The sequence below is a fragment of the Trichomycterus rosablanca genome, chromosome 2 (genome assembly GCF_030014385.1).
Source record: "Trichomycterus rosablanca isolate fTriRos1 chromosome 2, fTriRos1.hap1, whole genome shotgun sequence".
Lineage (NCBI taxonomy): Eukaryota > Metazoa > Chordata > Actinopteri > Siluriformes > Trichomycteridae > Trichomycterus > Trichomycterus rosablanca.
The window spans coordinates 40,677,827-40,734,029 of record NC_085989.1 but is presented as its reverse complement, the minus strand read 5'-3'; the positions used below and the strand labels follow the sequence as shown (position 1 = coordinate 40,734,029).

At 39.0% G+C, this 56,203-nt stretch overlaps 4 protein-coding genes across 5 annotated transcripts; 1 reads left to right on the top strand and 3 right to left on the bottom strand.

Annotated features, from left to right (window-relative positions):
* Positions 1 to 1,803: 1,803 nt before the first annotated feature.
* Positions 1,804 to 8,144, bottom strand: asf1ba (anti-silencing function 1Ba histone chaperone). The gene is made up of 4 exons (XM_062990842.1): positions 7,645 to 8,144; positions 5,328 to 5,443; positions 3,432 to 3,608; positions 1,804 to 2,372 (listed from the first exon to the last, which is right to left on the bottom strand). Exons 1-4 carry the CDS (start codon positions 7,751 to 7,753, stop codon positions 2,181 to 2,183), a joined length of 594 nt encoding a protein of 197 aa, XP_062846912.1. The 5' UTR covers positions 7,754 to 8,144; the 3' UTR covers positions 1,804 to 2,180.
* Positions 8,145 to 20,588: 12,444 nt separating this feature from the next.
* crb3a (crumbs homolog 3a) lies at positions 20,589 to 30,318 on the top strand. Of its 2 annotated transcripts, none has more exons than XM_063015771.1 (4): positions 20,589 to 21,080; positions 24,469 to 24,670; positions 27,507 to 27,568; positions 28,551 to 30,318. In XM_063015771.1, exons 2-4 carry the CDS (start codon positions 24,604 to 24,606, stop codon positions 28,755 to 28,757), a joined length of 336 nt encoding a protein of 111 aa, XP_062871841.1. In that variant the 5' UTR covers positions 20,589 to 21,080; positions 24,469 to 24,603; the 3' UTR covers positions 28,758 to 30,318. The 2 variants fall into 2 exon arrangements, with proteins under 2 accessions (XP_062871841.1, XP_062871848.1); XM_063015778.1 differs by having other exon boundaries at positions 24,444 to 24,670.
* An 8,405-nt stretch (positions 30,319 to 38,723) lies between these two features.
* On the bottom strand, positions 38,724 to 42,619 carry tubb4bl (tubulin, beta 4B class IVb-like). The gene is made up of 4 exons (XM_063015758.1): positions 42,563 to 42,619; positions 41,066 to 41,174; positions 40,764 to 40,874; positions 38,724 to 39,874 (listed from the first exon to the last, which is right to left on the bottom strand). Exons 1-4 carry the CDS (start codon positions 42,617 to 42,619, stop codon positions 38,817 to 38,819), a joined length of 1,335 nt encoding a protein of 444 aa, XP_062871828.1. The 3' UTR covers positions 38,724 to 38,816.
* A 2,814-nt stretch (positions 42,620 to 45,433) lies between these two features.
* Positions 45,434 to 53,621, bottom strand: LOC134309203 (zinc-binding protein A33). The gene is made up of 6 exons (XM_062990841.1): positions 53,223 to 53,621; positions 50,880 to 50,975; positions 50,454 to 50,684; positions 50,283 to 50,305; positions 47,242 to 47,360; positions 45,434 to 46,475 (listed from the first exon to the last, which is right to left on the bottom strand). Exons 1-6 carry the CDS (start codon positions 53,619 to 53,621, stop codon positions 45,937 to 45,939), a joined length of 1,407 nt encoding a protein of 468 aa, XP_062846911.1. The 3' UTR covers positions 45,434 to 45,936.
* Between the last annotated feature and the right edge of the window lie 2,582 nt (positions 53,622 to 56,203).

Below are 56,203 nucleotides of genomic sequence, written 5' to 3'. Positions count from 1 at the left end.
TGAATGTTCATGCAAATGTAAGATCAGAAAAAATATAATGATGACCAGACATACAGGTACTTCTTTATGATGTTCTAGTAAAGAGCGGAATTTATGGTTCTGTCAATTATGGCAAGTGACCCAGTCCCTGAAGAAGCATAGCATTTCCACACCATCACACTACCACCACCATTCTTGACAGTCAGTATGGTGTTCTTACTGTAGAATGCTGTTAGCTTCACACTAGAAGTAACAAAACCCATGCCGTCCAGAAATACTCTGAAATCTAACATTATCTAAGTTTAGCCAGGCCTGCAGATCCTGGGTTCTTTTGTGATTTCCAAGAGAAGTCTTTGATGTACTTCTTGAGGAATTTTAGTAGGCCGGCCAATTTCGGAGAGATTTATCACTGTTTCAAGTTTTTCTCCATTTGGATATCATGCCTCTTATGCTGGCATGTTGTGCTGCTTGTTGAAACCTTTTATCTCCCTTAGAGTGCTGGAAAGGTTTTATTTAAGTGATGTTTACATTCAAAAGAATGAGCAGTGATCAAGCCTGTGTATGTCTAATCATGACTTAACACAGTTATAAATTTAATTAAATTAACTGGTTGATTTAGTATCTATGGTGGCAAATGTGTTTACAGAGAACCAGTAATTACTGGATAACTTTTTGTGGTTAAAAAACATTATTGTTTTTACTCCATTTGTCTTTGCCATAAATTTACATTATACACTGATCAGCCATAACATTAAAACCACCTCCTTGTTTCTACACTCACTGTTCATGTTATCAGCTCCACTTACCATACAGAAGCACTTTGTAGTTATACAATTACTGACTGTAGTCCATCTGTTTCTCTACATATCTTTTCATCAGGACCCTCACAGGACCACCACAGAGCAGGTATTACTTAGGTGGTGGATGATTTTCAGCACTGCAGTGACACTGACATGGTGGTGGTGTGTTAGTGTGTGTTGTGCTGGTATGAGTGGATCAGACACAGCAGCACTGTTGGAGTTTTTAAATACCATGTCCACTCACTGTCCACTCTATTAGACACTCCTACCTAGTTGGTCCACCTTGTAGATGTAAAGTCAGAGACGATCGCTCATCTATTGCTGCTGTTTGAGTTGGTCATCTTCTAGACCTTCATCAGTGGTCACAGGACGCTGCTGGTTGGATATATTTTTGGTTGGTGGACTATTCTCAGTCAAGCAGTGACAGTGAGGTGTTTAAAAAAATCCAGCAGCGCTGCTGTGTCTGATCCAGATTAAAGATTAATCAACAAACCTTTTCCAAGTTGGTTGCTATGGTGTTCCAGGTGATTGCTAGGTTGTTTCTTTCTTGTTGCCAAAACAAATTACAATTGTGACCAAATTCAATGCAATTGATGGTTAAGGGATTTGCTCAGGCAACTTAGCTTATAGTAAACTATAAGCATCACAAATACTACTATAATAAATGTATACATCTTGTAATTCAAGTTAAATACAGTATTATTTGTATCAATTTACAGGGCAAAGCTTTCACTGTTGAAAATGTAGGGCAAGATGAAAGAAGAATCAGATAAAAGATCGAACTGGCATTAAACCAGAGATGCTTTAAAGTCTGCCTGTAATAGATGCAGCAATAGTCCATGTTGCCTAGCAACAGGCAAGCAGGACTGGAAAACAGAGCAACAGATGAGTAAGATACATAATCCAACACTGGGGCGTTTTATGAATGGATGAAGAGGAGCAGGGAAAGCAGAACGACAGCTGAATTTACACTCCGCATATTTTGTCATTACCAGTGCAACACAACAAAAAGCTCTTTGTGCCATTCATGTAACAAAAAGAGATTTATTTATTCAGAGCCAGCATACAAACAAAAGGAAAACTATATACAGTATAGTACAATCCCACCTGCAGACCTTTGGTTGAATTTAATAGTAAATCCAATCTATTTTGAAAGATGATCAAAATACTGCTTGTGTAACACTCATTACTTCCAGATCTAACTTTTGTCATTAATAATTATAACACCTCTCAGGCACTCACACAGCCTCTGAGATATCACGTTTAATAATATGATTTACAATGCCTGACTTCAATCTGAAACTCTTAACACACTGGGCCCCAAAGTCAGTGCTGGTTGTTAAGTCTGCTTCTCTGGCCTGATGGGTCTGGTGTATAAATTCTTTAAGATGATTACGGGCTCTACAAGCAGTCCATGGAGTTTTCTGGCATCAGTCCGAGTGGAGGCGCTTTTCCAGGTGGGCACGATGGAGGCAGCATGACATTTGGGGAAGGATCCACATTCTCAGAGTCCTCCATCTTCTCAGAACATCCCTCCCAGTTGATATGGAATCTGGTTACACGTGGATTTGATGCCAAAATGTTTCGCTGGAGCTGAGGAAAAAAAACACCAACATATTGTCAAGATGGTGTACTGGGCACTCATAATATGAAGCCAGGCAAGGTTTCTAGATTTTGAACTAACCAAGTAGGGTTTAAAATAGGCACATGGTACTCAGTTATACAGCGTGTTCAATATTTAGGACTTTACATTCTGGACTTGTCAGCATAACAGTGATAAAAAAAATAAAGACCACTAATGAGCCAAAACATTAAGACCACACCCCAAAATGTGCATGGTAATGCACATTACATAACAATTACGCAAGCCACCTTCAGGGATATTAAATGTTGGGCTGGTGACAGTTACTCATAGTACATAGGTTGAATGCAGCAAATACAATCAGGCATATCATTATAACCAGCAAGCTGGGTTGAAAAATCAGCAACAGCAAGATGTGCTCAAAGACACCCATGTTAAGCACTCACGGACACTGGTCTGAAGAAGAACGAGCAACAAACCACTAACAGGTTGTTGGGCGAACAAAACGTACTGATGGCAGAGGACATGAAGGCTACGGTGTCCGGTACAGACCAACAGAGGGAGTACTATGGCTAAAACTGCAGATCATTTTATCAACGGTGATGAGCTGAATGCGTCAACACACAAAGCACTGAATGACAATGAAAGTGTCTGTGCTAACCTTCTGTCCACTGTCAAAGGCATTTACAATGGGCACAAAGAAGGTCAATTGGTCCATTGAATCCTGTTTTCTTAAAATTCATGTAGACGGCTTTACCCATTAAAAAAATGGCATCAACACAAAATATAGAAGGACCTACTGGTAATTTTCTGGTATCAGATGCCAAGGGACTCTTTAGATATCTTGATGGGTGAGAGCTGTTTTGAAAGCAGATTAGTTGTGTAGTCCTAATACTGCCTCATCTGTGTGCATTTGGGTAAATGGTCATTAAAAGCATGTTTGTGACTCACTTCCTATCTATAGATGTGACACAGTGGCTAGTCTTAGTTTTACAGTAGATAGGGTGACTCGGCAGCAGACAATAATCCACCAATCCTGCTTTAATAGAAACACTCCTGAGTTGTCGTACCTGAGAGTAGTCAGGTTTAAGCGGTGGGTTCTCTCGGAGCTCAGCATCAGTGTACTCGTTGTTGACGTAATAGCCAATGCGAATAAACTCCTGTCCTCGGTATGTGCAGGTGATTAGAACAACAGTGACTCCCACAGCATCGCTCTCAGGGATCAGGCCAGTATTCGGAGCATCCGCCTGTTGCAGATAAACAGTATGGTTAAAGTAACAAGTGACGACTCAATCAGCTAGCAAATCAGCTAAACTTAAAACATTGCCTAGAAACACCTACAGACCTAATAATAAAAAAGCTTATATTGTGCTTGGATTAGATTGTGGTTGCCTCCAGTTCAACACATTCTTTTCTTGCACTTAAACAATCTATTAAATAGAAATGCATCAATAATCACATTCCAAATGATGTACTAAATAGTAAAAAAGTAATGACACCTTTGTGGAGTAAAAAACTCAAATATAAAGGGTGTGCAATATCATATAGATCATGATAAATAAAATGTCTCCACAAACTCACACTAAACACATTATTATCTGAGCTGAGACATGTCATCCCTATTTGTGTAGTAACAACCAGACATTACTTGATTCGCTAGTCCATCTTGAATGGCCAGGACTAAAATACTAGTAGCTATTTATAGCAAAGGAAACAGGATTTGTCAGAATACAGGCAAGGAAGATGACAACACCGCAAGTTTTCAGCATTTAAAATCTTTACTTTAGGACGTATTATACTTTTTGTTTTGTTGTAATAAATTAGGGCTGTCGAAGTTAACGCGATAATAACGCATTAACGCAATCTTAATTTAACGCGATTAAAGAAATTAGTGCCGTTAACGCAAATTCTAGTTCATGTTGAGACTTGACTGGTAGAACCAACGTTTTAATGTCGGACTTGCCACCGTTTTTCATTTGCGGTTTGTTAACATAATGTAACCGATCGTGGTAGTGATGCACTTGCATAATAAAGAAATAAATACACGCTATATTCACAAGTTGTCGGGAGCAGAACACTTTATTACACTTAATTAACTTCTTCTTCTGTACCGAATACCGGAAAGCTGAGTCAAGCACGTTAGTTCATGAACTATGGAAGCCCCAAAGGGTCAAAACACACTCACTTCGTGTAGAAACGTCCATCAAACCATTGTCACAATACTGATGGAGAAATTCTAACCTACAATCTGACATTTACTGCTTAGTATGTGAGTGAATAAAACTCCCTTACAGTTTTCTCTTGTCCCAGCAGTTTTTTAACATCAGTACATTTAGCATAAAATGTGTTCACCATTTTAATTGTAACATTTAACTTAAAAATCCTTGTTTTCTATAACATTTACACAGATTTTTTTTAATGCGATTAATCGCGATTAACTACATGAAATTCTGAGATTAATCGCGATTAAAAATTTTAATCGTTTGACAGCCCTATAATAAATACAAAACTATATTACTATTTAGTTTTTAAAACGTCAACACTGAACGACCTTACATTTGTATTTAACTGTTTTCCACACGTGCATTTACTACTGTTTCAGTAGTAGCAGTAGACATCGTTCTTCAAAATCTTTAGTTTCATCACAGAAAATAAACCTTTATTTAACAAAACAACAGACTGATGTGTTCACTGAGAGAGCCATTGAGTTTTGGCCATTTTCCCTTTATCTCCCAATTCAGTCATATCCAATTACAGGTATATTACGCTGCAAATTTCTACCCTTAAAGAGGTGGGTCAAACATATGTGACTTTGCTGTGTTGTGTAAATAATGATTAGTCCTTTCCAGCAGCAATGTAAATCATGTAAGGATGTAAGGATTTAAGTGTCAGGTATTAGTCATTATTACTAAAAGAATGTACCATTAATTGAAAAGTGAATCTTGAAATCTGATGTCTAAGCTCACCTGGAACACAAACATGTGACGCCCCGCCGGCACTGGTCCTACCAGGACTGAGTCCAGAGTCTGGTCATACTCCTCGCTCTCAGCTGAGCCCACATAAATTATTTTCCACTCAAGATCTGAAACAAAAATAATACAGCTTTAAATACAGAGTGTTTTTAAAAGAAATACTGTCACACCCTCAGCTTACGTGCTCTGAATATGCCATTGGGTAGAGGCCTGTGTGTACTAATATTTAATAGTAGTGGTAGCAGTGGATGGCAAATCTGAAAGTTAAAGGTTCAAATCTGGCTCTACCAAGTAACCGACGTTGGGCCATTGAGAACTTAACCCTATGGGCTTGTTAAGTCTGACGTCACACGTGACGTTCGGACCATTTCCGGGTCCAAACGCAAACAACTATGATATGATAAGATAAGGCTGAACCTCTGAACCTTTTTATATATATTGTAAAAGCAATATTGCACTAATTGTAATTTTCTATGTTTATTGTCATAAATATTTCCTGTTTGGTTAAATAATACTTATTTGAAGTGGAGACTTGGTATTTTAACTATTGATAATTTTTCCTGGTAATCAATGTATGCTGTTATTCATTAGTCCTCTTTGGTTAGCCCTTAAGAGGGCAGAATTGTATTGGCTCTATATACGGAAAATATATATAAAATATCCGGAAAGAAAGAGGACGCGGAGCAATAGATTTTTTACCGTAGTTTTGTTTGTTATACGCCAATTGCGAACATATTGAGTTTTTATTTTGTTTTTATAAGAAACTTGGATTAATGGATAAGCCAATTTAAGAAGAAAGTTAAAATAAATAATGTTTGTGGAAAACTTATGGAACTCTGTGTCGCTGTCATTGGAAATTGGGTTTACAAACACGAGTCATAAACTTCTAGTCCTTCTCAATAGCGATCTGGACGAGAAAAGGTCTTTTATATATATATATATATATATAGACAAGATGTGCAGTACACTAGTTCATGTCATTATTTAATTTCATGTCAACTCATCAAGAGGTAAGCGGTCATATTTTTAATTCATTACATGAAAACTGACATTTCTGACTCTTTGGTTTTACTTTTAATCAGTATAGCTTATAGCTTATAAAAATCAAAAATCCAGGATATCACATGTAAATTATATGAACATATTACATGTAAATTAAAAACAGCTCGAAACACGTGTAATGAATATACAATTTGACAGTTTACATTAAATTATGAACAAAAATATTACTTCATGATATCTAATTGCAAGAAAAGCGGTAGAAAGACAGTTGGGTAGTTTTTTTCCGACTCGGACACAGCACTGTGGTATATTGAAAATACGAGGGGTCTCAGCCAACTTGGACCCGGATGTGACGTTTCATATAATGAAACAAAATGTTGTTTTGCCTTATGTGTTCAGACTTTAGGGACACCATGTATACAGAAAAAGGCAAAATTTCAATAAAAAAAAATCACTTTGCAGTACTTCAACACGAAATAAAGTGCACTTTTACATACCTTAGGAGTCTTTTTAAATATAACATCAGGTGACAAAATACTTAAATGTAATGAATGTGTTTGGCTTACAGCCTTACTTTCTATTCAAAAACTATAAATGAATAACTGAAGTCAATTATACCAATCTTATTAATATTGTAATCAGAATCATAACAAAATGCTGTTTCACTTAATCTTATATGGTTTGATTTTAAACCCAAAATGGGTTCGTGTTAAACTGTTTTGTTCGTTTGTAACGTTTCATACAATTTACATTTATCCTAGAATTTTATCTGAATTAGATGCAGGTCAACAAAATAAAAGCACCACTGCAATCATTGTCTGCAATTTTCTTTTGTTCTGTACCTTGCTTGAGCATCAGAAATAGTAAAACAGTATAAATAGGTGCAATTTAATGATGAGATGTTGTTATCCAGGTAAGATTAGCACTGTCTGGATTACTGTTTATACCACTGACTAAGTTTGCCAGTGGATTTTGTTTTTACTTTTTAAAATTGGACAAACATGAGTTTGCAAACACTTGCAAAAAGCAGAAAAATGAACGAAACACTTATTACAGTAAATAAAATGTATTCGATATGATATACCAGCTTTTAGGCATGCCCAAAGCTTATTTACTAGAAATAAGAAGGAATTTCTTTCAACACTAAGCATGTTATGCAGAACAGTTTCACACAAAAGCTAAAAGATCACTTTACCTCCACTTCAAGTCCCGCCATAATGACGTCACATTTAAGATGTAACTAGGCTAAGCTAACCGACATATTAAGTATTTAATCAGTAAAAGCAATCAATTAAAATAAAACTCTCACCTTCTGGAAGATCCTCCATGCACTCAAATGTGATCTCAAACTGAAATGGGTTCCCGAAAGGACTCGGGTTATCTAAGACTGCCACATTTAGCACCTGCACCTTTGCCATTGCTATACAGCTCTTAGAAAAATAGTCAAAAACCAAAGTCGCAAATGTGGACAGTTTTAACGAAGCGAACAAACAAATAAACAAAAGCTAAATTAAACCAGCAGATACTGAATGTATAGCTGTAACGCTAGTAAGACGTTTCTATAGAGACAAACAAACCAGTTAGCTTTATTAGCTAGCTACGTTTGTAAACCAACAGTTTAGCAGTAAAACGCTAAAAAGAACCCGGTGTCGCTGTTAGTTTGGTCTCTTCTGTAAAAATAAAATATAGACTAATTAACACACAGAGTTTTTAAATATGAATATATATATAAACTGAGTAAAGCGCAAAACTACAAAAATGAGCTCTCCGTCTCTCCCGCCAGACCGTTCACACCATTTTACTTCAACGTCAAAGAGAACGGACTCTGTCTCTACGCTGATTGGTTCAGTACACAGAACGTCATACAAGATTCCAGTCGCTGATTGGATAGCGGTTACAGATGTTAAGGGTTAACGCTCTTTTTTCAAAGGCTTGTCTTGGGGTGCGTCCAAAATCACACCATGTTCACTACATAGTGTACAAGTCCGTAAAATTTTGTAGCACACTTAGAGAGTGCCGACATATTCAGCGATTTCTAACATTTCAGTGTACATTTAGATAGTTTAATGTCTAAAGAATCTATCAGTACTAACTAATACAAAACATCTATGTTATTCGTTTGGAAATGTACAATTTCCAACAAACAGGCAGTGTCTCAAATCAAAAAGTAAACAACACAGGGATTCGGCCATTTTCTTGGACAGTGGATTTTCTCCAAGGTTAATTTGCCTGGTGTAAATTTCATTTTGGGTCGATGTGTTCTGGGATTTGGGGAAAAACATTGGCAAAGATATTCCAATTAGTAGTCAAAATATATTTTTTATATTTGATAACCCTAATTTCTAGCCGATAGAATCTTATATAGTTAAGTTAATAATAATATTAGCTAAATATTACATTCATAAAGTTAAAAATGCAAAAAATTACCATCTTTTATTTCTTTTGTAAATTCAGATTTGAAAATATATTTTAAAACAATTAATTATTTGAGCCCCTCACTAAATAAAAAAATATGTAAATTGGTAACTGTTTTAAAACACTTTAAATGTACAGTGTATCACAAAAGTGAGTACACCCCTTACATTTCTGCAAATATTTTATTATATCTTTTCATGGGACAACACTTTAGAAATAAAACTTGGATATAACTTAGAGTAGTCAGTGTACAACTTGTATAGCAGTGTAGATTTACTGTCTTCTGAAAATAACTCAACACACAGCCATTAATGTCTAAATAGCTGGCAACATAAGTGAGTACACCCCACAGTGAACATGTCCAAATTGTGCCCAAAGTGTCAATATTTTGTGTGACCACCATTATTATCCAGCACTGCCTTAACCCTCCTGGGCATGGAATTCACCAGAGCTGCACAGGTTGCTACTGGAATCCTCTTCCACTCCTCCATGATGACATCACGGAGCTGGTGGATGTTAGACACCTTGAACTCCTCCACCTTCCACTTGAGGATGCGCCACAGGTGCTCAATTGGGTTTAGTCCATCACCTTTACCTTCAGCTTCCTCAGCAAGGCAGTTGTCATCTTGGAGGTTGTGTTTGTGGTCGTTATCCTGTTGGAAAACTGCCATGAGGCCCAGTTTTCGAAGGGAGGGGATCATGCTCTGTTTCAGAATGTCACAGTACATGTTGGAATTCATGTTTCCCTCAATGAACTGCAGCTCCCCAGTGCCAGCAACACTCATGCAGCCCAAGACCATGATGCTACCACCACCATGCTTGACTGTAGGCAAGATACAGTTGTCTTGGTACTTCTCACCAGGGCGCCGCCACACATGCTGGACACCATCTGAGCCAAACAAGTTTATCTTGGTCTCGTCAGACCACAGGGCATTCCAGAAATCCATGTTCTTGGACTGCTTGTCTTCAGCAAACTGTTTGCTGGCTTTCTTGTGCGTCAGCTTCCTTCTGGGATGACGACCATGCAGACCGAGTTGATGCAGTGTGCGGCGTATGGTCTGAGCACTGACAGGCTGACCTCCCACGTCTTCAACCTCTGCAGCAATGCTGGCAGCACTCATGTGTCTATTTTTTAAAGCCAACCTCTGGATATGACGCCGAACACGTGGACTCAACTTCTTTGGTCGACCCTGGCGAAGCCTGTTCCGAGTGGAACCTGTCCTGGAAAACCGCTGTATGACCTTGGCCACCATGCTGTAGCTCAGTTTCAGGGTGTTAGCAATCTTCTTATAGCCCAGGCCATCTTTGTGGAGAGCAACAATTCTATTTCTCACATCCTCAGAGAGTTCTTTGCCATGAGGTGCCATGTTGAATATCCAGTGGCCAGTATGAGAGAATTGTACCCAAAACACCAAATTTAACAGCCCTGCTCCCCATTTACACCTGGGACCTTGACACATGACACCAGGGAGGGACAACGACACATTTGGGCACAATTTGGACATGTTCACTGTGGGGTGTACTCACTTATGTTGCCAGCTATTTAGACATTAATGGCTGTGTGTTGAGTTATTTTCAGAAGACAGTAAATCTACACTGCTATACAAGCTGTACACTGACTACTCTAAGTTATATCCAAGTTTCATGTCTATAGTGTTGTCCCATGAAAAGATATAATGAAATATTTGCAGAAATGTAAGGGGTGTACTCACTTTTGTGATACACTGTATATAAGGATAATATTTTCTAAGGACATTTTTATTTATTTGCTTATTTATCTTATTGACTTATTTTATATGATGTACTATATCACTATATATTATACTATATTTATTTACTATGATGTACTATATACAGTGCCTTGCAAAAGTATTCAGCCCCCTTGAACTTTTCAACCTTTTGCCACATTTCAGGCTTCAAACATAACGATATGAAATTGTAATTTTTTGTGAAGAATCAACAACAAGTGGGACACAATCGTGAAGTAGAACGAAATTTATTGGATATTTTAAACTTTTTTTAGAAATAAAAAACTAAAAAGTGGGGCGTGCAATATTATTCAGCCCCTTTACTTTCAGTGCAGCAAACTCACTCCAGAAGTTCAGTGAGGATCTCTGAATGATCCAATGTTGACCTAAATGACTGATGGTGATAAATAGAATCCACCTGTGTGTAATCAAGTCTCCGTATAAATGCACCTGCTCTGTGATAGTCTCAGAGTTCTGTTTAAAGCGCAGAGAGCATCATGAAAACCAAGGAACACACCAGGCAGGTCCGAGATACTGTTGTGGAGAAGTTTAAAGCCGGATTTGGATACAGAAAGATTTCCCAAGCTTTAAACATCTCAAGGAGCACTGTGCAAGCGATCATATTGAAATGGAAGGAGTATCAGACCACTGCAAATCTACCAAGACCCGGCCGTCCCTCTAAACTTTCAGCTCAAACAAGGAGAAGACTGATCAGAGATGCAGCCAAGAGGCCCATGATCACTCTGAATGAACTGCAGAGATCTACAGCTGAGGTGGGAGACTCTGTCCATAGGACACAATCAGTCGTACACTGCACAAATCTGGCCTTTATGGAAGAGTGGCAAGAAGAAAGCCATTTCTCAAAGATATCTATAAAAAGTCACCTGGGAGACACACCAAACATGTGGAAGAAGGTGCTCTGGTCAGATGAAACCAAAATCGAACTTTTTGGCCACAATGCAAAACGTTATGTTTGGCGTAAAAGCAACACAGCTCATCACCCTGAACACACCATCCCCACTGTCAAACATGGTGGTGGCAGCATCATGGTTTGGGCCTGCTTTTCTTCAGCAGGGACAGGGAAGATGGTTAAAATTGATGGGAAGATGGATGGAGCCAAATACAGGACCATTCTGGAAGAAAACCTGTTGCAGTCTGCAAAAGACCTGAGACTGGGACGGAGATTTATCTTCCAACAAGACAATGATCCAAAACATAAAGCAAAATCTACAATGGAATGGTTCACAAATAAACGTATCCAGGTGTTAGAATGGCCAAGTCAAAGTCCAGACCTGAATCCCATCGAGAATCTGTGGAAAGAGCTGAAAACTGCTGTTCACAAACGCTCTCCATCCAACCTCACTGAGCTCGAGCTGTTTTGCAAGGAAGAATGGGCAAAAATTTCTGTCTCTCGATGTGCAAAACTGATAGAGACATACCCCAAGCGACTTGCAGCTGTAATCGCAGCAAAAGGTGGCGCTACAAAGTATTAACGCAAGGGGGCTGAATAATATTGCACGCCCCACTTTTCAGTTTTTTATTTCTAAAAAAAGTTTAAAATATCCAATAAATTTCGTTCCACTTCACGATTGTGTCCCACTTGTTGTTGATTCTTCACAAAAAATTACAATTTCATATCGTTATGTTTGAAGCCTGAAATGTGGCAAAAGGTTGAAAAGTTCAAGGGGGCTGAATACTTTTGCAAGGCACTGTATACTATTGCTTGCTTTTTTTAGATGACTGTAATTCCTCTGGCTTTGTTGTTTTTCTCTTTTATGTTTATATTTTTTCTTCTCTGCTGTTATTTAACATACGTATTTTGTATATTGTTAAATTTAGTACAAAAGCATATTTGATATGTTTATATATATATTATGTGTATGTTTCTGTAATATTGTTGTTTAAAAATAAAAGTTATTAAAAAAAATAATGCCTGGTGTAAATTCTGGCTGTACTGCTCACAAAGTAAACTATAACAGCACTTTGTGCAAACACCCCCAGCCATTTCCCAAACCCTTGTATTCTGAAATGCAAACTATTAACCAAGAGGGTTTGGCAGGTTTTCATTTGTGAGCAGAAGTTAAAATAAAGGGCTCTTGGGTGTAGGGTTGCCAACTTTGAGAACTGGAAATAAGGAACACCCTGGGCTGGTGGGTTGGCGGGGTGGGATGGCGGGTGTTTACCTGAGCGGGAGCGGGAGTTAGGCGGTTAGAGTTGCACCTATAAAAAATATAACGGGTCTTACACCGTCATAGGAACATTATCAAAATGTTTTATTTAGGCTGTTTAACATTTATTATTTTCATTCTTTATAATAATAAATCAGAACCATATTTTAGGCAAAACAACATGTATAAAGAACATCATGTAACATTTTTTCTCAATAGCCCCAACAACATTTTTACATAATCCATCATCACACTGATAAAAATATGGAACAAAGTGCGTCCTGTTTCAGTTCATTACGGAACGAGACGTTCAGTTTCCAAATAAGGAACGATTTCGTATTTTACGGGACGGTTGGCAACCCTACTTGGGTGCATGTCCATGACATCATCAGCAGGGGGAATATAATCAAACCAGTTAGGCATTGTTTAGATGCAGTTTTTCAGTCTGATGATGCACTTAATGCTAAAAGTTTTTCATAGACATGTTTAGGACACATTTCTTTAAATTGATTGTAACAATCATAATTTCTTCTTTCATTGTCTCTAAACCCATGGTTATTGTGAAGCTTGATTAGCTATTGACACTGTCACTTAATATTTTAGGAGCTTCTTATTTAATGTGAGAGTTTTAGTTTTCTTCTTTATCTTGTTAGTAGACTAGAGTTTCATGTAGTTTTTTAATGCAGCGGTCCCCAATATTTTTTGCACCATGGACCAGTTTCATATTAGATTTAATGTCACGGACCGGCGGGGGCGGGAGGATTTAAAATAAAATTATACGACAAGCATAATAAAAAACACAAAGTGCATAACGATACTACTCAGTGAGAACCCTGAATTTTCTGCTTATTTTAGCTAGCTTGTGGGATTCATTTTTTGGTATCACTTGACTGAAATAAGTACGTGTTAATCACGTCAAGAAGAAACAGATGGATGTTATTGAAAGACAATCCTTTTTAAAAAAATAAATTTTCTCCCCATTTTCCTTCAGTGGCCGAGAAGTGCAAAACAAATGAACATTTTAGAAAACAAAATTTTTACCAATGCCGAAACAAATTTACAAACGGCCGATCAGACGGAAAGGGTAGGTACAATACACAGGAAGTGCTTGTTGCTTACCTGTTGTCAATCAAACTGTTTCGCGGGGGTAAAGTGAATGGAGTTGTTACTTTTGTAATTTTGTTTTCTAAAATGTATTTGTTTTGCACTTCTCGGCCACCGTATTTTCCTACCGATTTAGCGCACTCAATTTTTGTCTTCCGCTGCTGAGAGATACAAAATTGCATTCAAGGAGAGCACGTTGCTGTACACGCCTCTTCCGACACGTGTACAGCCTGCACAGGCTGCACAGGCGTCTCTTCCGCCAGTCAGGGTCCTTACACAGCGTATGAAGACCCCACCCACACATAGTCCTGTCCCCACACTGCAGATATGGTGGCCAATTAGTATCTGCTGCAGGCACTGCCAATTATGCCCGCCAGATAAGTTCAGAAACTCGTTGCTGGTGTGCTAGCGGAATGTCCCTTGCGCCACCTGGCAGAATCCATTTTTTTAATTAAAATATCTTTCAGAGTGTGATTGCCAAAAAAAATATATATATATTTATTGTTTCTGTGCGGCCCGGTAGGCTCGGTGGTTGGGGACCACTGTTTTAATGGGTTAAGTGAAATTAGCCCTATTTATAAAAATACTGACACATTGTTCACCACCACCATTCATTAGATATGCTTACATAAAATTTAATTTCACTCTACTACTTTTACTGTGTAATGTGCAATGCTACTTTGGTAGCATTCCTCTTTAACCAATAATAAACTTATTTGCAAGTTGACATTTTTCCTGAAGGCGGATAATGCTTCCCTAAGCAACAAATGCAGCTTCTGAGGGCCCTGCAGCTACCATGAAACATATAATCACTATAATCACTATTTGGTTATAGCTGTTTTATAACATTGTCAATAAAATTGCTCAAAAAAGCAAAATGTATGGTTTATTGTTATAACTTTTAGAAATAAAGAAAAGTTTAAAAATAAAGTACAAAGAGCAAAAAGTAGTTTTTGTACTGTTAACAATATAACATTTGTTTGGAGGTAGATCAGGTTAACTGTTATCTGTAATCTTAAATTTTTACCATTAAAATAACTTTTATTAAAATGATATTAATATAATATTATTTGAGCTCTTTTTAAATGTATCTCTTACTGTGTGCTGTGGCAAAGTTAGTCATTGTAGTGGGAGTGTGAGAAAACCCACTCTAAAATCTCTTTAGGTCCTTTAAAGGGCTGGCCTGTCCAAAGCCTGTGGTTACTAACCAAACCTTTCTTAAAATGAATACCATAGTGGCAGGATAAAAATGTAAACAATTTCATAATAAATCAAATATAAGTGGCAGTGATAGCTCAGTGGTTAAGGTACTGGACTAGTAAACAGAAGGTTGCCGGTTCAAGCCCTGCGACCACCAAGTTGCCACTGGTGGGTCCCTGAGCAAGGCCCTTAACCCTCAGTTGCTCATTGTGTTCAGCTCATAGTGTAAGTCGCTTTGGATAAAAGCGTCTGCTGAAAATGTAAGTAAATTATTGGGAAAAATACATGTATTTCTAATACTAATAGTACTAATACTTATACTTTCTAATTTCTAAAAAAACTTACATATGATTGTGCAATTGTGAAATCACCAGTTACTGAGGTATGCAGAGTTGAAATAAAGCTTGTCATCACCCACAATAAAAAAATGTAATATTCTTCATTCCTTTGTTGCAAGGTGCAAACCACTGCCGAATAAAAAAAACACAAACACTCATAGAATAGAATAGAATAGAATAGAATAGAATAGAATAGAATAGAATAGAATAGAATAGAATAGAAACTTTGTCATTGTACATAGTACAATGAAATACTGTGTGGTACTTCTCAACATAAATGAACCATATAAAAAGAAAAACAATAGCAGCAAGAAAAAACAACACACGACAACACACAGACATAAAACATGCAGTCAAAAATCCAGATAAAGATCCAGTCCTTTAGATAATATTCTGTGGACTGATGAGTCAAAGGTGGAACTTTTTGTAAGACACGGGTCCTATTACATCTGGTGTAAAGCTAACACCACATTCTACCATAAGAACATCAAACTAACATTCAAACAAGGTGGTGGTAGTGTGATGGTGTGATTATTGATGGAACCATGAATTTTGGTCCCAATCAAAAAATCATGAAGGAGAATGTCTGTCCATCAGTTGGTGACCTAAGTGTGGATGAGTAATGCAGCAGGACAATGATTCACAGCACACAAGTAAGCCCACCTTTGAAAGCAAATAAAGGATTTGGAGTGGCCAGGTCATATTTGAAAACCCTCAAAGGTAGCCAAATTAAGGTAGACAGTTTTGTGAAGATACTAAAGACATAGCAATATAGAAGAAAATTGTTGTAAACATTAAATTGCAGTAAAGTTTGATTGCAGTTGTTACTATCAAGGTTGGCACAACCAGTTTTAATCAGTTATAAGGGGATGATAAAAAAAAAAAAAAAGTCATTTGTGATGTAGGTTTTAAATGAAACATTTCATTTTATGTTTGATCATGTTACCATAAAATTAGCTGAATATCTGAAACATGTGACTAGCAAAATAGAAGAAATCAGGTGAGGGGGCAAATGCTCTTTCACAGCACTGGATTGTTTGGAAAACTTCTGAAAAAAATAATAAGCCTTTGGATAATTTTTGGCACAGTTTATTTCATGTATATACACCGTTTAGGCATAACATTATGACCACCTCCTTGTTTCTACACTCACTGTCCATTTTATCAGCTCCACTTACCATATAGAAGCACTTTGTAGTTCTACAATTACTGACTGTAGTCCATCTGTTTCACTACATACCTTTTTAGCCTGCTTTCACCCTGTTCTTCAATGGTCAGTACCCCCACAGGACCACTACAGAGCAGGTATTATTTGGGTGGTGGATCATTCTCAGCACTGCAGTGACACTGGCCTGCTCTGTGGGGTCCTGACCATTGAAGAACAGAGTGAAAGCAGGTTAAAAAGGTATGTAGAGAAGCAGATGGACTACAGTCAGTAATTGTAGAACTACAAAGTGCTTCTATATGGTAAGTGGAGCTGATAACATGGACAGTGAGTGAAGAAACAAGGAGGTGGTTTTAATGTTATGGCTGATAGGTGTACATATTTTACTTTAGTTTTGTGTAGTATCAGTGGTCTTACAGTTTCTAATTGGTTAATTATTTTCACAGAAGGCAGAATGGATTAACAATTTTGTGGAATGGCAAGAATTTCTTGAGCTGTTAGTGGCTGGAGATTAACTGACCAAAAACAGTTGGAGGTCACAGCGCCTAATCAACTGTTGCAACAGTCAGATATAAACTCTATATTCATAAATGGCTTAATGTTTTAAAAATATTGTTGAAATTGTGTGCCAAAACAATAAACCATGGTTTTTTTAAAGTAGAAAGATCCTTAAACACCAAATGCACTGGACATACAGCTTAACCATTAACTAAAGCAACCTGCTTTCAGACCGGAATAAACTGGGTCATGGGTCTTGGTATTATGTGTGGTTGCAGGGCCGGCAACTGTACTTTCATTTAATAATGAGCAGCTGATCATTTACATTTTCAGCATTTAGCAGATGTCTTTATCCAAAGCGACTTACAACTAAAACTGTATGCAAACAATTGAGGGTGAAGGGCCTTGCTCAAGAGCCCAACAGTGGCAAGCTTGAACCAGTGACCTTCCGATTACTAGTCCTGTACCTTAACCTCTGAGCTACCTGGAATCTTGTTTGAGATGTTAAGGGAAACTAGTGTAAACTGGTGTAATTTGAGGAAACCCACATGGACTAGTGACACAAACCTGCTCTACCACTGATCAACCCTTGTGTATTTATTGTGTTTTTAAATTATTAAATTGTGGAATTGGATATAAAGTATATTTTTGTTGAACAGGGGACTGGCAATCTGGTTAGAATATGGTAAAAAACAATGGTGCTTAGATAAAAAATAATACTCTGATAAAACCTGAAAAGGAAGTTTATATTTTAGCTTCTTAAAGAAATGTCATATGGTCATTAATGACTCTTAATTATCCCTATGCCTGAGTAGGTGGGGCAGACACACTGGCACTGCTGATCCTCGCATGTTCTCCGCCTGGTTCTACCTATAACCAGGTAAGTTTTGTTCCAGGTACACCGGTTTCCTTCTAAAAATGTCCAAAAGGATTGGCAGCTTTACGAGGCGAGTTAGTGTGCCTTTGTGCCCAGTGTTTCCTAGATAGCACCAGGCACACTTTAGCCCTCAATAATCCAGGGTGTTTCTGGGTGGCACGGTGGCTTAGTGGGTTTCCTCCGGGAGCTCCGGTTTCCTCCAGTCCAAAGACGTGCAAGTGAGAGGAATTGGAGATACAAAACTGGCTTCTTAAAGACAATTATTTGGTCATTAATTACTCTAATTACTCTAATTACTTTGGTCATTAATTACTCTAAGTTGTCCCTATTATTTTTTATACTTTTCTTATTTTTTTATTTATTCTACTCTATTTAATTTACTCTATTTACTGTACTTACACTGTACTGGAGCTGCTGTAACACTCGAATCAATAAAGGAATCTTATCTTATCTATGCCTGAGTAAGTGGGGCGAACACAAGGGGCACTGCTGATCCTTGCATGTTCTTTGTCTGGTTCTACCTATGACCAGGTGAGTTTTGTTCCAGGTACACCGGTTTCCTTCTAAAAATGTCCAAAAGGATTGGCAGCTTTACGAGGCGAGTTAGTGTGTCTTTGTGGCCAGTGTTTCCTAGATGGCACCGGACCCACTGTAACCCAAAATAACCCAGATTGTTAAATACATATAAATAATGTGTAAATTTCTTTTTTTTTGGTAAAGTACTGCCATATTGATGTAAATGGTAATGACGCTGAAAAAATATACTCTATGATCAGGAGGAATACATGATTAAATTACTCACATTTCCAGACATTAAAATGTTAATCTTCTCTCATGGCTGGCATGTGCTTCCTTGCGAGTCTTTGTTTCCATGGTTACAACATAAACAAGTGTTACCTTCAAATGATTCCCTACAGAAACCATACACTGTTGCGGTAATGACGATAATGCTGGGGACAGTAATATATTGCTCAAAAATATGCATAGGTTGAACAAATATGAAAAATAAAATTACATTTTGTTTCTTTTTAAGTTATTATAAAACTCATATTGTGATTTTTAGAATGAATTGATCACTTTTTAGCATTTTATTATAGCAGAGAAGTTTTAAAGTCTGGGTTGGGGACAAGGCCAAAGTAGCAAAATATCAAAATATTGATGTTTAAATCATCATAAAGAATGGAAATCATAATTATTTTGGTATGTAATTTTTTTTAGTAATGCAATGAATGCTCTTTTTAATACCTAAAATATTTGTTTTGTAATAGGGACGTAAAAGTTCCCCCAATTGAAGAATCACCCATATATATATATATATATATATATATATATATACAGGGGTTGGACAAAATAACTGAAACACCTGTCATTTTAGTGTGGGAGGTTTCATGGCTAAATTGGACCAGTCTGGTGGCCAATCTTCATTAATTGCACATTGCACCAGTAAGAGCAGAGTGTGAAGGTTCAATTAGCAGGGTAAGAGCACAGTTTTGCTCAAAATATTGCAATGCACACAACATTATGGGTGACATACCAGAGTTCAAAAGAGGACAAATTGTTGGTGCACGTCTTGCTGGCGCATCTGTGACCAAGACAGCAAGTCTTTGTGATGTATCAAGAGCCACGGTATCCAGGGTAATGTCAGCATACCACCAAGAAGGACAAACCACATCCGACAGGATTAACTGTGGACGCAAGAGGAAGCTGTCTGAAAGGGATGTTCGGGTGCTAACCCGGATTGTATCCAAAAAACATAAAACCACGGCTGCCCAAATCACGGCAGAATTAAATGTGCACCTCGACTCTCCTGTTTCCACCAGAACTGTCCGTCGGGAGCTCCACAGGGTCAATATACACGGCCGGGCTGCTATAGCCAAACCTTTGGTCACTCGTGCCGATGCCAAACGTCGGTTTCAATGGTGCAAGGAGCGCAAATCTTGGGCTGTGGACAATGTGAAACATGTATTGTTCTCTGATGAGTCCACCTTTACTGTTTTCCCCACATCCGGGAGAGTTACGGTGTGGAGAAGCCCCAAAGAAGCGTACCACCCAGACTGTTGCATGCCCAGAGTGAAGCATGGGGGTGGATCAGTGATGGTTTGGGCTGCCATATCATGGAATTCCCTTGGCCCAATACTTGTGCTAGATGGGCGCGTCACTGCCAAGGACTATCAGGATGACAATGCACCAATACACACAGCAAGACTGGTGAAAGATTGGTTTGATGAACACGAAAGTGAAGTTGAACATCTCCCATGGCCTGCACAGTCACCAGATCTAAATATTATTGAGCCACTTTGGGGTGTTTTGGAGAAGCGAGTCAGGAAACGTTTTCCTCCACCAGCATCACGTAGTGACCTGGCCACTATCCTGCAAGAAGAATGGCTTAAAATCCCTCTGACCACTGTGCAGGACTTGTATATGTCATTTCCAAGACGAATTGACGCTGTATTGGCCGCAAAAGGAGGCCCTACACCATACTAATACATTATTGTGGTCTAAAACCAGGTGTTTCAGTTATTTTGTCCAACCCCTGTATATATGTATATATATATGTATATACAAATATACATGGGGGCCCAAATTGTTTTTTTTGCACTGGGGCCCATGAGCTCATAGTTAAGCCACTGATCTGGACGACGCGGTTATTGAACAGAAATGGATTAGAAAATATATAAATCAGAATAAAATTGCCAGTTCTTAGCGCTTCAATAAAAAGAAAGACTGTGGTTCTTAAATCAGGTGTGATTAAATAAACAGTCCATTGTTCATTATGTGGAAAAGAGGAGGAAGGAGGAGCGCGCGGCTTCAGTGGGCAGGTGCACAAAGCCCGTGTGTGTGTGTGTGTGTGAGTGTGTGTGTGTGTGTGTGAGTGTGTGTGTGTGTGTGTGTGCAGGTTGTAGCTCAGGTAGTGTAACCCGAGCTGAGCATGTGATCATCAGTGTGAGTTCAGTAGGAAGACGGATAGGAGACGCAGGAACAGACGCGCTCAGTATTTCGGATATGAGCAGTAATACCTGATGGACTTCACCACTGTCCGGTCTCAGTGAATAACGAAACCTGAAGCGATCGTCTGGTTCGGGTCTGATATATGAAACACAAGGAGTCTGTTTTTTGGATTCAGTGGAAGTGAAGCGGAAGAGACCTGAGCTCAGAACCATCTGGATGAAGCTGCGCGTCTGAACATACCGACCAGGCCGAGTGAGATCCGCAAAACAACCTGCACTCACAGGTAAGAGAGAGAGAACACACTATACACTATACACCTTGTATACTGTATATAAAAATACATTAGAACGTCTGAATATACATGCATTCCTTTACAGATACTGTATTTTGTTTGTATGTAACATTTTACTTTAAGACTTTATATACAAACCCATTTCCAAAAAAGTTGGGACATTTTGTAAAATGCATTAAGAAGAAGAATTACTGATGTATTAATTCACTTCAGTCATTATTTAACTGACGAAAGTAGAAAGAAAAATTTTCCAATGTTTCACTGATCAACTTCATTGTATTTTGTAAATATAAACACATTTGGAATTTGATGCCTGCAACACAGGGACACAGGGTATCATGATACAGTAGAAACTGACCTGAACGTCTTATCAGTGTCCAAAATACACTCACATATGGGAGATCTACTACAAAAAATACTCTACTTGCTCACCAGGGCCCAGTTGCCTCAAAGCGTGTGCTTTCTGTGTGGAGCCATTGACTGTGTTTGCCATTAAACTTGTGAACCGATGAATCTTGTGTAATGAGTAACTACCTGTCCTGTCATGGATGTAACCAAAGTGTGTAAAACTTGACAGTAAAATCCTAATAAATAAATAAATAAATACATACTTGCTCACCAACACCCATAAACTGATCATCACATTGGGAGACCAGAAGGATAGTAGCACTATGTGCACTATGTATCTGCCTGCAACAGTCTGAGGGACACAGACCCATACATCCAAACACAAGATGGACCTACACAGAGTATGTAATTTAATTAATTACTAATTCATTATGTACACCTGTTTTCTCTACTGTTATTTTTTCTTTAAACACTTTCTTTTATATATTTATATACCTGTCTTTTCAATACTTTGGCTGTAATTACTGCAACAGGCATGCTAATAAAGCTCTTTGAATTGAATTAAATTAAATTGAATTGTATAAAAGAAGGATCCACCAATCCACCAGCCATTACAATCAATTAAAGGTCAAGGCTCACCTCTTTGTACCAAACTTTATGAGCAAATTGTCAATCAGTTCAAAAACAAATAATTAAAACATTTTTTTTTACCATCTACTGTACCTAATCTTGTGAAAACATTCAGGCAACCCAGAAAAATCGTAGTCTGTTTAGGGCAGGGCCGGAAACCACTGTTGAAAGTCTGTGACCTTTAAACCCTCAGACGACCGTTATGCTGCTGTGCTACAAATAGTACTTTGGAAAACACCAAAAACGCTATTACACAAGGAGAGAGCCATACATCTATTATAAGTCTCATTAATAGAAATGGTGACGGAACATAGTGCTAAACATCCCTCTCTGTCCCAGCTCTTTTGAGTGTGTTGCAGGCATCAAATTCTAAATGTGTTTACAAAATACAGTGACGCTGATCAGTGAAAGCATTTGTACTTGTGTCTCTTCAAATATTCAAAAGAATAAACAAATATCAGATTCTTCTTTTTATTGCATTTTACAAAATGTCCCAACTTGTGGAAATAGGGTGGTACATTGTTTTCTTATAAATAGTTAATAGTAATGCATACATATGAACAACTAATTTTCACAGTAAATTTAAGTTGCTGGTTTTTCAATCCGCTGTGAATGTTGTTTACTACAAAATACTGTACTTTACATCTGGTAAAAACACTGAACCATGTTACTTCTTCTTCTTCTTCCTCGGCCTTTGTCCCGTTGGGTTGCGGGGTCGGCTCTTGGAAGATCATGATCCGCATTGATTTGGCACAATTTTTACGCCGGAGGCCCTTCCTGACACAACCCTCCCTATTTTATCCAGGCTTGGGACCGGATACAATGCACTGGTTTGTGCATCTAGCGGTTAGGTATCTATAGGACAATTCAGTGTTTCCTATTAGACTGGTGGCATGTTTTTGGACTGTGGGAGGAAACCGGAGCACCCGGAGGAAACCCACGTGGACACGGGGAGAACATGCAAACTCTACACAGAAAGGACCCGGACCGCCCCACCTGGGGATCGAAGCCATGACCTTTTTGCTGTGAGGCGACAGTGCTACCCACTAAGCCACCGTGCCGCTCGAACCATGTTACTACCACAACATTACCATAATATTACTACAATACCATATGGTAGATATAATTAGTTTCTGTATAACATATATTGTCTTCTACTTTATTGGTAAATGATCTTATAAGTAAACTATGAAAGTGAACCTTTACTGAAATATGTACGATTACTTACATCATAGATATGTGTTACATTAACAGTTCATTCACAGTTGGGGTTAAGAATTTTCATACAGTAATAAAGGACATGCACACCATTGCAGTCATTAGAAAACCCATAAATAACTTAACAAACATCTTAACATTTTAAAAAGTATTTATTTTTATTTTTATGCATTTTCTCACCATTTTCCTCACGATTTAGCACACTCAATTTTGTCTTCCGCTGCTGAGAGATACCAGATTGCATCCGAGGAGAGCACGTCACTGTAAACGCCTCTTCTGACACGTGTACTGCCCTCCTCTTCTCACCCAACTGGTGATCAGGTCCATATGAAATTCACAATGACCATTAATTACAATGGTCATGTGTGTCTTTCACACATGATTGGGATAAAGCTCCAATTACGACGTAAGATGTAATTAACCCTTAACAGGTTAATTACATCATTTTCATCCCATGGAAGTTCTAGATCTAATGTTAAGTGAAGTTAGGGGTCTACTTAAAATTGACAACCCTGGGCTCCTGAAATTGTGCCTGTTCTCCCACCATCACTGCCAGCCTGACAATGATTTTACAGTGGTGTTTACTGGAAGCTGTTGATTACATATTTAACCATGCTGCTGCCCCACTTTTGCCACTGTGTATTATGTTAACTGTGGTTATTATACTTCTGTCCTTAATATTGGTTACCTATGGCAACTATGTTTAAGGACATTTCCGTGATTACCACTGCACTATAAAGCATGGTTCATTTAAATAAAAAAGAACACCTTCATAGCTAAGTCAAAGTCTAGATAATTTAGGTTTTTGTGACTGAATTAGTGTACATATGTATACTTATAAAAAGCACACTTTATAACACCCTTAATACACAAGGTGGCAATTAGTGGTCTATCATGGTCTATCATGGTCATTTGGTTTTTGCTGTAATTAAAAAAGTCTTTGTAAGGAAACAAATGAAACTCCTAAAATGTGTCTCAGTACTAAATGTTAGGTTTAGCCATAAACAGTATGACTAAGTACTGAATGTTTGGTCTGGTTGGAACATTTAGTTCAAAATGTAACCTAGTAGCTATTGTGAGGTCCTGAACATCTTGCCCAATTTAAACAGGTTGTGCTATAAATCAGAATGTATCAAAACAAAAGCTGACTGAACCTAGGTGTGCTATGTGTTCTTTTTTGCAGTTACAAGAGATTACAACTAGAGCCATGATGCCGTAGACCCTGTCATGGTTTGCTGCTAAGCGCTTCCCTGAGCGCCCTATGGCTCGGGTTTGTAAAATATAAGGATAATAGAATCTGGATCCAGTTGAGAACGCCATGCTGAAGGAGCGACTTGCGGCAGGCAGCGCCCTGCTCCTAGTTCTTGGGAGGGTTTCGGCTCAGGGTGAGTCATTGCTAAAACCGCCAGTTATCTGTGCAAGCGGAAGATATGTATTACTAACTAGCCTTAAAGTTCAACGCATGTCAAAAAAGCTGAATTACAGTGGCCTGAGCTGATCATGACACACCTGTTACCGCCTTGTGGTTAGATATAGTAAGCAAGTGTAAACATGTTTGATTATTCCAAACATCCTGTAAGTATTTGTGGTATTTTTACTGAGGTAGCATTATGAATGCACCACAGAAGTAGTGTGTAAAAAAGATAAGCTAAGATAAGCTGACTACTGAGGTCAGCAAAAAGCCTTTGATACAAGTGACTAATCTTCTGAGATGGTCCACAATCATCACTTTTTAGTATGTTATGTTCATGAACATTGAGGTGACTTACCATAGAACTAACAAAACTTTGTGAACACACAGTAAATTTGCTTATGTAGCAAACGTGTCACTTCAGTTAAAGATAGTGAGTCAACAGGAAAGCAACATGTTAATCATCTACATGGGTAAATAATCATCCCTTGACGATTAAAGTGCACTGAGTACGCAAGAGTAAGATTCACAGTATAGGGTTGTCAGTCATTATGTAAGATCTGTTTATAAGCATGCACATTGGTATAATGAATGGTGTACAGGGAAAAAAGCAAATTCATTTATTGTAGCATAAAAAAGATGTTTCTAAACATAAAAAGAAAGTAGACCAGTTGTATATTCCAAATCAGAAAAAGTTGGGACAGTATGGAAAATGCAGATAAAATAAAAATGCAGTGTTCCTTACATTTACTTTGACTTGTATTTGATTGCAGACAGTATGAACCCAAGATATTTCATGTTTTATCTGCTCAACTTCCTTTCATTTGTTAATAAACATCCATTCCTGCATTTCATACCTGAAACACATTCCAAAAAATTTGGAACAGGGGCAGTTTAGGGCTAGTAATGAGGTGAAAAAACTAAATCAAACAGGTGATGTCAACAGGTGATTGTAATCATGGTTTGGTACAAAAGCATCATCCAGGAAAGGCTGAGTCTTTGATAAACATAGATGATCAGAGGATCTCCAGTTTGTCAACAAATGTGTGAGAAAATGATTAAAATGTTTAAAAACAATGTACCCCAAAGAAAGATTGGAAGGGATTTGCATATTTCTCCCTCTACAGTGCATAATATCATTAAATGATTCAAGGAATCGGGAGGAATTTCAGTGCATAAAGGCCAAGGGCGCAAGCTTAAGCTGAACACCCGTGATCTTTGATCCCTCAGACGGCACTGCATCAAGAACCGCCACTCAACAATAGCTGATAGAACCACATGGGTGAGGGATTACTTTGGCAAAACTTTGTCAAGCACTATAATGCAGAGTTACATGCACAAATGCCACTTAAAACTTTACTGTGCAAAAAAGAAGCTTCATGTTAACCATGTCCAGAAGCGGCGTCAACTTCTCTTGGCTCGGAGGTATCTAGGATGGTCCATCACACAGTGGAAAAGTGTATTGTGGTCAGATGAATCAGCGTTCCAGGTCTTTTTTGGAAAAAATGGACCCCATGTGCTCCGGACCAAAGATGAAAAGAACCATCCAGACTGTTTATCAGTAACAAGTCCTGTGTCAGTGCCCTTGGCAAAGGAAATTTACAGTTTGGCAGCATGGCAGCATTAATGCAGAAAAGCACATTGAGATCTTAGAGCAACATATGCTGCCTTCAAGACGTCATCTTTTCAAGGGATGTTCATGTATTTTTCAACAAGACAATGCAAAACCACCTGCTGCACACATTACAAAGGCATGGCTGTGGAAGAAGAGGGTACGGGTACTGGACTGGCCTGCCTGCAGTCCTGACCTGTTCCCAATAGAGAATGTGTGGAGAAAGGAAAAATGTGACAATGACGAAGCACTAAATCACTTGGTCTCCTCGGTGCCAAAACGTCTTTTAAGTGTGGTGAAAAGGAATGGCAACATTACAAAGTAGTAAATGCTTTACTGTCCCAACTTTTTTTGAATGTGTTGCAGGCCTGAAATGCAGGAATGGATGTTTATTAATAAATCAAATGAAGTTGACCAGACAAAACATCTCAAATATATCTCAGGTTCATCTTGTCTGCAATGAAATAAAAGTCAAAGTTAATGTAAGAAACTCTGTGTTTTTATTTTATTTGCATTTTCCATGCTGTCCCAACTTTTTCTGATTTGGGGTTGTAAAATCTAATTAGTTTTCATATATATTTTTGTACAGTTAAGAGCATTTCTGAAGCATCCAAAATGAAACTTTTTTTTACTAACCACTTCATCCTGGTTAGGATTAGCTTAGACCTTAACCCCTATTAATACATAAGGGATGAATTGGAAGGTCAATAAGCCAGACAAAAAATGCTTTTTTCACACATATACACACATTTCATGATTTTGTGGAGTGGTGGCTGTTATTGTCACAAAGGTGTTTATGTGTGTTTGGTGCGCCATATTAATGCTGTTGGCTTTAAAATGGGATGTCCAACATGTTCATGGTCAGGTGTGCATATACGATTGGCCATGTAGTAGAACCATAATTCAGGTAGAGCTACTTATCGTGTACTGTTTTAATCATGCAGGTTTCTCTATGATATTGTCTAAAAGTGTAAAGTCATTTAAAAACCAGAAACATTTTAGCTGATGTTACTGACTGGACTGGTTGTAATGATTAACAGAGTGCTAAAACCACATTCAGCAGAGTCAGGACCTGTAGCAATCTATGGAAAGCAGAAGGCTGGTCAAGAGGAATTGCTGCTGGATGTGACGTCTGATGAAATATTACAGCAAATATAATGTACAAACATACATGACATTTTTAGCTCTTCTCTCACAGATGCCTTACTGAACAACACCATTGTGCCAGCTAATACCACTGCAGAACCACCACTATCTACAGTGAGTATTGATCAGTTTCAAAAAGTTCTTATGTAGTCTGTTTAACGCTATGACTTTGTCAGGTTTGGGTCAAAGAAGGACGCGTTCAGGTGAGGCTAAATTTTTAGGTTTATTTACAAAATCACAATCCAAAGCCGTAGTCAAAAACAAGCAAAAAGTCAATAACCAAACAAACATACACCAAAAGGGGAACCCAAAAGACAAAGTAAAAAAAAGAAGGCAAAAAGTCAAAAAACAGAAAGTACAATGATCAGTAATAAGGCAAACAGCTTAAATAGACTAGGAACAGGTGGAAACAATCTTCAAAAAGTTTCCGCACTTTTATATTTTGGTTAGAAACCAAATCAAACCTTCTTGTGTGAGGTGAATCGTCCTACAGTGCATCCTGGTGTCATCTTTTCCATGGCTAAATGATGCACATGTGCCAACCGTCCACATGGTCTTGTAGAAAACAGGATTTGTTGCACTAGACGACCTTCTTCAGTTGCTTTGATGTCCAATTCTGATGCATGTGTGCCTATCTTAGGTGCTTTTGACTGGACATGAGTTAGCATGGGTACTTGGACTGGCCTGTGACTATGTGTGTGTGCGAATGTGTATGTGTGTCTGCCCTCTGATGGACTGGCGACCTGTCCGAGATGTTTTCCTACCTGTAGCCCAATGAATCAGACCCACAGCGACCCTGACCAGGATAAAGAAAGAGTTCAGATCTATGTACCCTACATATTTCAATCTCGAAAATACACACATGGCCTGTACATGATATATCATATATCAGGGGTTTTAGCAGTTTTTAGACAGTGATCCCAACTGAATGGCTACATATTAAGATATTTGTTTTTGTGAGCTCATCAGATCGTTTGCAAGATAAAAGTGTGAGACGTCAGATTCCAGATTAGTCATTAGTACATTGTTGATGGTTGATTTGCACGTTTGACTAAAATCACTCAAATGCCTGACTCCTTTTTTTCTGTGTGATCAGGGACCCAACGTGGTAGCAATCGTTGTACCAATAGTGGTGGTTCTACTGCTAATACTGACAGGAGCGCTGATCTTCCTCTTCTGTATAGTAAAGAAGAAGAGGCAGACGGAGGGCACCTACATGCCGAGTGCTGAGGAGCAGACGGGGGCGCCCAGTGTCGAGGCACCCAATGCCCTCAAACTTCCCAAGGAGGAGAGACTCATCTGATATGCTGCCACCACCAAGATGCCTTCAATGCTCACAAAAACTGCTTTACGCTGTCGGTATACAATAATAATAATCGAACCTGAGGCACCAGGATTCACATTTGAACAGAAACGAGTCTGATTTCTTTGTAATGAATCAGAAGCACATGAGCGTGCTTGAAAAGTGACAGTTAATCTCTATCGGTAAACAACACCAAAGTACAAGGCTCCATTGTGGAACATTTTGCACAATACGTACTGACATAAGGATTTTATTTGTAAACAAGGCACTACAGACGACGGAGCTGCAGCGATGCATGCTAAGATGCACACTTCTGCAAAAATGACAGAATAAAATGTTATGTTTTAGCTGTTTGTACAGTTTATGGAGTTTTAGTTGGAATTGCTTATTTTTGTAGTGTTCAAATATTTTTTTAAATATTTTATTAATATTTAGGTATTCATATCTAATATGGTAATGTAGTTTTACTGAAACCTGAACCATTACTATCGTATCTACATTATTTTCCATGAATGATTTTTACCTCAATTCTATTGCCTAAGGAACAAGTACAAACTATATTTCAAAGAAAAAAATCACAGCTACACTTGCCTTATTAAAGATATAGTAATGACACTTGAATTATGTTAAGCACATATAATTTTAGACAATCAATATGAATAGCATTAATATCGGTCACTCACTGTCTTAACCGCTTATCCAATCAGGGTTGCGGTGGGGTGCTGGAGCCTATCCCAGCTTTTCAATGGGTGCAAGGCACACAGTAACACCCTGGACGAGTTGCCAGTCCATCGCAGGGCAGACACACACACACACACACACACCCATTCACCTATAGGGCAATTCAGTGTCTCCAGTTTTGGACTGTGGGAGGAAAACCGTAGCTCCCAGAGGAAACCCACACAGACACGGAGAGAACATGCAAATTCTGCAAGGACCTTCTTGCTGTGAGGCGACAGTGCTACCCACCGAGCCACTGTGTCACCCAGCATTAATATCAGTTTGTGTAAATTATAGTTCAAGCCACCATTTTTAATTATATCCAAATCATATCCGTTTCACAAATCCAGTTTTGTAGAGCTGGATAAATGATTAAATGATTAAATGTGTAATTGTGTAATTGACTGCTTGTTCAAACACACATTTGATAAAAAGGAAAAACAAATATACGTAGGTTGATTCATCTGTTTAACATAGACATTTCATATTGATAAAGTATTGTGTATGATTTGTAAAATGTCAATGAAAACACATTAAATTATAGTTTAATACACTTCATTTCACTTTATTTTATTTCAAATCAGTATTTCAAATCAATTTATCTTAGACCAAATGTGCCTAGTTATTCTAAAGGTTTGTCCACATGATTTCTGGCACCAGTTACCTCTGACCAGGATGAAGAGGTTGCTAAAGACTAAAGATTGATGTAATAATATTTAGTTGGCTACTAAAAGTGAAGGTGCCACTTGAACTGGGCATAAATGTTTGATGTTAATGTGTAATCTTAATAAACTGTGATAATGTGCATGGTTTTGCACATGAAATGCACACTGAAAATGCATATTCATATTTATGTATTCATGTTCTCTAACTGCTTTATCCTTGTTGGGGTGGCAGGGTCTGGCACCAACCCAAATCACTGGGTGCATGGAATTAAACACACCCTGTTTAATCTTACACTCAAAAGTCACATGACTGTCATGACATACGTCACCTAGAAATGTGTATGAATTTCTGATTTGTGTGTGTGCAATGTAAATTGATTGAATACGGTTTGGAAAGGCAAACAACAGGGTCTGTGTCTAATTGCCCACAATTAACACTGCATTTTCCGGACATGAACCAAATCATGACACCCCATTCTTCTGCATTAATGCTGCAGTCACAGAAGTGTAAATTACCTTTTCCAAAGGCCACTGACACAACCCCATACCATGACAGACCCTGACTTTTGGACTTGTTGCTAATAACAGTCTGGATGATGCTTCTTGTGTTTGGTCCTGAGCACACAGTGTCCATTTGCTCCAAAAAATAAATCTGAAATACTGATCGTCTGACCACTATACACATTTCCACTGTGTGATGGACCATCCCAGATGCCTTCGAGCCCAGAGAAGTCGACGCCGCTTCTGGACATGGTTAGCATAAGTTTATTTATAAATTTTTTATTTGCACAGTAAAGTTTTAGGTGCCATTTGTGCATGTAACTCTGTATTGTAGTGCTTGACAAATGATTGCCAAAGTAATCTCTCAGTTATATCAGCTATTGATGATTGATGGTTCTTGAAGCATGGATCAAGATCACGGATGTTCAGCTTAGGCCTGCCCCTTGTCCTTTATGCACTGAAATTCCTTTAGATTTTCTAAACCGTTTAATGATATTATACACTGTAGTGGGATAACTATGCAAATCCTTTTTAATCTCTCTTTGTTTTTAAACATTTAAATAATTTTCTCATGTGTTTGTGGACAAACTGATGATTTATTGCCCATATTTGTTCCTTAAAGACTCAGCTTTTCATGGATAATGCTTTTGTACCAAATCATGATTACGATCACCTGTTGATGTAACCTGTTTTTGATCACATCATTTTTTATTTAATTATTATTTTTTAACTAATAACTAGACCTAAATTACTAGCCTCGTCCCAACTTTTTTGGGAATGTGTTTCAGGCCTAAAATGCAGAAATGGATGTATAATAACAAATGAAATGAAGTTGACCAGACAAAACATGAGCCATTTTGAGTTCATACTGTCATACATAAAAATAAAAAAAAGTAAATAGAAAAAAAACACTGCAGGTTTTTTACTGTCCCATACTGTGAATTGAGGTTTTACATTTGGAATGGTAAGTGATATGAGAAAAATTTTGAAATGAGAAAGACATGGTGCATTCTGTGTACAGTTGTAGGTATCAATAAGTAAGAAAACACTGCCCAAACCTATTTTACTATTTAAATCAGAAAAGGCCCAAACAAATCTTTAAGCATTTGGTCAAACCGCCCTTCTTTCAGATAGTTAGCACTGTTACGCAGCCTTGTTAAACTTGCAATGTTAAAAAGCTGATTTTTATCTTGACACATCACTATTTGGAAGAGATTTAAACTTTAAAAAAACAATAGTTTATGGAACAGCCAGTAGTGGGGACTTAAAGTTTAGGCATGAGCTTGTAATAAACGACCCCTAGAATAACTGCAGCACTAAATGTGTTTGTTCAGTGAGAATTAAATCATTTCCAACTTAATGAACACAGCTACAAACATCTATCTCATAGTCCTAATACTTTAGTGTTTCAATAAACTAACATCAGGACTACTACTGTGAAATTCTTTTAAATTCCTGACAGAGGCTTTAAAGAGAGAAGTTATGCTACACAGTGTTACAAAAGGCTTCAGTGTTATAAATGCTTAATGCGAATGAATGCGGCTGTTGTTTTATTGTTAGTGGATAGTGAGAAAGAAATTGAGACAAAGAGTTCCTGAGATAAAGTGTAGCATTTGGGAAGTGATGACAAGTGCTGGCCAGAAACAGGCATGTCATAGAAGAAATATTGTTTTAGGTGATGACATGATTTGGACACGTTGGCTTTATTCAGAAAACTAATCTTATTACAGCTATACATTTAATTATTGATACAATTACTTAATATAAAAGGCATTCATATTAAATGTATTTCGCTTAATAATTACTAAAAAGGGAAATCATTAAAATAAAAAAAGTCTTTGAAAAATAAAATAAATCATAAATGTACTATTAAGGGTACATTTAAGGCTAATAAAACAAAGTTTGATGATATATGACATACTGTATATACCCCTATATCAATAATGGGATTTCCATATGTGTTACCTGTAAGTAATATATTATTATAACATACATGTTTCCTCTAGATATATGTAATATATGTAGATATAAGTTTATAACATATATGAAACACCCATAATGAAATGTGTGTACATAAATGAAACATATATATAGGATTATTTTTTATGATATTATACAACGAAAACATTAAAACCACCTCCTTGTTTCTACACACATTGTTCATTTTATTAGCTCCACTTACCATATAGAAGCACTTTGTAGTTCTACAATTACTGACTGTAGTCCATCTGTTTCTCTACATACTTTGTTAGCCCCCTTTCATGCTGTTCTTCAATGGTCAGGACCCCCTCAGGACCACCACAGAGTAGTGTCTTATCCACTCATACCAGCACAACACACACTAACACACCACCACCATGTCAGTGTCACTGCAGTGCTGAGAATGATCCACCACCAAAATAATACCTACTCTGTGGTGGTCCTGTGGGGGTGCTGACCATTAAAGAACAGCAGGAAAGGGGGCTAACAAAGCATGCAGAGAAACAGTTGGACTACAGTTAGTAATTGTAGAACTGCAAAGTGCTTCTACAACCCCTGGCAAAAATTATGGAATCACCACTCTTGGAAGATGTTCTGTCAATTGTTTAATTTTGTAGAAAAAAAATAAATCACAGACATGCCACAAAACTATCATTTTTCTAAATGTCAACCTTCTGGCATTAAGAAACAATAAAAAAAAGAAACAAATATAATAGTTGTGGTCAGTCACAATTGCTTTTTTTAGATCAAGTAGAGGAAAAAAATATGGAATCACTCAAATCTGAGGAAAAAATTATGGAATCACTCTGTAATTTGCAGTTTAAAAACAAAACATCTGCAGCAGATTAGATTTGCTAATTATTCTTCAGTTTAAAAAGAGTGCTTACACCTCGGAGAGCTGTTGCACAAAGCAGATTGTCATGAATCATGGTTCCAACACAAGATATGTCAGTTGAAACAAATGAGAGGATTATAAAACTCCTTCAAGAAGATAAATCATTGTGGAATGTCGCAAAAGATGTTGGTTGTTCCCAGTAAGCTGTGTTTAAAATCTGGACCAAGTACAAACAAAATGGGAAGGTTGTAAAAGGGAAGCACTGGTAGACCAAGTAAGACATCAAAGCATCAAGATAGAAAACTTAAAGCAATATGTCTTGAAAACAGAAAATGCACAACAAAACAAATGAGAAACAAGTGGCCGGAAAGTGGAGTCAATGTCTGTGACTGAACTGTAAGAAATCACCTAAAAGAAATGGGATTTACATACAGAAAAGCCAAACAAAAGCCACCATTAACACCTAAAAAGAAAAGAACAAGGTTAAAGTAGGCTAAAGAAAAGCAATCGTGGACTGTGGGTGACTGGATAAAAGTGATCTTCAGTGATGAATCGCGAATCTGCATTGGGCAAGGTGATGATGCTGGAACTTTTGTTTGGTGTCTGTCCAATGAAATTTATGAAGATAACTGCCTAAAGAAAACATGTTAATTTCCACAGTTGTTGATGATATGGGCCTGCATGTCGGGTAAAGGCACAGGGGAGATGGTCTTCAATAAATGCCAAAGTCCACATTGAAATTTTGGACGCTTTTCTTATTCCATCAGTTGAAAGGATGTTTGGTGATGATGACTTCATTTTTCAAGATGATAATGCATCTTGCCATAGGGCAAAGGACGTGAAAACTTTCCTTCAAGAAAACATATAATGTCAATGGCATGGCCTGCAAATAGTCCGGATCTCAATCCATTTGAAAATCTCTGGTGGAAATTGAAGAAAATGGTCAATGACAAGGTTCCAACCTGCAAAGCTGATCTGGCAACAGCAAGAGACAGTTGAAGGCAGATTGATGAAGAATACTGTTTGTCATTAGTTAACTCCATGCCTCAGAGAGTTTAAACCATTATAAAAGCCAGAGGTGGTTCAACAAAGTAATAATGGTGCAGTGTTTTCTAATGATTCCATAATTTTTTCCTCAGATTTGAGTGATTCCATATTTTTTTCCTCTACTTGATCTAAAAAAAAGCAATTGTGACTGACCACAACTATTATATTTGTTTCTTTTTTTATTGTTTCTTAATGCCAGAGGGTTGACAGTTTGAGAAATGATAGTTTTGTGGCATGTCTGTGATTTTTTTTTTTTCTACAAAATTAAACAATTGAAAGAACATCTTCCAAGAGTGGTGATTCCATAATTTTTGCCAGGGGTTGTATATGGTCAGTGGAGCTGATAAAATGGACAGCGAGTGCAAAGACAAGGAGGTGGTTTTAATGTTATGGCTGATCAGTGTACATAAATATAACGTTTATTAAAATTCTATCCCTGCTGAAAACACACCACCACAAAACAGCATATTCTGGTTGCTGATCTAAACTGATTTCTGCTACCAAATATGTGTTTCTGCTAGCAAAATATGTTAGAAGCATAAAACATGCTGGTTTGTGACCCATAAGCTCGGAGGAACTAGCAAGAACTGGCAGAAAAACAACAATCAACACAATAACACTTCTATAAAGGATGTCTGTAAAAAGGGATGATACCATGAGTCCTGAGGGCCTGGCTTTAATCTCTGCCATCCATAATCACTGTCTGAAAGGGTGTTGCGTGTTTCCCCCTGACCATGTGAGTCTCTTCCAACTTTTAAAACATGCAAAAAATTGGATTGGCTGCTTTAAAGTATCTCTGAGTGTAAGTAAGTACATGTGTGTGTTTCCCAGAAATAGATTTACAGTTTACAGTTTACCTGTCTAGTGTGCTTTCCAAGCACCATACTGCTGGATCACAGTAAATCCAAAGTGACACTGACCAGGGTGAAGTGATTAGTGAAAATGACTGAATTAATATTAATAATTCAGTAGGTAATAAAGCAATTAAAAAAATAACAATGCTAGAATTTGGCTTTTCTTGGTTCACACCTGACTTACAGTAAGTGTATCAGTAGCACTATAAAATGACATACCTCACCAGACACACCATTATTGCAATAAATAACTATAATTTTTAATATTCAGGGTTCCCATACGGGCAGCACGGTGGCTCGGTGGGTAGCACTGTTGCCTCACAGCAAGAAGGCCCTGGGTTTGATCCCCAGCGGTTCGGTCCGGGTCCTTTCTGTGTGGTGCTTGCATGTTCTTCCTGTGTCTGTGTGGGTTTCCTCCCACAGTCCAAAACATGCAGTCAGGTTAATTGGAGATACTGAATTGCCCTATAGGTGAATGAATGTGTGTATGTGTGTCTGCCCTGCGCTGGCGACCAGTCCAGGGTGTTACTGTGTGCCTTGCGCCCATTGAAAAACTGGGATAGGCTCCAGCATTACACCCCCCCCCCCGCGACCCTAATTGGATAAGCGGTTAAGAAAGTGAGTGAGGGTTCCCATACATTGCACTGTACAGTGGCTGACCCTGCGCTCTGACCCCAGCTTTCAAACAAGCTGGGATATGCGAAGAAAAAATTTCATTGTACTGTCCATCTGTATGTATGTACCCAAATTGTTGGGTATGTACCCAAATTGTTCAAATGTGCTATTATTAACCCCCTGATTAAAAAAACAAGTCTTGATCCACATGTTCTGTCTAATTATAGGCCAATTTCAAACCTTCCTTTTGTCTCCAAGATTCTAGAAAAAGTCATTTCTAAGCAGTTCTGTTCTTATTTACATGAAAACAGTATTCATGAAAAATTTCAATCAGGATTTAGACCCAACCATAGTACCGAAACCGCATTAATTAGGGTCGTTAATGATTTATTAATGTCCTCTGATAAGTTATGCTGTAATAATTAGGGGTGCAGGAGTCTAAAGCTACTCTCTGTAAAACTGACATTTTACTGTTAACTGACGAAAACCTGTTTATCCTCTCGAGGTTAAAGACTGCAAGTTGAGACTGCCGTGTTTGCACCAAAATGTCCAGAACTTACAACAGACTTTATCACAGACTGGACTGAATAATGAAGAACTCCAATTATTTTTTGCTAGTTAAAACTTTCAGTTCAATTTAATTTTGTGTTTGTATGATTTGTGTAAGTCATATTTATTTACAGTATCCTCCAGGCCACCCAAAGATGATGGGTCCCTGCTGAGTCCTCCCTGGTTCCTCTCAAGGCTTCTTCCTGTAATTTTAAGGGAGTTTTTCCTTGTTTCCTTTCACTGTCTTCCTCGGCTTGCTCAATAGGGTTTTGTACTTAGTTTTTTGTCTGGTGGTCCTGGATTCTGTAAAGTTGCTTTGAGACAATGTCCATTGTAAAATAAATTTGACTTGACTTGACTTGACCTGTATATGTATATACAGTGGGGTCAAAAAGTATTTAGTCAGCCACTGATTGTGCAAGTTCTCATACTTAGAAAGATGAGAGAGGTCTGTAATTTTCATCATAGGTACACTTCAACTATGAGAGACAAAATGAGAAAAAAATATCCAGGAAATCACATTGTAGTATTTTTAAAGAATTTATTTGTAAATTATGGTGGAAAATAAGTATTTGGTCAATAACAAAAGTTCAACTCAATACTTTGTAACATAACCTTTGTTGGCAATGACAGAGGTCAAACGTTTCCTGTAAGTCTTCACCAGGTTTGCACACACTGTAGCTGGTATTTTGGCCCATTCCTCCATGCAGATCTCCTCTAGAGCAGTGATGTTTTGGGGCTGTCGCTGGGCAACACGGACTCCACAAATTTTCTATGGGGTTGAGGTCTGGAGACTGGCTAGGCCACTCCAGGACCTTGAAATGCTTTTTACGGAGCCACTCCTTCGTTGCCCGAGCGGTGTGTTTGGGATCATTGTCATGCTGGAAGACCCAGCCACGTTCCATCTTCAATGCTCTCACTGATGGAAGGAGGTTTTGGCTTAAAATCTCACGATACATGGCCCCGTTCATTCTTCCCTTAACACGGATCAGTCGTCCTGTCCCCTTTGCAGAAAAACAGCCCCAAAGCATGATGTTTCCACACCCATGTTTCACAGTAGGTATGGTGTTCTTCAGCATTCTTCTTCCTCCAAACACGACGAGTTGAGTTTTTACCAAAAAGTTCCATTTTGGTTTCATCTGACCACATGATATTCTCCCAATCCTCTTCTGGATCATCCATATGCTCTCTGGCAAACTTCAGACGGGCCTGGACATGTACTGGCTTAAGCAGGGACACACACCTGGCACTGCAGGATTTGAGTCCCTCTCGGCGTAGTGTGTTACTGATGGTAGCCTTTGTTACTTTGGTCCCAGCTCTCTGCAGGTCATTCATCAGGTCCCTCCGTGTAGTTCTGGGATTTTTGCTCACCGTTCTCATGATCATTTTGACCCCACGGGATGAGATCTTGCATGGGGCCCCAGATCGAGGGAGATTATCAATGGTCTTGTATGTCTTCCATTTTCTTACAATTGCTCCCACAGTTGATTTATTCACACCAACCTGCTTGCCTATTGTGGATTCACTCTTCCCAGCCTGGTGCAGGTCTACAATTTTCTTCCTGGTGTCCTTCGACAGTTCTTTGGTCTTGGCCATGGTTGAGTTTGGAGTCTGACTGTTTGAGGCTGTGGACAGGTGTCTTTTATACAGATAACGAGGTCAAACAGGTGCCATTAATACAGGTAACGAGTAAAGGACAGACAAGCTTCTTAAAGAAGAAGTTACAGGTCTGTGAGAGCCAGAAATCTTGCTTGTTTGTGTTTTCCACCATAATTTACAAATAAATTCTTTAAAAATCCTACAATGTGATTTCCTGTATTTTTTTTTCTCATTTTGTCTCTCATAGTTGAAGTGTACCTATGATGAAAATTACAGACCTCTCTCATCTTTCTAAGTAGGAGAAATTGCACAATCAGTGGCTGACTAAATACTTTTTGGCCCCACTGTATGACAAATAAAGGCAGAAATGACAAACATATTTCTGGAGTGTAGATTCAGCCTTTATTCAGATCAACAGGTACAGTTCTCTCAAATCTGAAGGCTAGACATTTAAAACCATTTCTTTTCTTTCCAGCAATGCAATGTGCTTAAGATGATGCAGTGCGTTCACAATGTACAAAAACACAAAAACAAAACAGGTTGCACTATCCATTGAAATGTCACCAGTATAGCTGCATGTATAACAAATATGACCAGAGATTTAGAAATACTCTTCAATTCATATGTAAACACCTGCACTGTAATGAAAATGGATGAGATAAGGATGAGATAATTGGCGTAGAATGTGAAGAATTTAGGCGACTTCCTCCTCACCCTCCTCTTCGAACTCGCCCTCTTCGGTGGTGGCGTCCTGGTACTGCTGGTACTCAGACACCAGGTCGTTCATGTTGCTCTCTGCCTCTGTGAATTCCATCTCATCCATGCCCTCGCCGGTGTACCAGTGGAGGAAAGCTTTGCGCCTGAACATGGCTGTAAACTGCTCGGAGATGCGTTTGAACAGCTCCTGGATGGCTGTGCTGTTGCCGATGAAAGTGGCGGCCATTTTAAGACCGCGGGGTGGGATGTCGCACACAGCCGTCTTCACGTTGTTGGGGATCCACTCGACAAAGTAGCTGCTGTTCTTGTTCTGCACGTTGAGCATCTGCTCGTCCACCTCCTTCATGGACATTCGTCCACGGAAGACGGCGGCCACGGTGAGGTAGCGACCGTGGCGCGGGTCACAGGCGGCCATCATGTTCTTGGCATCGAACATCTGCTGTGTGAGCTCTGGCACTGACAGGGAGCGGTACTGCTGGCTCCCCCTGCTGGTCAGAGGGGCGAAACCGGGCATGAAGAAATGCAGACGTGGGAAGGGCACCATGTTGACAGCAAGCTTACGCAGATCTGCATTGAGCTGCCCTGGGAAACGCAGGCAGGTGGTGACGCCACTCATGGTGGCCGAGACCAGGTGGTTTAGGTCTCCGTAAGTGGGTGTGGTCAGCTTCAGTGTGCGGAAGCAGATGCCATAAAGAGCTTCATTGTCAATGCAGTAGGTTTCATCTGTGTTTTCAACCAACTGATGGACGGACAGTGTGGCGTTGTAGGGCTCTACCACTGTGTCCGACACTTTGGGAGAGGGCACCACACTGAAGGTGTTCATAATGCGATCGGGGTACTCCTCACGGATCTTGCTGATAAGCAGGGTGCCCATACCTGAGCCAGTGCCACCGCCTAGTGAGTGGGTAAGCTGGAAGCCTTGCAGGCAGTCGCAGCTTTCAGCCTCCTTGCGCACCACATCCAGCACCGAGTCAACCAGCTCTGCCCCCTCAGTGTAGTGGCCCTTAGCCCAGTTGTTTCCTGCACCACTCTGGCCTACAAATAATAATAATGTAGATGCATATTAATGTCTAAATTTGTAGCCACATTTCTACCTTAAGTTTGCTCTCTGCTGCCATTAATATATTCTTAATTGATCTTTGACATGGCTGACCTGCTGACAGAGGTGCACCAGCTTTGTACATACATTAATTAGATATGAGTACCATATAGATACACTTTGTGGACATACACTTACTGACTGTGGCCCATCTGTTGCCCTGTACACTTGTCACCCACCCTTTTAGGCATTCATTAAAAAAAGGGGACCACCACCCAAAAAAAGTGGACCACCATAGGACCAAAAGGTGGTGGACTATTCTTAGCACTACAAATACTGGTAGGCCCTGTATATGTGTACAGCATGTGTTACTCTACCTATAGACTTTTAGAAGTTTATGGTTTCTGAACCTTTTTGTTCTGGTTGGAGTGATGTTCTCCATCCAGTATTGATGCTGATATGTTCAAAAATCTCAGCGACTACTGCTGCAACACACTGCCATGTCATTGTTAGTAACACTGCAGGGCGGACAGTAGTCAGTTTGGTTTACGAGGGTCCTATGTGGTCCATTTCCACTAATGATGGCATAAACAGAAGGAGCAACCAATCAGAAGGAGACCAACAAATAGGCTACAGTCAGTGAGTGTATACCAAAAAAGTACATCTGTATTGTATGTCTAACTATATACATACTGTATATACATATGTCAGATATACTATATACAAATTTACTAGCATTATAAGTAAATAAGGATAAAAAAGTATAAGGGTAATCTAGGGCAGATGGAATGCTTATCTTTATCCACATGATTGATAATAATGTTTATAATTTAAACATTTCTTTAAAATGGCTCATAAAAAGGTTAAAATCCACTGTTTTCTCACCAAAGACAAAGTTGTCAGGTCTGAAGATCTGTCCAAAGGGGCCAGAGCGAACAGAGTCCATGGTGCCAGGCTCCAGATCAACAAGGATGGCACGGGGAACATATTTACCACCTGAACACGCACAATAAAAGGACATTTACCATTACTAAATAGGGTTTTGATTCTGCATGCAGTGACTTGTTACCTATACTAATTTCATATTATGCAACAGTAGTGTCTTTATATAAGTAATGACTTGGCACATTGCTTGAATTCGGTTGACAATAGTCAGTCTGAATGCATGAGCAAGAACATGCCAGTACCTGTAGCTTCATTGTAGTAAACGCTGATCCTGTCTAGCTGCAAGTCACTGTCTCCATGGTATGTGCCAGTGGGGTCGATGCCGTGCTCATCGCTGATTACCTCCCAAAACTGGGGGTGGAAACAAATAGAGAAAAGACAGACAGAGAGAGAGAGAAGGGTTGAGAGGAAGAAAGAGAGAGATTAATAAAAACATGCATAATATATCTTATTATTAATTAATTAATTAATGTAATTATTAATTACATAATTATCAATTATATTATTGCACATTCTTGCATTGTGGGTATTCCTATTTTAATATAGGTCATTTGTTCATAGGACCAATACTACCATTACATTACTGGGGACAATGGTAGCCTAGTGGGTAGAGCTTTGGGCTATCAACCGGAAGATTGGTGGTTCAAATCCAGGCTCTGCTATGCAGCCATTGTTGGGTCCTTGAGCAAGGCCCTTAACCCTATCTGCTCCAGAGGCGCCGTACGTTGGCTGACCCTGCGCTCTGACCCCAGCTTCCAAACAAGCTGGGATATGCAAAGAAAGAATTTCATTGTACTGTACACCTGTATATGTATATATGACAAATAAAATCGATCTAATCTAATCTACTACAATAGAATGACGTCACCCTTTGCCTTCGATCATCTTCACTATGGCGGCAGGTGTACATCAAAATGCAAATGATAAATAACACAAATGAATAATAAATGTACTATTTTAAAAAAATGTAAGTGTAAAACCATGTATGTAATTCTAATAATAAAAGCTGTAATTTACAAAATGTGGGTTAAATAGAAATTTACAATTAGATTCATTACAAATAAGATTAAACTGCACATTATTTTACACTGTTGTGCAGCAGTCAATTGCACTTTGACTTGTTCAAATCAAATGTAACCCCCCCTTTCCCATAGAGTCAAATAGCATTGCAATTAACCGTTATAAAAATCCTACTTGACAGTTCTGTTATAAACCGTAATTGGTTAATTGCATCCATATGCATTTAACAGTAATAGTAATACATTTGCTTTTAATAGTAAATAATATGCAACAAAGCTTAATGGATTTAAATCGACTACTCAATAAAATACCTGCTGTCTATATTTAGACCAACCTACATGTGCTAAATGCATTCCAAGTGTGCAAAATAAACCCAAACATATTGTAGATAAATGTGCAATATTATAAAAGAAAAACTGAAAAAAAACATGATCTATTTTTAATACCTTCATCCATCCATTCAATCTCGAACAATGACTGACATCGCTGCTCATCCCCACCCACACTTAAAAAACACCCACAAAAGGCTTTTATGCAAACCAAGCGCATCATTTTGCCGTTTTGCACCTTATATTATTATGAATTGATGCTGCACTATAACAGCACATAACATACAGACGCATCTAACTGAGCGGATTACCCGCAGACGCCTTCTCTATTTCTGCAACCAATCAGTGTGCTGTCAACACTTTAAATCTCTCTCTTTTTTTTTTTTTTACCTTAGCTCCGATCTGGTTGCCGCACTGGCCGGCCTGCAGGTGCACAATTTCGCGCATTTTGCAGTTCTAGATAGACAGAGTAGACAGAGCTAGATGAGAACTCGGTGCTGTGCGCGCCCGTGTGTGTGCGGACCGTTTGTACGCATCTTTCAGCGAGACCACGCCCACCTGTCCCTGTCTCTTCTGCGCTACTGGGCCGGGGTCTGTGGTGCAACATAACGTCATCGCCATGGTAACCAAAGTGGAGGAGAATAGGAGGACCCTGCGCTCGTGGACGCACCGGATAGGACAGACCAGGATGGGATGCACTGGATGGAGCAATGCACTGCATAGGGCGCACTGGACAGAATATAGCCCCACATTATAGGGCCAATACAGGGCCGGCGCTAGGGGGGGTCTGAGGGGGGCATTGCCCCCCCAAATTGTGTCTTTGCCCCCCCAAGCACAATGCAAGCAACGGCTATTTTTAAAATGATCTCTGAACCAATCACAAAAATGCATTTTGTTTTACAGCGTGAAGATATTTCCTTGCTTATTCCTGATTGGCTCTTTGAGTCATATAAAAATCGGCAGACTGCCCCAAACAGTTCAGTTCGGCAGTATATGTTCTGTTAGTGTGAGCGAGAGGCAGGTATACTGGTAAACACTCTTCTGAGTTTAAACTGACTTCCACATGGTAATATTTGCTTAACTGTGGTTTTTCGTTGCTTTAATGTTACTTACCTCTTACATAGGTGTTGCTTAAATTATTTTATTAGCCGTTAGCGGTTAGGCTAATGAACTAATGGCAATTTAATTAAGGGGGCGTATTAAAATGAAATACAATTAGATAATCTTTTTTCTCCATTTACATAATCAACATGTATTTTTTAATCATTGGGTTTTAAGTTTAAGTTCGAAAACATGCATTTTTATTTCTTTACCTCATACATCACTTTAAGCCAGTGTCAATAGCTTGGCTGTCATCATTCATGCACAAATCAAGCCTTGAATATATTTCTGGCTTCAAAAACATGACTATCAACATGCCCCCTCATTAGGTTTTACTGCCCCCCCAAGCAAAGCAGTCCAGAACCGGGGCTGGTTATACCTATTAATTAAGATAAACATGTAACATTTAGTGCTGAGCAAATGCTAAACAATAACAGTATTAAGTATATTAATGACATTAAATTCATTCTTTTTTTAAAACAAAGCAACATACAGCTAAAAATGTTTGATAAGTAGTGGAAATGAATGGGGCTCTATGGGTTGTTTGGAACTATTCAGAGCTCCACAACCCGGAAGCTGCGCAGAAAAATGTCCCGCCCCCGTTACAACGGTTCCCTATGGGAGTGTCGCCACTCTGTTCTCTCTACCGCTCTGACGTTGGTAAGATGTAGTACGTCTGAGGTTGTGTGCATACTACATACTTACATTTAGCAGACGCTTTTATCCAAAGCGACTTACACAGTGAGCGGAACACAATGAGCAATTGAGGGTTAAGGGCCTTGCTCAGGGACCCAACAGTGGCAACTTGGTGGTGGCGGGGCTTGAACCGGCAACCTTCTGTTTACTAGTCCAGTACCTTAACCACTGAGCTATCACTGGTACTTGCATACTAAAAGAGCGTACTACTTTACTGGCCAAGCAGTGCGCACTGCCTTGAATCTAGTACATACTGTTTAAGTATGCGATTTCAGACGCAGCCTTTGTCACTCCTCTGAACCACATTTATCAGTTGAACAATGCCATCCACAGGACCGCCACTGACCAGATTTTATTGTGGTGATTGATCGTTCTGAGCACTGCAAAGACACTAACATGATAATAACATGGTACACTGCGTTGTGTAATTGTAGCAGTTGCATAAGTGTTGTTGGGATTTTTAAACAACTTCATTTAAGAATAATGCTTCAACCAAAAATAGAAAGCTATCAGCGTCCACTAGTGTTCACTGATAAACGACTTGGGGAAGATTAACATGCTTTGTACATAAAACGAATATAGCTCTAGTCTCAAACTGTACATCTATAACGAGAGCTAACACAGTGTATGTTCCTGATAAAGTGGCCAGTACATTTAAATCCCATACCAGCACAACACTACTACAATGTCTTTTATCATTTTAGTGTCATTGCAGTGATGAGAATAGTTTCCCAATGAGAAATCATCTGGTCAGTTGGAATCCTCTGAGGTCCCTTTTGATTCATAAATGATGTATCTCTTCAGTTTCACAGTTTCCACAGGATTTGCTGCTTTTTTCTACTCATACAATGTTTTCTGTGCCACTGGCTGCCACACAATCCCAAAATGTAACAGATCCACCCTAATGCTTACCAGTTGCAAATGAGTTATGTTTTTAGCAATGCTACTTCTTATTTCTTTAACCATTTTGTAATTGTTGCCAAACAGATAATTTTTTCTTTATTAGTCCACAGCACTTCCAATAGAACGCCTTTATTTGTCATGTATACATATACAGGTGTACAGTACAATGAAATTCTTTTTGTATATTTCAGCTTGTTTGGAAGCTGGGGTCAGAGCACAGGGTCATCCATCGTACGGCTCCCCTGGAGCCGAGAGTTCCAAGGGCCTTGCTAAGTACTCAACAGTGGCTGCATGGCAGAGCTGGGATTCGAACTCTCAACCTTATAACTGATAGCCCAAAGCTCTACCCACTAGGCTACAACTGTCCCTGGTAGCCTATGTCTCTTAAATATAAAGCAACTGTGCAATAATACACAGAGACAATGTCATTTTAAATTAGAATACATTTAATTAGATTTAACATATTCTTACAAAGAAAAATATTCATATTCTTCAATAAATAAAATAAGCTTATTAAGCTTTAGCAACTTAAGAACTAAAATATTCATTGAATAATCATTCACCATGGTCATATATACAATACATACAAACAATACACTCTCGGTGTTCATACTCAATGTTTAGTATATGTCCAACCTTCAACCCACAAATAAGCAAATCTAGAACAAGAACAAAACAAGTGGAAACCCTTCATGGAGTGCTGTAGGGAAAAGAGCTGCAATGTGCAAGGCTGCAATGTGTATGTTAAGTGCACTATTAAATTACACAGATATTCTATTATTTTTTAGGCATTAAGTGCTTTCCTCAACGGGTATGCACAGTGGGTACCTCACAGCATAATGGCTTTATGGATTTAATCTCTGCCTCGATTGTGAGGAATTGTATGTTTTCCCTGTGTCTGTATAGATATAGGTTTTCTCTGCATGCACATTTACCCCTCCCCCCCTATAATGGATGCTCTAATATATTGAATCTTAAAAGATTCATCAAATACAGTACAAATACTTCTTTTTTGTTATATATTAATAACACTTTTTTGTTCCTACTCAACATTTTATCCAACATTAGTTGTCCTTCACTGAAATCAGCACTGGTTTGGGCATGATCCTTAGAGGCTGTTTACTCTGAGTGTAAAAATAAGGCACCACCATATCTGTAAAGTTGTGTTCAAATATGTAAAGTGTTTGTCCATCCTCACTGCAGAGAAAACTGACCTCCCCTGCATCCCAGTCCAGCTGTACTAGCACCTTTTGCAGCTTCTGCTCCACATTCAGTGTCTTTGGAGGTGACTCCATGGCCTTGTACTCTCCATCCCTTATGCACAGAGTCCAGAATCCATTCTCTGGGCGTGCTGGGACTTCTTCCTCCCTCTTAATGGACGTGCTAGCTACACCTAGAATCCAGTCCTCACTTGCTCCCACTTCCACCTCCCAGCTGTGTCTGCCGGAGCTGAGCGGCACCGAGCCCAGCACTTCAGCGCTGATGCAGAAGCGCTCTGGATTGTTGGGTAGATGATTGCACAGGCTGCTGTAGTGGATGCAGGTGAGGTCTTCAGAGAGTTTTAGGCATGGGTGAGCTGTGTTTGGGTCTAGAGTTACAGGAGCTGTGAGGAAGAAAGATTCAGTGCATTAGGTGTATATATTTAGGTGTATACATAAGAATGCAAGCATGAATGTACTGAGTGCCATATGTAGCATCTCTCAAAATGAATCCTGTACAAAGGGTGCCAATACTAATACCAATGCTGCCAATGTACTACATTAACAACACTACTAAAATGGAAATGGAAATACTGTAAATGTAATTTTCTTTTCAGGGATAACAGTAACAAAACTGATATACAGAAATTCCTCTATTCATTAACAAAGGTGAGGGGTAGTAAATGTATTTTCAGTAATGCTTCCCTTTTGAACTGAACGTTTTCTATAGTTATTGGCCAGATCAGCCTACTTTAAGTAAAGTACTATGTGCTAAGTAAAGTACTATACTAAGTGATGCCCTAAAATACAAATGAATCTCCCAAACCCAGACAAAAAGACAAAGAAAATGATCCTATCTCGGTCTACCTGCCATAATTAAAGTACTTGGAAGTGGGTTTGCTGTTGCAAAGAATTCTCAAAAATGTGTTTCTTCAAGTGACCTAAAAGCCTAAAATAGTCTAAAACACCAATCAAGAACCAGAAAGGTATTTTTAGTAATATACATGTATTTCTAAATACAAAAAACAGACCGTACTGTTAAAATTTTACATACTGCTGCAAAAATCTAAGGTAGCTTTTTCAAACGTTGACTTCTTTTTATTTTGTTATGCATGTAAAATAATTTTGCAGTAACACACCAGTGCCTTTTTGTTTGTATGTGGTACTTACAATAAGAAGCTATACCCTCCATCTTCTTCCACACCTCAAACTTTAAGTTACTCAAGTGCTTGGCCTCATCTATCAATGATCCATGAAACAGCTTCGGATTTTGTGATGACGTCTGGGTTCTATGGATAAACACAGAATACACAGTAGTAAAACATGATTACCCCTGTTCTGATTGCTTCTAATGTTGCATTTTGTTCTATTGTATGTTATTGGACCATTAACCAAAACATGATATTTTACAGAGGAAAAATAGGGTTAAGGTTAGAGAGGGTCAGAGCACTCTTGTTTAAAAGAGAAATGTATTTTCTTGGTTACTTGACCAACCTGTTCACCAAACTAGATTAAACTTAAGCCAGACTTGAACTACACCAGGCCCTGTAAATTTAAATCTTGCTTATCATGGGGGGGGGGGGGGGGGGGGGTGTGCTGGAGCCTATCCCAGCTTTTCAATGGGTGCAAGGCACACGGTAACACCCTAAACAGGACGCCAGTCCATTGCAGGGCAGACACACATACACACACCCATTCACCTACAGGGCAATTCAGTGTCTCCAATTAACCTGAGCTCCCGGAGGAAACCCACACAGACACATGGACACATGCAAACTCCACACAGAAAGGACCCGGACCGCCCCGCCTGGGGATCGAACCGAGGACCTTCTTGCTGTGAGGCGACAGTGTTACCCAATGAGCCACAGTGCTGCCTTATCGTAAACAGTATAAACAAAGTTAAAACAGCCACCCTAATGTTATCTTAACTCCATGAAGTATAGACAATATCAGTCCTGACAGAGTTATATTTCTCAGACTCTAGTACTTTACCAAACCACAGTTATCCCCAAATAAAAAGGAGGTTGTTATCTACAATAAAGGAACCTCAAAATGGGTGTTTAACCTGCCAAAATTCCTTAAATGCTCATAAAACATCCCAGAAAAAAAACTCTAGAGAGGTTAACCTACAAGGCAAATATTGGAGGATAACAAGAAGGAACCAACTGATCGTAACTGCTTGTCTGACAGTTGACGTGATGAGGTGTAGGATTAGTAATGCTAATATTATGAGATTAATATTTCTGGGGATATGATTAGTAAGGAATAGGCTGATGTTTATGTGGATTTGCATGTGACAATGAAGTAATAAGGTGCAATTTATAGATTTTGAGGATTTTGAAGTGTGCCTTATCAATAGTTTGAGTGCTAGATTATTAAGATTAAATGCAGACTAAATGGTAATGTCCTAGTAAAAGGAGGAGTGGGACAAACTCAGAGGGGTGTGTTAGAAGCATGGGGCTGAAGGGGCAGTTTCATTATGTACAAACCCCATTACTCTGTACAAGCTCATCACTTTGTGCAAAACTTTGTCAGTTTATAAACAATATTTCTCAACACAAAATTGCAATCGCAAATGATATAGGTCTTTTATTGTCTACCAAAATATTCAGAAAATCTCAGTTCGTGTAGGGCAAAGCCGGAAACAACTGTTGAATGTGTGTGATCTTTGAACCGTTAGACAACAGTGCATGGGAAACAGTCATGCTACTGTGATTAATAAAGTCACATGGGAGTACTCTAACAAACCATTGTCACATAACACAGTCCAGTGTTGCATCAGGAAATGCAATCTGAAACTCTTTTTATGGAAAGAGAAAATCAGACATTACTTCTATGCATCTTTCCAGACCACCAACCTCTCTAGACCCAAGCTAATATGAACCAAAAAGTGGAAATATTGTTTTCAAGCTAAAATATGGATGTCAAACAGACATTGAGTGCCAAAGAAGAAAAGCACCATCTAGACTGTTATTAACAAAAGGTGCCAGCATCTGTCATGGTATGGGCGTGCATCAGTGCTGACAGCATGGGAGACTTGTGTATATGTGAGGGCACCATTAATGCAGAGACATACATTGGAATTTTAATTCATGCTGCTATCAAGGCCACATTTTTTCCTGGGAAGTTTATGGTTATGCCAGGCCTCATTCTGCATGTGCTATAACAGCATGGATCCATGAACACAGAGAGCGTGTGTCTAACTGGCCTGCCTGCAGAACAGATCTGTCTCCCATTAAAAATGTATGACTCATGATGGAGAAAAGACTACGAAGTGTTGAGTGACTGAAGACTTGTATCAAGCAGGAAAGGATAAAGTTTTCACTTGGAGAACTGTAGCAATTAGTGTCATCAGTTTCCAAACCGTTAAAAAGTGTAATTAATAGGAAAAGTGATATAATATGGTGGTGAACATGCCTTTGTCTCAACTTTTTTTGAGTGTGTTGCAGGCATCCAATTGGCATAACATTATGACCACCTTCCTAATATTGTGTTGGTCCCCCTTTTGCTGCCAAAACAGCCCTGTAACTGTGATGCACTGTGTATTCTGATACCTTTCTATCAGAACCAGCATTAACTTCTTCAGCAATTTGAGCTACAGTAGCTCATCTGTTGGCCAGCCTTCACTCCCCACGTGCATCAATGAGCCTTGGCCGCCCATGATCCTGTCGCTGGTTTACCACTGTTCCTTCATTGGACCACTTTTGATAGATACTGACCACTGCAGACCAGGAACACCCCACAAGAGCTGCAGTTTTGGAGATGCTCTGACCCAGTCGTCTCTAGCCATCACAATTTGGCCCTTGTCAAACTCGCTCAAATCCTTACGCTTGCCAATTTTTCCTGCTTCTAACACATCAACTTTGAAGATAAACTGTTCACTCGCCTAATATATCCCACCCACTAACAGGTGCTGTGATGAAGAGATAATCAGTGTTATTCACTTCACCTATCAGTGGTCATAAAGTTATGCCTGGTAAATAATTGGAAATCATTTCTTTGTACTTTTGGAGTTGCAAATAGGTTTAAAAGAATGAACAAATGACAGATTTTTTTGGCATTTTGCATGTTTCAACTTATTTGTTTATATTTAAATAGGAAAAGCTTACCCAGAGGAACACACAAGAGGAAAGCTTTACCATGCTTTTGTTTCTAACTTTGTATTTAATGAACTACATATTGAGTTTAAAAAAGCTATAATTTATACATACCTCTCTATGGTGGATTTAAAGTTCTGTTAAAAGAAATAAAACACATGGGGTCAAAAAACTATACATGGTCAATCTCACCTAGCACTCAGTCAGTATGTCTCACACTATGTTCTCTTTCAAAAAGTGGACATTTCCAGTAAATTCTTTACAATGTGTCCATGGCAATCCTACCTTCAGCAGCATCAGATCAGCAGCATCGATCTCCTCTTCTGTCTGTTTAATGACTTCTGTTAGAGAAGCTGTTTCCTTCTTCAGCTCTTCATCTCTTTCCTTTAAAGCAAGCATCTTTTTCATCTCCTCTTCCTTCAGTGAAGACACTCGAGCCTCCTCTTCCTCCATCAGAAACTGACGAAGCTTAAAGAACTGAGCCCTGATCTGCTTTTCTATCCGCTGTGACTGACTCTACAACACACAGGAGCCATAAAGTTGAAATATGTAAAATGTTCACATAGACAAAATCCTCAGTGGCTAAAACATTGTGAAATGGACAAATGTTTTTGCATTGGGTTAACATAAAAATGTGCTTGCGGTTGAGAAAAATGGTAAGAGTGAACACAAACATTTTTAATTGCAGGATAAGAGATTTTACTAGCCTACCTTTATATGCTCCAGTGTCATCGCTGAAGTCATTTTACGTTTATTGACAACGTCCAGCTTGTTCTTCAGTGTCTTCAGTGTAGAACTGAGTTTCTCCTGAAATGATCCAAATATGTGTGTGAGTGTGATAATTGCAAAAAAGAATTAATTTTGCAACACTTATTTAAACTAGCAACTAGATAATCTAAGTGGTCACACAATCTCTTCTTATTCACCCATACTTTGGTGGATGTGCTAGCAGATTATCCCGCTGCGCCACTGTAGTCTAATGCTTATTTTTGTTGGAAGTGTAGTTGTCTTGAAGTTTTATTGTTTTGTCCAGCCATGAAAACCTTGGTTGCAAAGTGATTTTATGGTTGACACTGACACATTTGTCTCAGCCTTTCTCAGGTCATCGTGAAAGTCTTTGACAGTAGTTAAGGGTTTTTCATTGCTGTCCTGATGAGAGTGCTAAAGCCTTTAGACAAAGCTTTGGACAGTACTCCCGATGGTGTCTCTAGGAATGTTCAAGGTCTTTGAAATCTTTTTATACCCATAACCCTTTTAGTGCAGTGAAATGATCTCCTCTCTCAGCTTATTGTGACAGTTCCTTAGTTTTTCCTTAGAATTTCTGGGTGGTGTTTTTATAATACATTACAGCTTAATAATTGTTACATGGTGGATTTAACAAATTGTCCTGCTATTCAAAAGCACTTTGTCATTCATTTTCTTTGTTCATATGTTGTATCATTTCAGGGCGGCACGGAGGCTAAGTGGGTAGCACTGTCGCCTCACAGCAAGAAGGTCCTGGGTTCGATCCCCAGGTGGGGCGGTCCAGGTCCTTCTGTGTGATGTTTGCATGTTCTCCCCATGTCTGCGTGGGTTTTCTCTGGGTGCTCCGGTTTCCTCCCACAGTCCAAAAACATGCTGCCAGGCTAATTGGAGACACTGAATTGTCTGTGATTGTAGTGCTGGTCCCAAGCCCAGATAAATAGGGAGGGTTGAGTCAGGAAGGGCAGCCGGCATAAAAACTGTGCCAAATCAATAATGCGGAGCACTATTTGCCGGCGACACTTAACGGGAGCAGCCGAGGAAATAGATATATGATGATATGTTGTATCATTTCACTGATTAACACTTCATTTAAATCAAAATCAAGCTCTGCAGTAAAGAGTTATAAATCTTTGCAGTAGTGTGTGATTTTTTAATCTCTCTTTGTTGACATACTCTGTGCTTTGGAAGTTCCCTTATATATCATGATTTCTTCCTTTCATTCTAGCTAGTTCCTTTGTCCACACATTTACTTTTCTCTGAACCTGTAATGCCGGATTGCTCGATCTAGTCCATTTTTCCTCTGACGTGGGATGTCAGCATTCTTTAGTTTTCTGGGAACTCACCCCAATGTTGCGGCATTTCAGTGCTCACTATTGAACCACCCTAGGAGAGCGGATTGCCCCAGTGGCAGGGTGACGTATACCTTTTTCGGAACAGACCCACCCATAAAACCACTTCATGTGAGGAAGGGGGCAGTTGGTAGGATAGGGGCTCCGCTCATGCATAGCCGAGACGGCAGATTCTGATAGTTCTATGTTCAATGACGGAACGAAGGAATGGTTTGTCACAGACGGCCAGAGCAGCCTGTCATATTGTGACTTCCAGTTTTCACGTCTGCGCCATCCCTGTTCTGTCCACTTTCCCCATTGCAGGTTGCGAATGTCTTTGCGTCTTTAATTTATTACTTAGTCTCTGTTGATTTGGCCACTTTTTTATTTGCCATTGTCCCCCTTTTTTGTTAGTGACTTTTAGCCACAGTTTTTTTATACCTTGGATTAAACATTTGCATGTTGGGTTCTGTTGTCATTCTTGTTGGTGTGTGGACCTCGCTTTTCAATAGTCAAGCGTGCCCAGTTCCTGTTACAATCAGATCATAATAATATGATGTTATTATATGATCAAAGTCTTTTTTAAGGTTGCAGTGGATCCTAGTTTAGTTGAGTTTTAGACCAGTAAATGTTAAGTCCTGCTTAGGACTGATTCCTTAAAAAGAATCACAAGTTCTGAGCATTTTAAACTTCTGAGCATGTTTAAAATAGAACTATTTATCTGTATTGAACTTTCTCCAAGAATCCAAAAGTTTAAAAGGTAGAAAATATTTTTCTCTTCACAAAAGCAGATGTAAACCTGCTAGATTTTATCGGAATGCCTAAACTCATATTTCACTGCCAGCACATATTGAGATAGTGCCAGAACCAACTTGATTAACTGCATTCTCTCAAGCAGCCACACCAAATCCTTTCAGGCCCTATGAACAGATACAATGTAGTGACATGTAGGCAGCACAAAGCACCTCTGTCCAAACAGTACCTTACAGTCCAGAGCGGCCTCGTCAGTGGGAGCGCAGTTGTGGCCCTTGTGCATTCTCGAGGCTTGGCACACTACGCAGATGGGCTGCTGGTCATCTATGCAGAAAAGCTTCAATCTCTCCCCATGCTGAGGGCATGCTGAGTTTTCTTCACCCTCACCTGTCCAGCTCTGAGACTGCACAAAAGCCTCACACAGGTTCTTCAGGGCCAGGTTGATTGGAGGTGTTTTCTTTGAAGATTTCCTCCTACAGACTGGACAGCTTCGGCAAATTGAGCTTCCCCAAAAGTTTTGCAAACATGACCGGCAGAAACTGTGGCTGCATGGGAGCAAGACCGGGTCTCTGAAGATATCACAGCACACTGGACAGGACAAGTCCTCCTCTGGCAAACTGGAAGACATGGTGTCCTCTCTACGCCTTTCTCATAATGAGCAAAAGTGCTCTGTTAAAAGTCTGTGTTGAAAGTTCATGCATGCTGATTTGCCTATGAGCTAGTCTTGCTGAGCAGGTTTGGAGAGCTCTGAATGCTTTTGTTTTAGACATGTAGGAAAAACAAAGAGGGAGGAGTGGCAATCAGGGCACAAAACAGGAAGTTAACACTTCCCGATGACTCTAAGCCTTGACCCAAATGTGTGTTGTGGAACCGGTGTTTTTTCCTTTTTTGTTATGAATCTGTGTTCCAACCCTGACGTGTGTATGTCAGAAATATGGTTTCAAATTTAAGTCTGAGTCTTTTAATTGTCCTATTCTTTTGTAATACTGAAAACTGCTTTACACTAGTATTTCACAATGAATAGACTTTATTTAGGTCTTTTAAAATACATTGCAGTATTTCTGGTTTTTGAGAGCATATAACAATAAAAATTATTAAAATGTAATTTAATTCTTTTATTTTCACTGTTTTTATACACACTGATCAGCAAAACCACCTCCTTGTTTCTACACTCACTGTCCATTTTATCAGCTCCACTTACCATATAGAAGCACTTTGTAGTTCTACAATTACTGACTGTAGTCCATCTGTTTCACTGCATACTTTGTTAGCCCCCTTTCATGCTGTTCTTCAATGGTCAGGACTGCCCCAGGACCACTACAGAGTAGGTATTATTTAGGTGGATCATTCTCAGCACTGCAGTGACACTGACATGGTGGTGGTGTGTTAGTGTGTGTTGTGCTGGTATGAGTGAGTAAGACACAGCAGTGCTGATGGAGTTTTTAAACACCTCACTGTCACTGCTGGACTGAGAATAGTCCACCAACCAAAAACATCCAGCCAACAGCACCCCGTGGGCAGCGTACTGTGACCACTGATGAAGGTCTAGAAGATGACCAACTCAAACAGCAGCAATAGATGAGCGATCGTCTCTGACTTTACATCTACAAGGTGGACCAACTAGGTAGGAGTATATAATAGAGTGGACAGTGAGTGGACACGGTTTTTAAAAACTCCAGCAGCGCTGCTGTGTCTTATCTACTCACACCAGCACAACACACACTAACACACCACCACCATGTCAGTGTCACTGCAGTGCTGAAAATGATCCACCACCTAAATAATACCTACTCTGTGGTGGTCCTGTGGGGGTCCTGACCATTGAGGAACAGGGTGAAAGCAGGTTAAAAAGGTATGTAGAGAAATAGATGGACTACAGTCAGTAATTAAGTAAATTAAGTATTTTTTCCTTAATTTCCTTCGGGAATAAAAAAGTATCTATCTATCTAATTGTTGAACTACAAAGTGCTTCTACATGGTAAGTTGAGCTGATAAAATAAGTCAACTTTTTCCAGTGACCTCAGTTTCATGTCACTTATAGCAGACTAGCCTTTGGTAACCTAATCCGTCTTCCATCATAACACTGCTTTCAGTGTTGTCATGTGAGAGCATCATCACATGCCCAAATGACCGTAACTTGTGGATCAGTAGAACTTTTTTGTTCTGGTTCTGGTTCTGGTTTTTGTCCTGTTCTTCAATGGTCAGGACCCCCACAGGACCACTACAGAGCAGGTATTATTTAGGTGGTGGATGATTCTCAGCACTGCAGTGACACTGACATGGTGGTGGTGTGTTAGTGTGTGTTGTGCTGGTATAAGTGGATCAGACACAGCAGCGCTGCTGGAGTTTTTAAATACCGTGTCCACTCACTGTCCCCTCTATTAGACACTCCTACCTAATTGGTCCACCTTGCAGATGTAAAGTCAGAGACGATCGCTCATCTATTGCTGCTGTTAGAGTTGGTCATCTTCTAGACCTTCATCAGTGGTCACAGGACGCTATCCAAGGGGCACTGTTGGCTGGATATATTTTAAGGTTGGTGTAATGACTAATGAATAATGACTATTCTCAGTCCAGCAGGGACAGTGAGTTTGCAGTAGCGATATGTAGCAATAAACAGTATTTTTTTGATTGTTCATACTGTTAAGCTCTTTGTATCAATAATTCACGACTGAAATGATAAGAATAGCAGTACCAAGCCTACTTCCTGGGTGGAACAGGAAAGAATTTTAAACTTCTGCTTAAGTCAGTACCTTCATACCAATGAGCAGAGCTCACATAACCTGCTTTTATTAAAAGATGTCAGCATAGATTTTCTAAAGATGAGGCCTCTCCTTATGAGGTAGCCAACATACCTGTGTATTATGTTATTGTAAATTGGGAAAGTCCACATATGTCATAATTAGCTGTTTTCTTATTGCATGTCTAAATAAGGTATGATTACTAATGGTGGCAATATTTAGTATAGGACAAGTTATTGACTGTATGTATGTAATAATTCAATATGATGCAATGGCTTTAAAAACAACCTCACTACTTGCAAATGTGAAAACATTCCAGCTAAAAAACAGCAAATCCAAAACAATCTAGTAACAATATGAAACCCCCAGCCAATTCAAAAACACACCAGTAAATCCACATGAACTCAAAAATGAAAACTAACGCCTAGTCTTAAGTCCTCACTGAACATCATATTGTTGTTAACAGTCT

What these genes read in the sequence shown, in the direction of transcription:
- asf1ba (XM_062990842.1), bottom strand. Translation starts at nt 7,753, where the DNA reads ATGGCAAAGGTGCAGGTGCTAAATGTGGCAGTCTTAGATAACCCGAGT. An exon ending in CATGGAGGATCTTCCAGAAG is followed by an intron (nt 5,444 to 7,644) that starts GTGAGAGTTTTA and finishes TTTTTGTTTCAG; the next exon opens with ATCTTGAGTGGAAAATAATT. An exon ending in TTAAACCTGACTACTCTCAG is followed by an intron (nt 2,373 to 3,431) that starts GTACGACAACTC and finishes TTTTTTCCTCAG; the next exon opens with CTCCAGCGAAACATTTTGGC.
- crb3a (XM_063015771.1), top strand. Translation starts at nt 24,604, where the DNA reads ATGCTGAAGGAGCGACTTGCGGCAGGCAGCGCCCTGCTCCTAGTTCTT. An exon ending in TGGGAGGGTTTCGGCTCAGG is followed by an intron (nt 24,671 to 27,506) that starts GTGAGTCATTGC and finishes CTTCTCTCACAG; the next exon opens with ATGCCTTACTGAACAACACC. An exon ending in CAGAACCACCACTATCTACA is followed by an intron (nt 27,569 to 28,550) that starts GTGAGTATTGAT and finishes CTGTGTGATCAG; the next exon opens with GGACCCAACGTGGTAGCAAT.
- tubb4bl (XM_063015758.1), bottom strand. Translation starts at nt 42,619, where the DNA reads ATGCGCGAAATTGTGCACCTGCAGGCCGGCCAGTGCGGCAACCAGATC. An exon ending in GCAACCAGATCGGAGCTAAG is followed by an intron (nt 41,175 to 42,562) that starts GTAAAAAAAAAA and finishes TTCCACCCCCAG; the next exon opens with TTTTGGGAGGTAATCAGCGA. An exon ending in ACCTGACAACTTTGTCTTTG is followed by an intron (nt 39,875 to 40,763) that starts GTGAGAAAACAG and finishes TATTATTTGTAG; the next exon opens with GCCAGAGTGGTGCAGGAAAC.
- LOC134309203 (XM_062990841.1), bottom strand. Translation starts at nt 53,621, where the DNA reads ATGTCTTCCAGTTTGCCAGAGGAGGACTTGTCCTGTCCAGTGTGCTGT. An exon ending in AGGCCGCTCTGGACTGTAAG is followed by an intron (nt 50,976 to 53,222) that starts GTACTGTTTGGA and finishes GGATCATTTCAG; the next exon opens with GAGAAACTCAGTTCTACACT. An exon ending in TGACACTGGAGCATATAAAG is followed by an intron (nt 50,685 to 50,879) that starts GTAGGCTAGTAA and finishes TGTGTGTTGTAG; the next exon opens with AGTCAGTCACAGCGGATAGA.